The sequence below is a fragment of the Rattus norvegicus genome, chromosome 3 (assembly GCF_036323735.1).
Source record: "Rattus norvegicus strain BN/NHsdMcwi chromosome 3, GRCr8, whole genome shotgun sequence".
Lineage (NCBI taxonomy): Eukaryota > Metazoa > Chordata > Mammalia > Rodentia > Muridae > Rattus > Rattus norvegicus.
In genome coordinates, this window is record NC_086021.1 from 176,700,643 (window position 1) to 176,766,904 (window position 66,262).

The following is a 66,262-nucleotide window of genomic DNA, read 5'->3' on the forward strand; positions in this document are numbered from 1 at the left end:
AGTGAGTTCCAGGACAGCCAGGGCTACACAGAGAAACCCTGTCTCAAACAAATCGAAGCAGAACCCAAAACAAGACAAATCAAAACAACAACAAAGCAGCTGTGGGGGTGGGGAGTAGGGCTGGAAAGATGGCTCAGTGGTTAAGAGCACCGACTGCTCTTCTAAAGGTTCTGAGTTCAATTCCCAGCAACCACATGGTGGCTCACAACCATCTATAATGGGATCTGATGTTCTCTCCAGGTATGTCTGAAGAGGGTGACAGTGTACTCACACATATTAAAAAAAAAAATCAATCAATTAATTTTTTTCTTTCCTTTTTTTTTTTTTTTTTTTTCGGAGCTGGGGATCAAACCCAGGGCCTTGCGCTTGCTAGGCAAGCGCTCTACCACTGAGCTAAATCCCCAACCCTAATTAATTAATTTTTAAAAAGCAGCCATGGCCTTGGAATTCTCACAACCAGATAATAAGGAGGTCTTATGTTGACCCATTCACCAGAGGAGGAAACTGAGACCTCAGGGATGGGGCCTGTTCTTCTGGTGATGTGAGAGCCTCAGGGCTGCTAGATTCCAAACTAACTAAAAAGCAGAAAAGATATGAAGAGGAAGGAGGAGGGAGAGGGGAGAGGGAGAGGAAGAGAAAGGGAAAGGTGTGGGGAGAGAAGGAAGTTTGTCTTTAGGCCAGGCTCCGCCTCCTCATGTGCCACCTGCAGAGGAAGCTAAGGTCAGAGGTGAAAGTGTCAAAGGTCTTCACCTGTTCCCTGGCCTCTTCTGTCCCTTCCTGACAGTGACATGGGAAAGCTGGTTCACCTCTCTGGCCCTCTTTTCACATCAAACAGTGGGGTCATGTGTTTAACATTTTATCTTTGAGCCTGGGTCTCATGTCGCCCAGGCCAGCCTTGAACTTCCAATCCTCCAGAGCTCTGTGTTCACAGGCATGTGCCATCGAGCCCTGTTTGGCCGACTCCTCTGTGATACAGGAGGAAGCGTGGCCCCCCAACCCGATGCTCTTGGTTTGGGTGGAGCTGGGCACAGAGAGGAATCTGGAGGCCTCAGGAATCTCTCCATCCCAGTCTAAGGGATTGGGCGGGTGCAGGCCATGGGCTGGGAGGAACGGGCTGCCCTGTGGGAGGAAGTGATGACCACCTTAGAAATTCCATACCCGGCTGCAGCTGAATGTTCTGCATCTGAAGCGGGGAATGGTTTTCTCGAACCACCTGGACTCCAGGTCATCGAACGCTGCGGTGGCTGGGCCTGTAAGGTCCCCAGAACCACCGTGCACTTCACCCAGAAATACTAACTGTGACCTCATCACAAGCGGACTCCCACATTGTCGCTATGGGAGGGGACAGTGTGACGGGCGATGTGCCACAGGGAAGGCACAGTGTGGGTACTGGGTGCAGTCCCCAAGTCTCGTGCATGGTTGAGGCCTGGCACATCTAGGGCTCAGGGAGGACCACAGGGGATGGTTCTGAGCATCTGTTGTGTGCCAGGAACATGCAAAGCAACCTGGGAAGTGGTGCCCAGAGAGGTAGAGACATTTGCCAAGGTTTGCACAGCTAAGAAGCACCTGAGTGTGGCTCAGAACAAAAGTCATGTCATGCCATTATGTGTTGTTGTACTGGTGCATCTGTGTGTATTGAGGGTCAGAGGACAACCTTCAGGCGTCAGGGGTCAAGAGTCAGGGGTCAGGAGTCAGTTCTCTCCTGCTGAATGTTCCAATGATCAAACCCAGGCTTGTATGGCCAGAATTTTACCTACTGAGCAGGTCTGCAGCCCACACCCCCTGGAGCCTTGCTTATATGGGGAGGGGCCCAGAGCCCCCAGGAAGTATCTAGTATCTTCTTGCTAACTCTTAAACATGGTCTTCTGTGAGTGTCTGGGAACTTACTCAGGACTCTGGATGAAAGAAATGTCAGCTTCTCCATGAGATAGGAATAAAGTATCACTCATAGCAAAAAAAAAAAAAAAAAAAAAAAAAGAAAGAAATGTCAGCTCTGGGGCTACAACTTGGGGTCCCTCCTGCCTTGGGTCACCCAAACAGTCACATGTCCTGATTTCCCCTGTGAAGGCTCAGTCTGCCCCAGCCTGCTGCCTGGGACTTGCCTGACAAGTGCTGCAGTCAGCAACAGTACCAGTTCTGCTGCATGACAAGCATCCCTGCACCGAGGTCTCAGTCTCCAGCCCTGAAAAGTGAGGCCATCCTAGCACATCCTTGGTAAAGGGTCATGGGTAGGCAGGGCCATGAGTCATCCTGTGAACCTTCTGCCGTGGGAAGGGAGAGCCCCTGGCCACGTTGGATGGATGCTGGGCTGGAGGCCACACATCAGGCTGAGGCTGGCACGAGCCCAGCCGCCAGTACATGGCTGCAGAACCCGAGGCCAGACTCCTGAGTCACAGTTTCCCCGTTGTTGCCAAACCAGGCGGGAAACTGGGGAGCCAGGGTGGAACCAGGGAGGGGAGGCTGAGGGGAGTTGAGATCTCTGTCCTAGCCCTTGTTGTACAGGACAGATATAAAACTACCAGCCAGATAGAAAAGGGGCCCTGAGGTACAAGAGTGGAGTGCTGGCACCCCCAGGTTACAGGCAGCTTCCTCAGTCCTTCCTGTCTCCCAGCACCTCCCTCCCCATCAGCCACACGCAATTGTGCTTCACAAGTTTCTGTTTCGGGCACTTTACAACTGTGGTCTCTGGATCATCCCGAAGGGGCCAGCTTATTGTTACCCCAGAGCCGTGTCCTTGTCACCTGGCTCTTAAAGTATAACCTTCCTAGTTCGTTCCATGGCTTCCGACTTGTTCCATGCCTCTCCTTATCTGCCTGGATGGTACTGAGAACACACAGTGGTCAGGCCCTGCCCTGGACACCCATGACGGAGAGAACAGAGTAGGCTGGAGCCCACTCGATCCCCAGAGCTTCAGAACAGTCTGTGCAGGGACAAATCAGCAGGGAAAATGAAGGCAGTGGGGTTGGCCAGTGCAAAGGCCCTGGGGCAGGGTTGCGGCTGGCAGGATATGGGGGCAGCTGAGGCCGGTGTGTCTGGAGCTGGGAGGGAAAAGCAATGAGGTCAGCAATGGGGCAGGCAGATTGAGCAGGATTTGAGTCTTGATCTGACAGGTGGCAGCCTTGGGGGTCCTGAAAAGAGGGGCTTCGGAGGTACTAAAACCTGGTTAGATTTCTTTCTTTTTAATTTTGTTTAATCTTTTTTTTTAACACTCCAGATTTTATCCCCATCCTGGTCTACCCTCTTACTGTTCCACATCCCATACCTCCTCCCGCCCCCTGGCTAGATTTCTTTAGACTTGGGGGGAGGGGGCTGTCTCACACAGACATAGACACAAACACATAGACACGCACACAGTCATATATACAGATACAGAGACACTCACAGAGTCATGTACACAGAGACGCATAGGATTTGTCTCCTGTGATGGACATCCCCCATGATGGGCCTGTGGGATACTGGTCAGCACTCAGCCAGTGACTCACCGGGACTTGCCCTCATCTGGGACAATCACTGCCTCTCCGTGTCCAGACCGGATACCACCTCTGACCTGCAGAGGAGACAGGAGCTGGGCAGAAAAGGCAGAAGAGCCCTGGACTCAGGCCAGGCAGTGTGCAGGGACAAACCTAGGGAAGACCCCAGGCTTGCCACTTGCCTGTGACACCCTCCTGGACTGAGATAGCATTGGAAGGTCCCAGCTTCTCCGTTAGAGCCTCAAGCCCAGCTGTGGTGAGGTGTGTGGGTCCTCACAGTGTGTCACATCCACCCACTGTGTTTTCATCCTGGGCTCTGGTCTGTTCTAGCGTCTTCCATTCCTTTCTGTCTTACTTAATTGAAAAATATTTATTGAGCATCTATTATGTTCCAGAGAACAGGCTTGTTTGTTTGTTTGTCTGTTTCTTTGTTTGTGAGGTAGGATCTCATTAGGTAGCACTGGCTGGTCTGGAATTCAGCGAAATCCACCTGCTCCTGCCTCTCAAGTGCTGGGCCACCCCACCCGGCCTCACCGAGTAGCTTTTTTTTTTAATTGTTTACTCTTTGGTTTTGTTTTTTAGATAAAGTGTCTCTTGTAGACCAGATGTTCTCACTTTTGTTTTTATTTTGTTTTTTGTTTGTTTTTGAGACAGGGTTGATATTGTAGCCCAGGATAGCCTCAAACTCATAAAGTTCATTCTGCCTCTACCTTCCAAGTACTGGGATTAAAGGTGTGTGTTACCATACCCCAATGCAGGTGAAGGAATAATTACAGCTCTTTTTTTTTTAAGATTTTATTTATTTATTTAATGTATGTGGATACATTGTCCCTCTCTTCAGACACACCAGAAGGTGACATCAGATCCCATTACAGATGGTTGTGAGTCATCAAGTGGTTGCTGGGAATTGAACTCAGAACTTCTGGAAAAGCAGTCAGTTCTCTTAACCATTGAGCCATCTTGCCAGCCCAAAGATTTATTTATTATATATGAGTACACTGTAGCTGTCTCAGACACATAAGTAGAGGGCATCAGATGCCATTACAGATGATTGTGAGCTACCACGTGATTGCTGGGATTTGAACTCAGGACCTCTGGGAGAGCAGTTCGTGCTCTTAACCACTGAGCCATCTCTTCAGCACCCATAACCACAGCTGTAGAGGAATACAAGTCCCGTCCCCAGGAGCTGGTGGCAGTCTGGAAGCCGAAGAGAATGTTCTTACCCTCCAAAGTGGAGAGCCAAAGGAAGAGGGACAGGTGCTTCTCACGGTGAGTGAAGGCCTCAAGACCATTGAGCAGAACCCTGAAGGGAGTAGGGAGGAGGAGGGAGCCCTGCAGACACCCGAGGGACAGGAAAAGCTTCCAGACAACGAAAACAGCAAGTGCAAAGGCCCTGGGGCTGGAATGTGCCTGATGTGTTCAGGGAACATCCGGAAGGCTCGAGTCAGAATCCGACCACTAAGGGGCCAGCCAGGACACGGAGTGGAGATATGTTGCCCGCATGTTTCCCACACGTTAAAGGCTTTCCAGGATCAGCTTGCCTTTTCAATCAGCCCCAGCAGCCAGCTCACCACTGAGGATGTGTGGACAGGCAGAGGCCGGAGCTGGACCTAGACACATGGTTGGTCAGGCTTCCGGCTTCCTTCCTGACCTGGTCAGCTGTCCAGGCCTAGGACCGACGCCATTCAGTCCTTCTGTCTTCCGTTCAGCACATCCATTCATCCCCGACTACTCCTTGGCTGTGAAGTGACAAATGGCTGCAGGAGGGTTAGGCTGCCTGCGGGAGGCTTAGCGGTGTGATCAGTGGGTAGAGTGTTGGCCGGGCGGGCATGCGCACAGCCCCGGGATCCCCAGGGCTAAGGAAGCTGATTGTGCGGGTGCTGCACACCTATTAGCAGAGAACTGGCGAGCTGCAAGTTCGGGGTCAACTACGCCACAGGGGGAAAAAAAAGATTATGGTATAGTTGGATGTGGTGGTGCACTTCTGTAATTCCAGTAGTTGAGAAGCTGAGGCAGGAGGATTATAGTGAGTTTGAGGTCACCCCCATCTTAAAAGAGCAAGAACAGTTGTTGCAGAGCTGTCCGTGCACACCCCTTCCCCACCCCATGTGGGCACCTGTGGTCCCTGAGGCCACGCAGCCGCAGCCTCATTCCAGTTGGTCCTGCTGGCCTGGCAGGTGGTCCTGTCTCTTCGCCTGTGTGAGGGATGCAGGTGTGACAAATGCCAAGCACCTGGCTCATGTCACACAGGGACATTTGGCATCGGCTCTGGCTTCTCATTTCCATCTGAAAATCCAGGGCCCTAAAAGGAAAGCGCCTCTCCTGGGACCGTCCACCAGGAAGTGGCTGACCCCAGACTCGAGCCTCCCAAACTCCTCTCCCCTCACAAGGCCTTGCAAACTGATTCTGGCCCAGAGTGAGCACTCCTGGGCAGGTTTAGCTGAAGGAGGCCTTCGGAAGCTCAATGGAGCCCCGGGAAGTACCAGGGGCTTAGCCACTTACTCAGGATGCTTCCTCTTGTGAGGCCAGCAGCTGCTATCCCTTCCCCTGCATTCGGTAGTCAGGTACTCCAGGGCCTGCAGGTGCTCCACGACGACAGAAGGGTGGGGCAACAAGGAAGTGGCTGTTGCCATGGAAACCAGACAGTCTGAGTAGGGTTGGGAAGCTTGTGGGCTATGACATTTAGATAGTTCAAGCCTCATCGGGGTCAGAGGGGTCCATTCCTCACCCTCGTCCCTCAGGGGCTATGGCTTGGCCTTAGGTTGCCAGGGGTGTGGTCCCTGCCTGTGGGCTGTCAGAGCCATGGGATCTCTGGGCAGCTTGGAGAAGTCCCCAGTGCCCTGAGTGCAGTGTCCTCTGGGCCACACCTGGGGAGGTGCACGAGTAGAGCAAGGAGGGGCTGTAGGAGAGTGGGGCAGGACAGGACCAGCTGCATGGGAAACTCATCTCGCCCAACCTACGGCACCACCAGGACCTTAATGGCTGAAAGCCTTTCTTCGAGAAGCCTCTGCCAGCCTAGTGGGTGTCAGCCCCAGGCCAGCGGAGGCTGGTACCTGTCGCAGCAGGTGTCTGTGCCCACCTGAAAGTTCCAGAATGTGACCAGGAAGAGGGGGCTCCGGAAGAAGCTAGCTCCACATTGGTGGTGATGACACACCTTGCTCCTGTCTGTACACCCAGTTCCCAAGGCACAGGCTGGAATACTGTTGACACACCATCAAAATTTGCAAACAAGCCGGGCACAGTGGGGTACGCCTTTAAGCCTAACACTTGAGAGGCAGAGGCAGGAAGATTTTTCTGTTAGTTCAAAGTCAGCCTGGTCCAGGGAGCAGGCTCCAGCTTTCAGGTCAGCCAGGACTATGGAGAAAGACTCTGTCTCAAAAAGATAATAAATTAATAAATTCATAAATAAAATGGATTTGTAAAATAAGCCAGGTGTGATGGTTCAAGTGTGCCTCAGGAAGCTGAGGCAGGAGGAGAGCTTTGAGTTCTAGATCAGCCTCAGCTGCAGAGTAAGACCCTTTGTCATCTCAAAAAACAATAATTGTAAAATAAAATTTTAAAAAAAGCATAAAACATGAGTTGCACAGATCCTGGCTTACCTTCATGAGGGAAAGTCACTTTATGAACAAAGAAACTTCGCACAGAGAGGTTTAGGAATTTGCCCAAGACCACACAGCTAGCAAGTGGTAATCAGGACTTGAACACAAACTTATTTGGAAAACTTTGCCTTCTTATTTCACTTTATTTTATGCATGTGTGGTGTGCATGTGTGTGTTCATGTGTGTACATGTGTGTGCATGTATGCTTGCAGTGTGTGAGACCAGAGGTTGACATCAGGTTTCTTCCTTGGTCACTTCCACTTATATATTGAAGCAGGGCTCTCTCCGGCTGAACCTAGAGTTCACCTTCGCCTGGTTACCTTGTCAGCCTCCTCGGGAATCCTCGTCTGTGCCAGCCCTCTGAGTCCTGGGGTTACAGGCTGGGTCAGCTTTTCCTCCTTCAGTGGGTGCTGGGGATTTGAACTCTGGTCCTCATGCTTGTCACTTAGACACTTGACCCACTTAGCCATCTCCCTAGCCCTTGTTTAATTAATTTACTAATTAAATTTTGAGATTTTGGGGATTCAGCTCATATACATACAGCCACTAAACTAGATAATATCGCTGATGCCAAGAAGTGCATGCTGACAGGAGACTGATAGAACTGTCTCCTGAGAGGCTTTGCCAGAGCCTGACAAATACAGAGGTGAATGCTAGCAGACAACCATTGAACTGAGAATGGGGTCCCCATTGGAGGAATTAGAGAAAGAATTGAAGGAGCTGAAGGGGTTTGCAACCCCATAAGAACAATACCAACCAACCAGAGCTCCCAGGGACTAAACCACCATCCAAAGAGTACACATGGACAGACCCATGGACCCAGCTGCATATGGAGCAGAGGACGGCCTTGTTGGGGCACCAATGGAAGGGGAAGCCCTTGGTCCTGCTAAGGCAATGTAGGGGAATGTCAGGGTGGGGAGGCGGGAAGGGTTGGGGGAACACATTCATAGAAGAAGGCGGAGGGGGATTTATTTGTGGGAAACCAGGAAAGGTGATAACATTTAAAATGTAAATTTAAAAAAATCCAATAAAAAATGTTAAAAAAAAAAAAAGAAAGAAAAAGAAAATGCCATTATAGACTGTGTCCCGGTTAATTCTTTGTCAGCTTGACACGGGCAAATGTCCTCTGGGAAACATTAGTTGAGGAAATGTCCCCAAGTCTGGTCTAGGGCATCTTCCTAATTAACCGTTTGATGTGAGAGCGTCCGACACACTGTGGGTGATGCCACCCCTCGGCAGGTGGCCCTGGATGGCATAAGAAACCAGACTGAGAAAGCCTCGAGGAGCAAACCAGTAACAAAACATGATTTCTGCATCAGCTCCTGCCTCCAGTTTCCTACTTCAAGTGCTTTGCCCTGACTTCCCTGGATGACGATTTTAAGCCGTAGATGAAATAAACACTCCCACGCCTCCCAAAAAAAGTCTTTTTTGCGATATCCTGGAATTCCCTCTGTAGACCAGGCTGGACTTGAACTCAGATATCCTCCTGCTTCTGCCTCTCAAGTGCTGGGATTAAAGTCGTGTATCATCCTGTGATCAAGCCCAGAGACTAAACACTCTATCACTGAGCTATACCCCTGCACCCCTGCACCCCTGCACCCCTGCACCCCTGCACCCGTTTTTACTTTTTATTTTGAGAGAGTCTCACAAAGTTACCAGCCCTTGAACTTCTGATTTTCCTTCCTCAGCCTGTGTCGTCAGGAATCTATGGACTGCTGGGCAGGCATTCACATACGCTGTCTTACTGGTTTGTGTCTCTGTGTCTAGTTTTACCTGGCACACAGTAGGTGCTCCATAAATATTTATATAAATTACAATCATCCTGAGAAGTTGCTTTGGCTCAAGCCCCAGTTTACTCATCCGTGCAATGGGTACACTGCAAGACCACTCTGGTATCCATCCTACATGGTTGTTTGGGGGTAGTGAGCTTTAAGGTGATTGAATTGTGTCCAGTTCTGGTCCTTCTAGCTGTGTGATCCTGGGCTTTCTCTGAACCTCCAAGTCCTCATCCATGGGATGGGGGTCTTTGGGTCCTGGGACACTGAATCCTCTCAGATCTCTTTGGGTGGACAGCAACTGACTTAGGGCTGAAGCTCCTGAGGTGATGCCTCTTGCCCTCCATCCACCCTTACAGGGTCCCAAAGCAGCCATTACCCCAGAATCCTTCAGGCTTCCTGGGTCTGCTCCAGAGTCCATGCTGTGCTGAACTGTCCAGGGACTCCCAGAAACCTCTGAGGTGGACAAACCTTCTGGCTTCACATCTATTAAGACTAACCTGGGCATCCCACGCCTTCTGAATGCCAGGCATCTTGAGAGATGGGAAGCCTCGAGGTTATCAACATGCTGACGGGGAAACAGAGGCTGCCCTGTGGATGCTTCTCCTCAGCCTCCCTTTTTCCTCTCCTGCCCGCTCTTCCTCTCAGCGTGGATCTTACTCCTCACAGCATGTGCCCCACCCCGACCCCCGTGGTCTTTTTACATCTGAGCTGACATCACTGTTACTTTGCTGCCAGATTCTCTGTCCCCCAGACGAACATCAGGTTGGCCTTGGTCATGGCTCCACAAATCCCTATCTATCGAATGCACTTGGACACGCATAGCTAAATGTCAGTCCATATACGGTAGGCTTCAGCAAAACTGCTAGACAAGGTGGAGGGACGGGAAAGACATGCGGTCTTGGGTTCAAATTCTGATTGCTGTGTGAACTTGGGCAGGTGCCCTGACTCTTCTGTTTGTGAACTTCCACCGCCACAATCGGAGACTACTGTGTTGCTGGCAAGCAGAAGACCCTGTCCTTGCAGCGCTCTCTCTCTCTCTCTCTCTCTCTCTCTCTCTCTCTCTCTCTCTCTCTCACACACACACACACACACACACACACACGCCCCCAGAATTGAAGGGTTCCAGATGGCTGGGATGTGAAGCTTCTGCTAGTGGCTTCTTCAGGGAGCAGGCAGGCCAGCTGCCACCTGTGCATCCACCCCAAGCTGTCGCTGCACCTGCCCAGGTCACAGAGATGAGGGGTGAGTGTCTCGGAGAACAACCTGCCATGGTGCCCTGTGGGTGTGGAGGACTTGGGAGGAGACCACAGGACCTGCCTGGACAGCTGGGGGGAGGAGAGGTGGGACAGATGCCGGACAGGTGCCGGCAGGTGTCCACAGGCATCTCCCAGCATCGCCCCTAGGGAAGTGCCCTCCTGTGAATGCCCCAGAACCGGCCCAGCTTGTCAGACACCTGCACGGGTAGCTTCTTGTCCAGAGCCAACACAGGTGTAGCTGGGGGTGGGGCTGGAAGTTAGGAGTGGGATTGGGGGCAGGGCCTAGGGAAGTCTGGTCCCCTGAATATTCTGTCACCTCCGTATCCTGTTCCCTCATCCATAAGGGAGCTGCAGGCAGGCCTAGTGAGTGAGCAGAGGCCACACCCTGGTAGGTTTTCCAGGCACACGCATGTGGCCGGGGTGGGGGTATGATAGTGCTTTTAGTTTCCTACAGGTCTGTCTCCAGATCTGCATTCTCCCCCACCTCTCTGGAGGGGGATAAAACGGGGTGTCACGTAGCCTCTCTAGGCTGGCCTCGAATTCACGATGTTCTGAGAGCACCTTGAACTTCTGGTCCTCCTGCCTCAGCCTCCTGGGTGCTGGGACCACAGTCTTGTTCCATCACACCCAGACTAAGGTTTTATTTTGCACTCAAGAAGCATTTGTTGAGTACCTACTGTGTGTCAACTAGGAGCTGGGGCTGGTACTGGGGGCGTGAGGTCCCTGGACTGAGGAAGAAGGAAGGAGAGACACAGGCAGACACAAATCCCGAGAGTCTTCAGCCTGGGGGTGAAGAAAAAGAACGAGACCTGAGACGGATTGACGTTGGTCGTCAGATGGGGCAGAGAGGGCTACTCTGCTCCAGGAGGAGGATAGAGCACCCTGTACAGAGTGGTGGGGAGCACTGGAGGTGGTCCTGGGCCAGCCAGGGTAACACGGGTCAAGACAGAAGTGGACATACACTCAGTTTCAGGACCCACCCCCAACCCTAGCATCTGCCTGAGGGGCTGCTCTGTTCCCAGGAGCCAAGGCCAAGGGCCAAGCTGGAGGAAATGGGGCTGAGGCCCAGCAGCGGACTCTCCAGGGACAGCTAATATCTCTGAGTGCCACTGACAGGACACAGCCCTGGGTGGCAGGGTGGGGGCCGGGCGCTCCGTAAACAGCCAAGGCTCTCGTAAAACTGATCAAAGCAGCAGGCCTGTCCCAGCCCAGGCCACTTCCTGCAGGGGCCCAAAGCCCCCAGCTTGTGGGAGGGATGTAAGGGGGACCCAGGAAAGCCTTTTTCTGTCAGGAGGCTCTCTCTGTGTAAGGGTAGGTCTCTGAACCTATGAGGCCTCTGGTTCCCGGCTTGTCTTACAAATCTGGATTTCGGCAGCCCCTGGACAGCCTGTTTCTGGAACAGAGGTGGTGAGGGGGTATTGGAACACAGCCCTATTACTTTGTGACCTCAGGCAGTGACACCCCTCCCCCACACCCCTGTCCTCTGCTGGAAGAAGGGGAGGTGCTATCCACCCTCTCTAGAGGCCTCAGGCTGCAGAATCTTCTCATTATGATTTCCAATTGCAGTTCATTAATTGTTGGTAACAGCACTGACCCGGCCCTGACTAGGTGGAAAGGCTGGGTCCTCACAGTGAGGCTTAGGGATGTGGTACCCACAACAGGCAGGGACTGAGGGAAGATCCTTCTCATCCCCTCAGAGTGGAGGTGAGAACTCTCTGGGCCTGACTCTGGTGTGCCTGTGCCTCAGCCTGGGGACTCCGGGAACCCTGGGGTGTCTCAACAGAACTTGGGGCCCCTCCTCCTTTCCGTTAGGCATGATGGAGAGAGCTGAGGCCTGTGATGTGAACACAGGCCTGTGATCCCAGCTACTGGTGGGGGCGGAAGTAGCCTGGAAGGTTTCAGAGCATCCTGGGTAGCTTTTTTTTGAAGTCCTACCTCTAAGCCAGGTATGGTAGCATCTCTGTATGTGTAGGCTGGGGGCAGAAGCAGGAGGATTGCCAAAGGTTTGAGGCCAGCGTGGACTCCACAGTACCAGGTCTGTTGAGGCTGATTAGCAAGATTTTGTCTCAAGAAAAAAATAAAGGAAATGACTGGCCATGGTGGGAGAGGCCTTTCATCTCAGCCCTCGGGAGGCAGAGGCAGTTGGATTTCTGAGTTCAAATCTAGCCTGGTCTATAGAGTAAGTTCCAGGCTGGGCTACATAGATTCTGTCTCAGAAAATAACAACAAAAACAAAATAAGAAAGAAAAGAGGAGAGAGAGAAAGAGAGGGAGAGGAAGAGAGAGAAGGGAGTTGGGGGGGAGAGGAAAGGCCTGGTTTTAAAATAAAACCTGTCAGGCGGTGGTGGTGCATACCTTTAATCCCAGCACTAAGGAGGCAGAGGCAGAAGGACTTCTGTGAGTTCAAGGCCAGCCTGGTCTATAGAGCAAGTTCTAGGACAGCCAGGGCTACACAGAGAACTCTGTCTTGGGGGGAAAAAAAAAACAGACAAAATAAACCTAAAAAGACAGGAAGGAGGAAGGAAAAAGGGTAGGCAGGGACTATAACTTGTTGGTAATAGCTTGGGGCCCTGGGATCAGTCCCCAGCGCTACAATCCCAGGAGAATGGAAGTGGCCAAGTGCCCTCCTGACAGCTGGGATATTGTGGTAGCTCCCCTCCCCCATCCTCCTGGCCCTCCCTCTGTGCCCTCCAGTGTACATCGAGTAGAAAAGCTAAGTCAGACCACATCTCTCCTCCGCTCAGAGCCCACTCTGGCTCCTACCCGATCCACAAAGCCAGAGTTCTCAAAGCTCTAGGCCCAGTGTAACTAATAAGGCCCCAGCTCTGTCCCCAGCTCCTGACATGTGGGTCTGTGTGGGAGGCAGGACAGGACCCGGAGCTCAGGGCAGTGGGTGCTGGCACCTAAAATGGTCTGCAAGGGTGGGCAGAACAAAGCTACAGAGCCTAGGGTCACAGCAGCAGGGACCTCGGGACAGGGCAATGACTGATGCCCACTGTGCACCTACTGTGTGCCAGGCCCTCCCTTGAAATATTCGATGGTGAAAGAGGAAGAACCTTGAGTGGGTGGACAGATCAGCCTTCTGGGATCTGCACAGTCGCCCACTATGGGAGGAACCCACGCCCCCAAGACCAGATAACAGATGTTTGGTGACAGAGCCATGGCCCTGGCGGGTCTGTCCTCTGTGTATGAGCTTGGTGTTCCATTTCCCTCAGTAAAGTGTGGCCACAGCCCATGCCACAGTTTCTCTCTGTGGGACCAGCGACTGGCCTCGCTTCACTTTTAGAACCTCTAAGGGGTTTCCCTGGTTGTGGGGAGGGGCGTCTTTTGTTTGTTTTGAAACAGGCTCTCATGCTGCCCACGTTGGCCTTGAATTCATTGTGTGTGGGAGGTGAGCTTTCTATCTTCCACCTCTGTGGGCCCCCGCCCAGGAGATCCGAAGTCTGTGTCCTCCCACCATGCCACCCCCCGCTACCCTGCATCGCCATTGCAGCCAGCCAGTGAGGTCCAGCAATAAATCAGTCGCAGGTTGACCTCCTTTACTGAGGGGAAACTGAGGCGTGAGAGGAGAAGAGCGGCCCAGGGAAGAATTTGAAACCATTTGCAGAGGTCCTGGAATTTGAGTGCGTGTGGGAGGGAAGGGGGTGTGGGAGGAGAGGGGGAGGGGGGGAAATGTGGAGCTCGAACCGAGCACCTCTTACTTGCTGAGCAAGCTTTCTAACTCTCAGCCGTCCTCTGCCCCCTGACCACTGACTTCTCAGAGCCCAGCCTTCCCCTCCCCTTCTTCACTAAGGTCACAAGCAGCTCAGTGGAAGAAACATGAAAGAGAAGGCTGGGCTTAGAGGGCCACCGCCACTGCCCCAGCTCACACAGCCCTGGGTAGTGGGGCTTGTTCGCCAGTGTTTCGACAAGTGGTGAGGAGACAGGGGCCAGGAAGGGCAGGCCCTGCCTGAGGTCAGGCAGCCCTCCTGGGCCCTGGCTCAGCAGAAGCTGGCCCAGAGCAGGAGTCCTGACTCAAACTTCTTCCAGAGCCTTCCCACGGCCCTGGTGGGGGTGGGGGACCACTTGGCATTTCCTGTTTGTTTGGGCAGGGCCCAGGCGAAGCCTGAGGGGATACACAGGGATTTCATGGTCCTGTCACTCAGGAACTAGGCCTCTATCCAGAAGGCAGGGGCCGGGTCCCACATCCTGGGTTTGATTCGCTCTTGCCCGATTCAACTGCCTGTCTCTGTCCCCACCTCTACCCCAGACTCCTCACCTCAGATTTCTGCAGTCTGGGGATTTACCATCCAACAATCCAATGAGCTGACCTCAAACCCCTGGGAGGCCTCAAGGCCATGAGCACTGCTTCTCTGTGCCTCAGTTTTCTTCTCTGTTAAACAGAGTCGTTGTGAGGATGAATTGAGGAGTTGTGTCCACATAGCATTTAGGGAGTTGTTACCCAAACAGCGGGTCCTGATACTGACCTAGCATGCTGTTTCCCAGATAAGAAACAATGGCCTTAGGAGGGGAAGGGAACACACAGCTGGCAAAGGCCTGTCCACCTCCAGCCCCTAAGAGGCCATGTGATGCCAAGCAGGTATCCTGGTGATAACCAATACAAGAACGTTAAACTCCTGCCCTGCCATTGGCTGGCTGTGTGGCTGGCACACTGCTTACTGTACGTCTAATCCTCAGTTTTCACTTCTGTAAAATGGGAGGAAACTAACATGCGACCAGGACTTAAAAGAACTGGTAAGGCAGAGCCTGAGCCTGAGCCAGTGACTCACACAGCATTCTTCCCAGGAGGAGGCATAGTCTGTGCCCTGGGTGGCCCAGGCAGCTGGAGGAAGCCCCCATCTCCAGCCCACCCCAGCTGGCTTTGTTGGAGAGGCAGCACATCCACAGGGTGAGTGTCCTGTTTATGCTCCAGGGTGGCCCAGCTGACAGACCTTTCCCGCCCTTCCCCCACAAGGCTGTTCCTCAATCACGGTGGCCTCTCCCAGTGCCTCCCTCTAGACCCTGTCGTCACCTTCCACACCTGCACCTTCGTGTTTCTCTCCCTGGTCCCTCCCAGCCCCTCAAGGTTCCATCCCCACTAGATTTTCTTTTTATTGACTCTCATTAGCGTCTAAAACAGCATCTTTTAACAGATTAAGCACTCCATAAATATTTGCCCAACAAAAGAGGTTACTGTTTGTACTATGGTTGTGCATGGGGAGCAGGAGTCAAAAGCAGAGACTGTGCACGCTATGGAAGCATTCCCTAGTGAGCTCCACCCCAGCCCTGTAGACCAGGCTGGGCTTAAACTCCCAGAGATCCACCTGCCTCTGCCTTACAGGTGCCGGAATTACAGGTGTGGCCATCACACCCAGCGACTTCCTTCCTTTTTGAGGCAGGTCTTGTTGAGTTAATCTATTTACATTTTTTTTCCTTTTCTTTTTTTTCGGAGCTGGGGACCGAACCCAGGGCCTTGCGCTTGCTAGGCAACCGCTCTACCACTGAGCTAAATCCCCAACCCCAATCTATTTACATTTAAAGTTAGTCTTATGTCATGCCAGTTAAGTGTTCAAATGAATGAATGAATGAATGATCCAACAAGCTCCGGGATGGGTGGAGAGTGAGGCTTTCCCCAGCTTCCTTGGACTATCCAGGTAGAAAAACGTGCAACTTAGCTGGGAATGCTGGCCGACACCTCGGTATCCCAGCACTCTGGAGGCTGAAGCAGGATGAGTGCTAGGAGTTCAAGGCTACCTTGGGTTATTTACGGTTACATAACCAAAAGGCACCTGGTAACGCAGGTGTGGTGGCTCGTGCCTGGGTCCCAGCACTCAGGAAGTCGAGGCAAGAGAAAATAAACCTGCTGGTGGTGGGCAGGCGAAATCTCCGAGTTCAAGGTCAGCCTGGTCTACAGAGAGAGAACGATCCAGGATGTCTGGCACCACAGAGAGAAACCTTGTCTCAAAAAACAAAAACAAAAACAAAAACAAAAAACACAGTTCAAAATCATGGTCAGCTACATAGTGAATTTTAGGTCAGCCTGAGCTACAAGGGGCCCTGTCTCAAAACAAAACAAAACACCCCAAAATCTGCACCACCACAAAACAAAACACAGGAAACACCTTTCTTAGCCCCCAACTCCTGCAATTGCTTGTATCACAGCCCTTGACTTCGAAAGGCCTTGTTTACCTCATCTACCCCTGTGTGTGTGTGTGTGTGTGTGTGTGTGTGTGTGTGTGAGTTGTGTGTGTGAGTATGTGTGTGAGTTGTGTGTGTATATGTATAAGTGCATTTGTATGGGTGGGTGTGTATATGTGTATGTGTGTGTATGTGTGGGTGAGTGTGTATGTGTGTATATGTGTGTGTTTGTGAGCGTGCATATATTGTGTGAGTATGTCAGTGTGTATATGTGTGTGTGAGTGTGTGTATATGTATGGGTGAGTGTGTATGTGTGTGTATATGTATATGAGTGTTTGTATGGATGTGTCTATGTGTATGTGTGTATATATGTATATGTGAGTGTATATATGTATATGTGTGTATATGTATATATGGGTGAGTGTGTATGTGTGTGTGTATGTGTGTAAGTGTGTGTGTGTGTGTGTGTGTGTGTGTGTGTGTGTGTGTTCTTCATCCTGCCTGCATAGCCAGCAGCTTCAGGTTGGTGTCCCTGGATCTGGAGTGCAGTTGGCTGTCCCAGCTTCCCCTGTGACCTGGCCTTGGCCTTGCCTTTCCTCTTAGCCCCCAGTTACTTCCTCACTTGTAAAGCTTGGGTCCCAGCGGCTGCTTCCTACCTTGTCTGCTGAGAGAACCAGGCGAAGCAGCTGGGGTCAAAGGGCTCGGCCCAATGCCCAGTTCTGCGTGAGCGCCTGGCCAGAGCCAGAACCCGCCTCGCTGTGGCCTCAGTTCCTCCTTTTGTAAAGGAGACAGAGCAGCATTTCCTCCTGAGAGAGCCGGGTCTGCTCCACCCACACCATCCTCTTCCACTGCAGAGAAGCATGGGGCTTCAGAGAGGCTGACCACCATGAGGAGAGAGGAACATCAGCTCCATCCCCCCAACACGGGGAAATGGGGTTCCTTGGAAAGCAGTGAGCCACAGGCGCACCATTCCCACGCACCTGCCATTTGGTCAGACTGGGGCAGCTGGGGCCCTGGCGGCCAGGGGAAAGGTGCATGGCCCTGGGGGATCCCAGCAGCTTCCGAGATATTTCCTGATGCCTGCCTGGAAGGCCCTTGCTCCCTCTTCGAAGAGGAGAAACCCAAGGCCAAGGGGCGTTCCCACTGGCCACCCGCTCCCAGGAGTGGCGACTGTCTTCCTGCCTCTGCCCCAGCTTTGCCCCTTCTGGGAAGGTTCTTCCTCTAGTGGCCTACAGATCTGCCCCCTTCCCAGTCAGCACGCATACGTCACTTCCTCAGGGACCTTCCTGACCAGGCACTTGCTCAGAGCCTTGAGGGTTTCCGCTTTCATAAGGAGTGTCCTGCTCAAGTCGAAGGTCTCCTTCCCTGGAGACTTAGCCCCAGAGCTCTGTACCTGAGCTGGTGCTCGCCTGTCCTGTGGGGGTTACCCCTGCCCCTCTCTGCACCATCCACAGCTGGGCTATTGCTTAATCTACACCGTTCTAAGAACAGGGGGAGTCTGTTCTGTACACTGTGGAACCCCTGGGGCTATGAGTAGTCCCCAGCACACAGTAGGAGTTTAGCAGTTATTTGGAGGGGGAATACATCGCTACTATTACTTTGTTCCATTTCTTTCTTTCCTACTTATTAGAGAGGATCTCATGAAGCCTTGAACTCCTGATCCTCCATGTTGGGATTACAGGTGTACACAACCCCTCCCAGGAACTGTTCAGTTTTACCTTTTCCTTTTTTGGTACTAAGAGACAGCTGTCCTGTTTGATGACTCAGGTGTGTAATCCCAGCACTGGAGAGACTGAGGCAGAAGCATTGCCAGAAGAACTTTGAGGCCAACCTAGGCTACATAGTAAAGTTAGCCTGAGCTACATAGTAACACCCTGTCTTTAAAAAAAAAAAAAAAGAAAAAAAAGCAGGTGCCATCTGGTTCTCCTCAGAATGGTTGGTAACAAAGTGACAGGCAGAGTCCTGCCCAAAGCCCTGAGTTTCTAGTCCTTAAAAACAACCACTGTCAGGGAAGGCACAGAGAGGGAGGGGTATCCCATGCTTGCTAGGCTGTCAGAAAGGGTCTCTGGCAGAGACTGGGACTGGCCCAACTACCCCACCCCCAGCTGTCATAACTGTGGGCAACTGGAGTTGCCAAACTCCACCACAGCTGCGTCACCAAGGGCCAGAAGGACCCAAGGCAGAGGGGGACTGGGCAGGGCCCACACCCAGGCTGGCTTCAGCCACAGAATTAGCCGAAGGCTTGCTCCACATCCACCGTTAGTCACTCTGCGGCCGGGCTACGTGGGCACTGGCTGGAATGAACTCTCTTTGGACTTGCAGCAAAGTTCGGGAATGGTGTGTGAGCTCCCACACCCCCATTTCCCAAAGGACAGAAAACTGTGGACCTGACAAGGTCATGGGAACCCTGAGATTTCCCCTGCCCCTGTGACCCCCTCCTTTCTTCTCTCCATAACCTGTGTGTATGCCTTCCTGGATCTCTGTCTCTGTCTCTGCCTCTGCCTGCCTGCCTGCCTATCTGTCTGTCTCTGTCTCGATGTGGTGTGTGTGTGTGTGTGTGTGTGTGTGTGTGTGTGTGTTTGTGTGTGTGTGTGTGTGTGTGTGTGTGTGTGTGTGTGTGTGTTCTGGACCAGTCATATCATCCCGAGCCCCAGTTTCCCTATCTATAAAATGGGACGATAATAGTCCTTACTTTGGAGGAGTGAGCTGGGAGTTCAATTATCCTTTGTGAGCCGGTATACACACGGTCACCTGTTGGCCACCAGGGACAGCCACAAGTGGCAGACAAAGATGGCAAGTTTGCCTTCTTTCCTAGTTTCACTTTTTTCTTTTGAGACTAGGTTTCTCTATGTAGCTCTACTTGTCCTGGAACTCACTCTGTAGACCAAGCTGGCCTCAAACTCAAGAGATCTACTGCCTCTGCCCCTGAGTGCTGGGCCGCCACTGCTGGCCTTACTCTTTTTCTTTTTTCCTGGATGTTGACCACAATAAGGACCAAAGGTTCGGCCAGGAGGAGCCCAAGAGCCAGGCCATCCGCTTGCGGCTGCCAGTCAAGCTGACAGGCTTCTGTCCAGACGAACCAACTCCACCTTCAATCAGGATGTGCTGGAAAGGTTATTTATGAGCTGCACTAACCGGCCACCTCTGTCCCTGTCCCCAGTGATCCAAAAGATGAAGCTTCCTGGCCACTGTTGTTGTGGGGACCATTACAGAGTCACAGATGTTGTGCGGATTCTGGAAGTGCCCAAGCTGAGGGGGGGTGCACTGCGGGTGCGAACGTGGCGGATCCTCAAGGCTGGGGGTAAGATCCTCACTTTTGACCAGGTGGCCCAGGAGTCTCCCAAGGGCTGAGGCACTGTGCTCCTGTCTGGTCCTCAGAAGGGCCGAGGGTGTACTGACATTTTGGCAGGGCCCCAGGAACCCCACACAGCCATACCAAACCCTATCTATGTTGGTTCCAAGGGCCAGGAGTTCGAGAGTGCCAGAGGCCCAAGGGCCAGTCAAGGCTACAAAAAACTAACTTTGGATCTTGCTGTTAACAAAAAAAGCTTTGGATGTTGAAAAAATATTTTTTATATAAGTACACTGTAGCTGTCTTCAGACACACCAGAAGAGGGCATCAGATCCCATTACAGATGGTTGTGAGCCACCATGTGGTTGCTGGGAATTGAACTCAGGTCCTCCAGAAGAACAATCAGTGCTCTTAACCGCTGAGCCAGCTCTCCAGCTCTCTCTCTTTTTCTTAATGTATATTCGTCCTGTTTTAAAAATAACGAAAAGAAGGTGGCGGTGGTGGCGCACTCCTTTAATCCCAGTACTCAGGAGGCAGAGGCAGGCAGGTGTCTGCGAAGACAGGAAGGTCTAGAGTAAGTTTCAGGACAGCCAGGGCTACAAAGAAAGTCGCTACCTCAAAAATAGAAACAAATAAACAAACAAAAACAGAAGAGAGAGAGAGAAAGAGAGGGAGAAACAAATGCATCTCAATCTATTTCATTTTTATTTACAAACAATATCTGTAGCTCAGGCTGGCCTTGAACCTTTGACAGCCAGCCCTCCTACCTGAGCCTCTTCTATTCTGGGATTACGTTCTTGAGCCAAGCCATCTGACAAAGTACAGCTTTTCCTCTCTCTCTCTCTCTCTCTCTCTCTCTCTCTCTCTCTCTCTCTCTCTCTCGGTTTACTTGTTTTATTTTATGTGTGTGTTTTGCCTGCATGTATGTGTGTTCACTGTGTGTGTGAGACCAGTGCTCCCAGAAGCCAGCAAGGGTGTTGGAGTCCCTGTAGTCTCAGATAGTTTTGAGTTGCCATGTGGGTGCTGGGAATTGAACCCAGGTCTTTCACAAGAGCAGCCAGTGTTCTCAACCATTGAACCTCTCTCCAGCCCCTTTTTAGTTTTTGAGACAAGCCTTCATCACCATGTTGCCCAAACTGTCCTCAAACTCATAATCCTCCTGACGCAGGTTACACAGAGCTGAACTAATGGTTCTGGTCCATTCTGCTTTTGCCTCCTGAAGGGTTTGCCCTGCAAACCAGACCCAAAGTACCTGCTTGTTCCAACCCCACTGGCATCTGGAAGGGTGGTTGTGTGGAGTGGATGGGGACTGTGGCCTGGGGGACAGGCCTGACAGGCTGTGGAAAGGGAGGGACACCTGCCGGGTACAGTGCACACTTTATAAATCCTTTGTGACAACTGCTCCTTCAGACCCCCTCTTCCTTCCCTGAGTGCTCCAGGGCAGTGACCCGTGGGTCAGGTCAGGTTAGGTCCCCACACCAATCCGTTCACTAACTCTTTGTATTTCTGGAAGCCAGGGCATTCTAAACAAGCCTTCTACCATCAACTACGTCCTACCCACTCCCCAACCCTCTGTCTCTTTTCTTATTTTGAGACAGGATCTCACTGCATAGCCCTGGCTGGCCTGAAATTCCATAGGCAGACCAGGCTGGCTTCGAACTCACAGAGAGACACCCCCAGCCAGACCCCAGCTGACGCTGAGATTAAAGAATATACTACTCAACCCAGGCCTCTGCAGACTTTTTATTTATTTATTTATTTATTTTGGTTCTTTTTTTTTTTTTTTTTTTTTTTTGGAGCTGGGGACCGAACCCAGGGCCTTGCGCTTCCTAGGCAAGCACTCTACCACTGAGCTAAATCCCCAACCCCCAGACTTTTTTTAAATTTATTTATTTATTTATTTATTTTTGGTTCTTTTTTTCGGAGCTGGGGACCGAACCCAGGGCCTTGCGCTTCCTAGGTAAGTGCTCTACCACTGAGCTAAATCCCCAGCCCCACAGACTTTTTATTTTGACACAGCTTTTTATTCAGTTGTCTAGCCTGATCTAGCTTCACTTTGTAGCCCTGGCAGGCCTTGCTGCCATCCTCCTGTTTCAGCATTTGGCAGACTGCATTACTAGGTAGTTAAATGACATGCCAGGCTCTGCTGTAGGCCTTAGGACACATGAACAAGGGGCAGGGAAGAGTCCTTGTAAAGGCAGCATTATCAGGGATGGTCAAGTTTACCTGTTTCCTAACGGAGGTGCTGGCCAGAGGGGAAACTGGGCTTCAGCTGAGGATCAGGCTGGAGATGGTTCTGTGTGTATGTGTGTGTGTGTGAGTGTGTGCGTGTCTATGTGTGTATGTGTGTGTGTGTGCCTGTGTGTATCTCTGTGTGTGTGTCTGTGTGACTGTGTATGTGTGTGTCTGTGCGTGTGTGTGTGTATGTGTGTGAGTGTGTGTGTGTCTATGTGTGTATGTGTGTATGTGATGTATGGGTGTGTCTGTGTGTGTGTATGTTGTGAGTATGTGTGTGTCTATGTGTGTATGTGTATGTGTGATGTATGGGTGTGTCTGTGTGTGTATGTGTGTGAGTGTGTGTGTGTCTATGTGTGTATGTGTGTGTGATGTATGGGTGTGTGTGTGCGTGCGTGTGTGTGTGTGTGTGTGTGTGTGTGTGTGTATGCTTGAGCTTGTACCTTAGCTTTATTTAAATTTATGCCACGTGGGTATGTGCACATGAGTGTGGGTACCTATGGAGATCAGAGGGCGCATCAGATGTTGGGGAGGGAGAGTTACAGATGATTATGAGCCACAGGGCACGGTTGCTGGGAATTGAACCTGGGTCCTCTGTGAGAGCTCTCAGTGCTGAGCCAGCTCCCCAGCCTCTCCTACTGCTCTGCTGTCTCCTCTCTGGCTGGAGTGGGAGCCTGGGATGGGGAAAAGCAGCACAAAGGAAGCTGGAGGAGTCATGAAGTGAGGAGGCTTGGTGAGGACGGAAGGAGCTCCGTGGCTGCGTGCCCTGAGGTCCCTGGAAGCAAGCCTAGGACATGGGATTGAGGGCAGGGGTCCAGGTCAGTATCAACAGCACCTCCCCATGGAGGACATTGGGCGGATGGCCTTCATCCCAGGAAATGGTCACCATGGTGACAAACAGCCCCTTCTGGGAATGGAAACACCCCCACACCCCTACCACTGCCACAGATGTCGTCTGGCCAGCCCACAGTGGAAGCAAGCCAGCTGTGCACCACTGGAGGCCTGTCAAGATACCAGAACACTCTGCAGCCCAGAGAGAGGCAACATGGCGAGGGGATTTGGAACTCAGCCCTCAGAGCTGGAGTCCAGAGTCTCAGCTCTGCCTGTCAACTTGAAGAATATCAGTCAGGTATGGTCACTGGTCACCTGTGCACTTACGGCTCCTTGAACGGGGACAGAGATGACAAGGACAGCTTCCCAACAGAATCTGTCACCCATGTGATCAGCGCATGGGAAACAGTCAGACATACGGTGTGCATAGCAGACACTCCACCCACCCCCACGCCACAGCCTTGAGCTGCAGCATTCATCCTGGGCACACGAGGCAGGGGCAGGACAGGGGGCTGTCCCTGTGGGAAAAGAGGGAGAAGCCAGGTGTGGTGACACTGGCCTAGAATCCCAGCACTCAGGAGAAGAGGAGGAAGATGGTTCCGGGCTAGCCTCGGCTATCGTCAGTAGTCTAAGGACCAGCAGGTATACCTCACAAATAGAGCTTACCCAGCACGAGAAGGCCCCTGGGTACCATTCTCAGGACTGAAAGCAAAGTCTGGGGGTGCAGCTCAGTTGATAGAACCCTTGCCCAGCGTGCAAAACGCCCTGGATTCTGTCTACACAGCATAAGCCTGGTCTGGTGGCTCGAGTTCAAAATCCCAGCATGTAAGGGGTTCAAAGTCATCCCTAGCTCCACAGATAGCTTGAACCCAGCCTAGGATACATGGAGCCCAATCCTGACACACACCCCTCATCCTGCCACAAAAAAAGGGGTAAAGTTTCTGTGGGTGGATGCTCCCACGCCAGTCAGAACCCCCAGGCCCTGGCGACAGGGGTTTCCTCTGTGCTTTGCTCTGTGTAGGTCTTTCTTTCTGTCTACTTTCCCACTCTGGAAAGGCATTCTTCCCTCAGGAAAGCCCCAGATCCTGGCCCCGCAGCTCCACCCAGAGCCCTGGCCTGCATGTGGCCTAGTTCCTGCCCCTGTGGATCGTGGGATTCTGAGCTGCTGGCCTAGGAGCAGGAGCTGAGGGAGAGAGGGGACTTCTCAGAGACTCCCCGCCCCCCTCAGCACAGCCTGGGATCCTGTGGTACAGGGGTGGGCGGTGGATCCCATCACTGATGAGAACTCCTAATACCCCTTCTCCTAGCTGCTAATCACTTCCAGATTGGTCGGGTCAGGGCCAGGGCTGCAGCCGCCCGGCTCCATAAACAGCCCAGCATTCCAGATGTCGGCTGGCTCCAGCCTGTCGAGAGCAGGTTCATGGGATCAGGGGGGTGTGTAGCAGGTGGAGGACCCTCCCCACCAGCAGCTTCAGTGCCCCAGCCAGCCGGGGATCCTAGGTCAGAAATGCACCTTGGAGAATAAAAAGTCAGGGGAGGGAAACTGAGGCCAGAAGAAGCAGAGGAGGGGACAAAGAGGCAACTATGCTTCAGTACCAGGGACCCAGCACACAGTAGACCTGCACACTGACAGGGACAGGGAGGAGAGCCATCCTGGCCCATCCTCCTCCCCAGCGAATTAAACACAGCTCCCCTCTGGGCCTTGATTTCCTCTTAGGTCAGCCGGGAAGGCTGAAGTTCCACAAAGCACTCTAGCTCTGCTGGGTACACGGCTGCCAATCATGCCTTCTCATCCTCCAACCTGAAAGCCCTCTTTCAGGAAGTGCCCTGACTGCTGGCACACCTCTCACTTTGTGCCAGCCACCATCCAAACAGTGCCTACTGTCTTTGAGTCTCTAAGGAGGAGGAAGAAGAGGAGGAAAAGGAGAGAAAGAGAAGGAGAAGGAGAAGAAGAGGAGGAAGAAGAGGAGGAGGAGGAGGTGGAGGAGGAGGAGGAGGAGGAGGAGGAGGAGGAGGAGGAGGAGGAGGAGGAGGAGGAGGAGGAGGAACAAGAGGTTGTGAGGCAGCAGAATGTGCTGACAGTGCAGTGTTGAAGCCAGGAGACCCTCTGTTTCCTCTTAGAGTAGATAGTGAGGTCCCCAGCCTGTTGTTCCCAGGCTGAAACTGTGTAATGACCCACCAGAGGAAGGGACAGAGGAGCCAGCCAGTTTCCCAACTGGGCCAGAGTAGTCTAGTCCTGGTGTAGCCCCTGCCAGACATGATGGGGTCTGCTCTGAGAAACGACACAGCTCCTAAGGGCTTGGGCCCAGGTATCGACCACCTCAGCCTCGTGTCCGGCACAGAGTGATGACCTTGGGAGACCCTGATGGGACTAGCCACCTGGGGAGCTCTCGGCTGTGCGAGCTCCCTTCCCAGCACTTCACTCATGGTAACTTCTCGAAGCTCTGAGTATAGGACAGCTGGGTACCCAGTCTGAGGCCCAGAGAGGCAGTGATTTTCCGAAAGGCAAGCCCGGATCTCATCTCATCTCTGTAGGAACTCAGGGACACCTTGAGTTCCACCCCCAGCCCCCATTCCAGGGGGGTCCGAACCACAGTCAGGGCTTGGCTGGTGGTGGGGGACACTTCCTGGAGCCCCCCTCCACCGCAACCTGCGCCCGCCCAGGCTTCGGATTTCAGCCAGCCTTGGGGTGAGCGGCCTGTTCTGCCCTGTGCCCGAGAGGAATGTTCGCGGTGGCATGGGCCCGGGTCCGAGAAGAAAGGCAGCCTTGTGGGCGAAAGGTGAGCCGCTGGGTGGGCGCGGGCGTGTTTACCCAGGGCCGGGCGTGTGGCTCGGGATGGCGCCGCTGTCAGCCGCCGGCCGCCTGGGCCTCTGCTGGCCTCCAGATGTGCTCTGGCTCCAGCCGGCCGGGCCCCCACCCCACGCACAGAGGGGCTTTATCAAAAGCGGCTGTGAGGAGGCCCGGGAGGCTGCCTGGCTCCAGCCTGCTGGCTCTGCGCCCCACCCGGCCTGCAGCAGCCAGGGAGAGCCCAAGGCAGCAGCTCCCCTCCGCACTGACGGCGATCCTGCGTGCCTGGGGAGGGGAGCGGGGATGACGACGACAGAAGGACCCACGGGGGACGGGAAAGATGGGGTTCAGGACTGTGGGGTGGGCAGAGGCCGATCGATGCAGGGCTCGCTAGGCTGCCCCGCTTCTGGGGCAGGAGGTCCCCTCCACTTTCTGGTTGGATGAGGCTGGCTGGCGAGGGCGCTCTTCTTTATGGTTTCTTGGTAATAATAATAACTTATAGCCAAAAAGTAAATAAATAGAGACCAGGACTCCCGCCTGCCGCCGCCTCAGCCCTGCTGCCCTGAACTGCTTTCTCCAGCTAGTCGGAGCGCATCCCAGAACTCCTTCCTGGTTCAGTTTTTTTTTAAAACGGTATAAAGTACAAACGGTTCGAGGCTGGAGATGTGGAAGGACGGCAGGGACTTCATCCTGTGAGCTGGAGAAGGCCTGGTCTCTGCGTGCATATCCCCTACTCCGAGTCTACCCATTTGAGGGTCTAAAGCGAAGTCCTTTTCACGTCTGTGTAGTACTCCACGGGTGAACTTCCTTGCTTCCTAGGCCTGTGGCGATGGGTGTCTAGGTGGTTCCCTGTGGCACACACTGTAAACTGCCCGCAGTGTGCTCACCCTGCCGGTGTTCCAGGACTGGGGAAGCATTTTCTGGTAGAGTCTGAAGTGTGGCAGGCGCTGCCTTTCCTCCTCAGAGAGCAGTTGTTCACTTGCTCTCCCCAAAGCCTGAGATCTTCATCCCCCGGAAGCTGCACGGCAGAAGGAACCTGGGAGTGGGAGGGAGATGCCCCCTGCTAAAAACCCCACCGTAGACTCTTTCTCATTTGTTGTTTGTTTGTTTGTTTGTTTGAGGCAGGGTCTCGCTGTATAGCTTTGGCTGGCCTGGAACTCACTATGTAGACCTGGAGATCTCAACTCACAAAGATCCACTTGTCTCCACCTCCAGGATGCTTCAATTAACAACGTGAGCCACTAGGCCCAGCCACTAGGCCCAGCCACAGAAACTTTCGTTTGTTTGTTTTGTTTTGTTTTGTTTTTTGAGACAGGATCTCACCGAGTAGTTCTCTGACTGTCCTGGAACTTGCTCTGTAGACCAGGCTGGCCTCAAACTCAGAGATCCACCTGCCTCTGCCTCCTGAGTGGGATTAAAGGAGTCACCACCACCATGGCTGGTTATTTATTGATTTTAATACCCTGCATGGCTGTCTGTTTGTGTGAGCCCAGCTGCCCACAGAGGCAGGAAAAGGGTGGGCTGGGATTGAACTTGGTTCTCCAGGAAGGGCAGCAGCAAGTACTCTTAGCCACTGAGCCAGCTCTCCAGCCCCAGGAACCATTCTTTTGTTAACAAATAAACATTTCCAAGTAGGGCTGGGGGTTGTGGCTTAAACACCTATGGCCTTAACTTGTTTAAAACCCTGAATTCTGTCCCCGGCACCCACACCTAAAATCCCAAGTCTGTGAAAATGTACCTTCCTGTCCACACTGAGAGAAACTCTAGGGAGCTTAGGCGAGAGGGCACTCAGGTGGAAGGAGCTAGCCTGTGTGGAAGGCCGGGGCCCAGATACCCACAGGTCAGCTCTTGCTTGGTGGCCTGACCAGGCCAGCCTTGTCTCCTGTGGGGTCTCAGAGGCTGTAATTAAAACCTCATTCAGCTCTGTAACCGTTGGTTCCACCCCTGCCAGCCCCTTCCGGGAACTGGATCTCCAAGGCAGACCCCATTTAGCTTGCCCAGTTACCTTTCCGTCCCCAGAGCACACAGTAGGTGCTTGTGGCTGATTGAATTGAATCAAGACAAGATTACGTAATAGCAGATGGTCTCCTCCACTGAGAGGGAGGACACAGGGACACAGAGAACTGGCCTTGAAGAGATGGGGCAGCAGGAAACTGGCGTGGTGTGGCTGCAAGCCAAGTGTGCTAGGTGCCACCAGGGAATGGAGAGAGCCTTTGCACCATGTCTCTAAACTTCAGATTCTGGCCCTAGAACGAAGGGAAGAAATGTTTCTGTCTCTGTGGGTTTCTATTTTTGTTTGTTTAATTATTTAGATAAATAGCCCAGGCTAGCCTCAGACTCCCTCTGTAGCTGAGGATGACTCTGAACTTCTGATCCTTCTGCTTCCACCTGCAGGGTGCTTCAGAAATAGTTCTTTAGATTTAAGCCTTTTTGAGGCTGCCCTACTTAGTGCTGCGGGGTGGGTATCTCCATGAGGAAGCAGACAAAAGCTAAACCAAGAGTTTCTGCAGGAAGAATGGGGCAGGGTGAGGTGCTCACCCTCACTGGGGGCTACAGGGAGCTGTGACAAGGCTGCCCCTCCACTCGATAGGGGAGCTGGATGGGGACACACCGGGAATTACTCTTAGGGCATGAAGGAGACGTCATGGAAATAAACCTCACAGACACCTCAACCTCAGAAGTGAAGCCAGCACCCACTGACAACTTCCAGAGACACTTCAGCTAGCGCTTGGCCCCTTCAGGCGCAGCCCAGAGTCAGGCAGGTGGAGGGAAGTTCCCCACCTGTCTGCCCTTAGTCCTTCTTGTTGATTCTCCAAGTCAACAGGAGGTAGTTCAAGAAAGGGCCCAACGCCTGGCTGTGTCCTGTTCCCCACTGAGCCTCAGTTTCCCCATGTGCAGTTGAGGGAAAAGACACCTGTCTTTGCCAAAGCTGTTGTGGAGGGTAACAGACTCAGTAGGTGCGCACTGAGGGACGAGGGTCCAGACAGAGCCTGGGTTTCCTGGACACAGATCTGACGTAACACAGGGACTGGGCTTGCCAAGTTCCTATCTGCCTCCTGCCTGAGGCCTGTCCTTGGGCCCCTCAGGGCTATGGCACAGGGGCCCTCGGAGGAACTCAGTCTATGTTTCCTGCTGAGGAAAGGCCTGGAATCAAAGCTGGCTCAGGCCAGGAGGGTTTTGAAAGTGGCTGAGGTAGGGAAGGGATGTGAGATTCCAGTGTCTCTGTCCTTCTGGGGAACCTGTTAGCAGAAGGGAAGGCTGACCGGACAGCTGCTAACTCCAGAGCAACTGAGTTCTGTCGGATTTGGGAGGCAAAATTCCCGAGTTTTGGGCAAATGGCACAGAGGCACTTGTGTGATATGAGGTCCGACTCAGCCAGGACTCCCATGCCCAATTGACTTCTGGACTGCTGTGTGGCATTGCACAGGGAGGTTGACATCTCAGGGCATTGGCTTCCTCACCTACAAAAGGAGGGAAAGGACATCCCTCCCCTCGGACTTGTGAGGAAGGGAGTGGACGAGTGCTTGCTTGGGATAAGCTGGTATGGACCCTGGCTTTGCTGGGTCTGCCCTGCTAGCTTTCCTACTTCCGTTAACTCCAGGAAGCCCCTTTACTAATCTTCTCCAGCCTCTGAGCTGGGTCCCCGGACACCCTGTCTGTAGCTATGGAAACCAGTCATGAGAGGTGGAAGGACACGTGCCTGGGGCACATAGCAGGTAGAAGGCCGAGCTGAGATTTGAACCCTGTTCTACTTTTCCTTCTGTGATTGGGATAAACGCTATGTCCAAAAGCCACTTGGGGAAAAAGGCTGTGTTTAGTTTCCAGGTTGAAGAGGATGCCAGGGCAGGAGCCTGGAGCAGAAGCCAGGAAGACAAAGCTCTTACTGCCCGCCCTGCTTGCTCACACACACACGCACGCACACATACACACACACACACACACACACACACACACACACACACCCTTTTAGATGGGTTTTTGTCACACTTGTTCATTGTGTGTGCACACACATGCTGTGCATGAGAATACATATATATGGGAGGACAACTTGTGGCACTCGATTCCCTCCTTCCATTGTGTGGTGTCCACAACTTAACTTCTCTCTCTCTCTCTCTCTCTCTCTCTCTCTCTCTCTCTCTCTTTCTTTTTTTACCGGAGCTGAGGCCTTGCGCTCCCCCCCCTCCCCCCCCCCCGGGGCTGGGGATCGAACCCAGGACCTTGCGCTTCCTAGGCAAGCGCTCTACCACTGAGCCAAATCCCCAACCCCTTCGCTGAGTCCCAATGGCCTTTTCTCTTTCTTTCTTTCTTTCTTTCTTTCTTTCTTTCTTTCTTTCTTTCTTCCTTCCTTTCTTTCTTTTGTTTTGTTTGTTTGTTTGTTTTGGTCTCTTTATGTATCCCTGGCTGTTCTGGAACTTTATATGCAGATGAGGCTGGCCTCAAACTCACAGAGATCCAGAGTGCTGAGAGATTAAAGGTGTAAACCACCACATTCTTTTGTTTATTCCCCCCCCCCCCAGCTGAGGCCCAAACCCAGGGCCTTGCGATTTCTAGGCAAGTGCTCTACCACTGAGCTAAATCCCCAACCCCTCTTTTGTTTATTTTCAAGACAGGGTTTCTCTGTGCAATAACCTTTGTTGTCCTGGAAGTCACTTTGTGGACCAGGCTGGCATCAAACTCACATAGAGATCTGCCTGCCACTGCCTCTTGGGTGCTGTGTATAAAGGTGTGAGCTGGGCTGGAGAGATGGCTCAGCGGTTAAGAGCACCGACTCGGGGGTGGGGATTTAGCTCAGTGGTAGAGCGCTTGCCTAGGAAGCGCAAGGCCCTGGGTTTGGTCCCCAGCTCCGGGGGGGGGGGGGGGGGCAAGAGCACCGACTGCTCTTCCAGAGGTCCTGAGTTCAATTCCCAGCAACCACATGGTGGCTCACAACCATCTGTAATGGGATCTGATCTGATGCTCTCTTCTGGTGTGTCTGAAGACAGCCACAGTGTACTTATATATAATGAATAAATAAGTCTTTTAAAGAAAAGATGTGGGCCACCATCCTTGTTTCAGCAACGTTTCCTACACAGCGGTTGGCACCGCCCACAGTGCCAACACCAATTAATGCCTGGAAGACAGGACCACAGGCCAGTCTGACCTGGGCAATTCTTCCGTTGATCCTCCCTTGAGGTTCCCAACTTCCCAGGTGATGCTGGGTTTGTGTCAAGGTGACAGCTGAAGCTGACTGTGACAGACCTCCCCCTGGCTGCTAATGTCTAGAGCTCAGCTGAACTTTGCTCACTAAGCTGTGTTGACTAAGACCATGCTGAGATCAGATCCTCTGTGCATCTGGGGGTGGGGGCTCACAGCATCCTTGGTTCATGCCCACTGGCTGCTGGAGTCAGCCCCACGGGTGTGACAGCTGACTGACCTTGGAGAGGCCACTTTGGTATGACAGGGCTCACAAGCCCTCTAATGGCTCCTCTTCTTGCAGCACGACCCACCATAACCTGTGCCTAAGAAGCTAGGGAAAGTTAGGGGAGTTGGGGAGACAGCTTTGAGACTGTCAACATTCCAGGCCCAAACTTGTGGGACACAGGTGGCTTGTTATGGGAAGTGAGTGTCACACCAGTGTCATGTACCAGGTGTCTCCCTCTGACTCCAGGACCTGTAGAAAGTCCTGATTTCTAGGTCAAGGGGTGTCAAGAAGGAAGGAAAGGTGGCAGGGAAGAAAGCCAGTACCCAGTAGAAGCCCCATCCATTCAGGCTATGGTCACTCAGAGGGCACTTGCAGTAGATTTGAATTTGGGATTTGCCCCCGAAGCCCATGCTTACACATATCACAGAGCTTATAGGCAGAGGTGTGCCGCTCCAGGGTCCTCTGAAGGGACAAGCCATGTCCACCCAAGCAGATCTAACCCCAGCTCACAGGCCCTACTCAAACATGCTGTGTCTTTGAGCAAATGGCGCCCCTCCCTGGGTATCAGAGTCCTTGCTCACCCCAGCAGCAAACAGCTGGGTAAGGAAGGGTTTGTTGGACTTAGGCCACAAAGGGACAAGTGGTGTCAGGGTGGGATACCAGCCCTGGTGGGTCTGTTGGACTCTGGGTCCCCAACAGCCCCTACTCTACCAGGTTGGAGAGTCACCTGGTTCCCAAGCCATTCATCAGTGGCTCTGGCTTTGGGTGGAATGTCTGGGGCACCAGCATAGATTCCAGCCTTGCTTCAAGGAGGGACGGTCACTTCCGTGTCCCCTGCCTCCTCCCTCTTTGCTCTCTTGCAGGTATGCTGACCTCCCAACTACAACTTCAAGTCTAGCGTGCCTCTGCCTCGGGGCCTTTGCTCTAGTCTCATCAGTCTGAAACCTCCTTCCCACAGATGCGGGCAGTTCCTCCTACTGACATCTTCGTTCAAAGGCTACCTTGCCTCTCCGACTCCAGGGACTCTCTGTCTGTCACAAATCCCACATACACCTTATCTCCTGAAGCAATTACTATCAGAGGGGTTGATTAGGGAGGGTGGTGAGGGCAGTGTGGCTGATGTGGCCCGGGAGTCTCCTGACCTGAATTATCTGAGAGACAAAGTAATTACGATCCAAGGAAGCTGTGGTGTAAGCAAGAGCTCAGAGCCATGGGTGCCGTGGGAAGCTGGAGAGGAAGAAGGTGACCCCTGTTTGAAGGGGGCCAGCAATGCTGGGAGTTCACTGTGTAGGAGAGGTGCCCCCAACTGTGAGTGGGTGGGTACAGCAGCCGCAGCTCCTGTGGGTGACGGGCAGCAGAGCAGCCATTGTTTTCCTGTGTCCACTGAGCCAGTGGGGTTTGCAGGGGCTCCCAGACTGTCACGTGTCCATTTATCTGCTCCTTGGGTACCTGTTCAGCCCTGCACGCTGGGGGCGTTTAGTGTGACACCGTGACCTGCACCTTTCAACCCAGGTCTGTGCTCTCGGCCTCCCCCGCCTGGAACAGCCTATGGTGCCTGGCCAGTCACCCCTTCAAAGGCTGCTCCCCTGCACTGTCTTCCATCACCCCTCGTTCTCTACAGGGTACTCGCTGGACACCTCTGAAGCCACACTGTGCACCTGCTTCCTTGTCCCTAGCCCACCCCGTTCCAGCTCACAGCTCACAGCTCCTGCTTGATGCACAGGCTCTGACAGACCGTGAGTATGCACAAGCCCGCTAGCTGGGTGAGTGTGTCAGGAGAGGAAAGCCTCCCGGGGCCAGCCGGGGCTGGGTCTTTACCGGATGGAAAAGGGACTGTCAGGCCTGAGGAAGGGCTGATGGGCAGGTGGGAAAACAGAGTTTCTTCCCAAGTACTTGCCTGAGGGGTGGGTGAGGCAGCTCAGGGGTGGGAACAGTAAAGATAGTGACAGCAATAAAAACACCTTCAGCATACTGTCCCCACAGAAACAGACACCTCGCCCCACCTGCGGCCTGGCTTCTCTCCACAAGGGGGGGAAGGCTGGCCTACGAGGCTTGTGTTCCACTCACTCACTTTTCCTCTGTCCTGCCTCCCCACCCCTACCCCTTTAAGCCTTTGAGTTTGCAGTTGGTGGCCATCAGAGGACCCTCATCCTGAGACCCCACCCTTGCCTCTGTCCTCACTGAAATCTCAGGGTCCTGGGAACAGGACAGGTTTCGCGGGGGGTGCAGGGAGGGGCACTGCCTTCCTCCGCAGTTTTCTCTGCAGGGCACCCTGGAGCTGCAAGCTTCTTTCCTGCTCAGTGGCCACATCTGTCCCCACCTGTCCCCGTTTCAGTCCAGCTGGTTGGGAACTGATGCGGGTGAGGCGGTAGTCTGAAGCGCAAGGGCGCCCTCTGCTGGCTTCAGTGATGCAAAGGCTTGAGGGGAACCTGGAGGCCAGTACTTGCAGGCTTGGGCAGACATGAGCTGCTGTTTGCAACAGAGTATAGCATACCAGCTGTGTGAGGTTAGTGTGAGGTTAGGCACAGAGGTTCGTGAACCTGCCTGGAGTCACACAGCAGAGCCTGGCCTTGAGGCCTACAGAGGAGAGCTGGTGCAGTCCCTCCTCACTCCCTTGACAATGCCTACCCCGCCCCTGTCCCACTCACATTCAGTAGTATTTATGAAGTTAGGCTGGGCCTCATGCTCACAGCTGACGCTCAGGGGGGCGGGAGGGGCAAACAATAGAAGTAAATATGTCCCTATCGGGTGTGATAGAACCTGAACGTGTCAGTCTCGGCCACACGCCCACCCTGACGTGATTTTTTTTTTTTTTTTTTTTTACACTTCTGAGATAGGGTTTTCCCACCACTGCCACACCCCAGCCAACCAAGGGTCACTATCACCGTCTTGACGGTGGGTGACATCACTGTCCTCCTTACCTAGTGTTTCCGGCACCCAGAAGCATTGGCCCAAGATAAAGCTAGTCCCCAGTGGGGATGGTCTGGCTGTGTGTGCTGGGAAGCTGAGCTGCGAGAGATACTAGCTCACAAAGCATGGGTGTGAACAGGAGTTCAAATGATCAAGACATATTAACGAGTGAAACGTCAGAATCAAACTCGTTACTGCATATGCGATTTAAAAAGGAAACAAAATAACGATGGCCCTAGAGAGGCCCCCCACCACACACCTCTTTTTTCTGACACTTCTAGTTTCTCATGGCTGTCATTCTGCAGCTGTGCTGACAGGCACCTGTGGATGGTGTCATTAGCTCCCTGCCCAGCCACTTGTGAACACAGATGCCAACACCCAGGCTCCTGGGGTCACAGCATGCTCCTCAAAGGGCTCCTAGAACCACAGCTCTCTAGAAGCAAGGGCTTGGGCCCAGGTATCGACCACCTCAGCCTCGTGTCCGGCACAGAGTGATGACCTTGGGAGACCCTGATGGGACTAGCCACCTGGGAGCTAGTGCGAGCTCCCTTCCCAGCACTTCACTGGGAGGACCTGGAGAATGGCAGGTGCCCCGTGCAGAGACTACAGGTATGGCACTGTTAACCATGCCCACGTAGGTTAATGGACTTGTGGTTTCTGGGAGGCATCACATAAAATTTACTGCTCACCAAGCCCATCCCAAAACTGAGCGAGACCTTTCAAGCCTGTGTGTGTGCTGTGGCCTCTCAATGACAGCTGGTGGACATCAAGGGACCCATGTGGACCCCACAGTGTAGAGCCAGATCCTGTGGGCTCTTGTTGGTGTCACCTCTCAAAGAAGAATGTGACATCTGCAAGCTGCTGAGTGGAGACCCCAGCCTTGAGCCCCAAATGACTTGGAAGTCAAAGGAGCCCAGGCCAGAAGGGACCTGTTGGCAGGCACCAAGCACCTGGGGTCTGGCACGGCCTTCTGGGCAGCTTGTTGGGGCTGGCCCAGCCTTTCTGCAACACCTGAACTGGCCAAGTGCCAGAGCGAATTTCTGCCCCAGCTGTAGGCTGGCCTGTGTGTCCACAGGATGAAGTTCAACCAGGCATCTTGACATGTCCCTTTTCCTTGTAGACAGCTGTGGAGAAGCTGCCAATTTATCAAATCAAGTAGCCCCAAAGCTACTTTAAGCAAGGGAAAAGCAACTTTAATCTTTACCCACGTTCCCACCCCCAGCTATTTTGCTGTGACCTGCTTGATTTAACTAGGGCCATCCACTGGGGCAGCAGGGCTCACCAAAAGGTCCTTACCCTAGGGCCTAGAACTGATTCTCCTGCATCCCCACTAAATATGGCTACATCTGTACAAACCACGCCCAGCCATTTTGTTTTTCCCAGGATCTGTCTCTGTAGGTCAAATTCCCCACCTAGCCTCCACCACCTAAATAAGAGCCTTTAACAGCTATTTTTGGCTCGTCATGGGACGCAGCCCTTTAATCCCAGCACCTAGGAGCAGAGGCAGGTGAATCGGAGAGTTGGAGGCTGGCCTGGTCTACGGAGTGAGCTCCAGGACAGCCAGGGCTACGGAAGGTCCTGTGCCTGGCTTTGCATCTCCCCGAGTAGGGAGAGGTCTGTCCATCACCTCACGCACACTGATGAGAGAGTCTGAGTTGGCTGGAGAGCCCCGAATGTTCTCATAAAAGGTGGAGCTCTGGCTTCAGACGTCAAGGCAGTTCCCAGAGCATCTCAGGCATCTGACTCCTGCTGAATATGCCTGGTGAGGAGGGTACAACCTGCTCTGTACCGAACGAAGCACACTTGTTTATTACAGTACACTCGGGAACAACGGACAGAACAGCTTATGGACACTGTTAAACTTGACTTACAGGATGCTTAGCCCAGAGAGCTAGTTTGCCCCAGAAATATCAGAGGCCCCATCAGCCACTTTTTAGACCTCATACCTGCTGCTTCAAAAGGTGGATCCACGTATATGCTTAAAACAAAACAATCGAACCCTTTGCAACACAACGAATTGCCTTTATTTCAGTATGCATCCACATTTCAACATTTAGTGGTCCTGAACAGAGTGGGGAGCGTGGCAATGAGCCAGGAGCCAGGCCCACCGATCTGCAAAAATCTGCGAACGTGGTGACACAGAGCTCCTCTGGGTCCCTGCCGAGGGTCTGAGGAACAACACTGAAACCCGAGTCTGCAGGGTCAGGGCTTCCTGCTCCAGCTGTCAGGCTCCACACCAGACCCGATGGGTGGTCAGGGTGACTGAGAGCCCTGTTCAAACCTCTTCAATGTGTAAAAGCAAAGCAATTATGGGAAAAGGAACCAACTCAGAACCATGTGCACCGAGGACTCTCCGCATGGCCTTTCTCTAGGCATATATCCAAGGACCCTGAGCGCTGGCCCGTCTGAGTCGCCCGGTGACTGCTCTGTTCACCTCTAGACCTGAGCTCAAAGCTCAAGGGCTGATGGTGGTGGCAGGGCCGAGGACCCGGCGCTCCCTTCCCAGGCTGGTGGCAGGTGAACGAGTGTGGTCCGGAGCTAAGTGAGGGAGGCCAGGCTCTTCCAACCTCATCTGGTGGCTTCTGGCCACAGCAAGTGTTGGGTGGTGACGGGCAACAAGGGACTTGAGGAGGGGAAAGCAGCACCCCTTGATAAAGGTGGGGAGACGGGAAGCCCTGAATTCCTCACCCACGGCCAATTTCAGAGGGAAGGGAGATTACAATCTAAGCTTTGGCCAAGGGTGGGAGTGGAGGAGTGGGGACCATGGCTTGGATGGGGCAATCACTTAAGACTTAAGAAAGCAGGGGTGCAGCCAAAGCGCCCCAAGCCCAGCGGTGGTCAGTCCCACGGCTGCTACCTGAAGCCTCCCCATCTATTCTAAGGGCCACCACACAGCTATGGCGGAGGGCAGGGCGGGCAAAGGCAGACCCAGGCCGAGTGCCAGCAGCAGGTGATTGTGTGAGACGTGTCTGTTCACAGTTGCGTTAGCTGTGCCCACCGCTCCCAAAGGAAACCGATTTCAACACACCTTCTTGATCCCAGAAGTTCAACCAGGCAGACAGCGGTTACACTCGACAGATGATGTTACACAGCACAACTTAGGATTTTCAAATGGACAAGAAGTTAGTATCAGAGCAGTGTCTCAGGATGAAGTCTGAGTGGGGCTTCCTCTCCAGTACTTTGAGGTCTACAGATGGATCTAGAAAAATTCACTACTGTGGAAAATGAAGACTTGGGTTGGATGGGGAAGGGAGGCCGGGGCCTTGGTGACTAATTGCTGTAACACTGTCCTTCTGGTGGCTGTGGCAGCTTCATGTTCTCTTTTGACATCATCAAGCGCCTCAGTTCCTGCAGGATGACTTTGATGCTGTGGGAATTCTGCCACTTTGCCAGCACTGCTGTGGCTCGTGGATCCACCTGCAGAGGCAAGCACGCACATTACTGTGAACTCTGCAGCAAACCTTCCCGCTCCCCAAGGCTGGTGTGCCAAGCCCACAGGGCCCAGTGACCCACAGGCTGTGCCGAGCTGCTCTCCTGCAGACAGTCGGCCCCCCTTTTCTGGTCTTGGCATGAAAAAAGGAGCAGAGCCCATGGCACACAGGGAGACTCAACTCGGCCAAACTCAGGCCGGCCTGACCAACCAGCACCTGGCGTCCACACCCTATCCTTTCTCTGCTTTGCACCGGGGGTAAGGTGGTGTGGGTAGCCTACTGGGGCGGAGGCAGCAGCAAGAGCAGCCATGGCACCCAGGCTACCCAGGGGTTGGTGGCTCTGATACAGTAACACACAGGACGGGGTGGCAGGAAAGTTCACTTCTGCCTCTCTGCCCCATCTTCTGAAGACTTCAAGGATAGGCTGGGCACAGTGCCTACAAGTCCCTGCCAAGCAAGACCTGGACTGAGGATTTACGGCTAGGGTGTGGCTCAGTGGCAGATCACCCTAGCCTGTGCTCTAGACAGCTGCAACCCTGACCTCTTAAGGCCACTGACAATGCTAATGCAGGTGGCTGAGAAAGAGGAATGTCGTGGGTAGAGAGGCCAGCCTGGACTGCACCGTGAGTTCCAGGCTAGACATTGCTACAGAAAACAGTATTACAAATATCACACGGCAGTGGCTGAGACACAGGAGGTAGAGATGTGGGGACAGTTTCGCCTCCACCTCAGTTTCCCAATCTCCACCTCATGGTGTCAGGAACGAGGAGCATGAGCACTCTTATCGCAGTGACAGCGCAGGGCCTTGGGGCGACAAGACACAATGGAAGCAGCCCCGCCCAACGCTGCACACGCACAGCACTGTGATAACGTGCAGGAGGGGCAGGAGAGCACAGGCAACGCCACACGCACCCGCCTGCACTCACGGGGCAGCAGGTGGGCAGGGTAGGACTTACCACTCCATTGGAACTGCTCACGCCACTCATATTGACTCTTGTTACAAATCTCACAGACGGGGGTGCTTCTGGATACTTAGGCCCACACTCTATCTTAAGGCTGTATATTCGGTTTTCATAAATTGTCTGGAAAAAAGGAGTACAGAGATGAGATACAAGGCCCTATGAGAGGTGCAACTTCCAACAACCTGGAGACCCTGTTGCCCTACACCACCTGGTGACACATCTGCCCTGTGCCCCAGAGAAGCAAGCAAAGGATAGAACACAGGAGGAAACGAGGGTCTAAGTGCCAACAAGTCTGACCTGAAGTCAGTAGAATATGCCATCTGCCCTCAGAACCTTCTTTCTCTTATGCAGTTGCAGTGACCTGAGAAGCCACCAGCATCAAGTGAGTGAAGCAGGAGGCCATGCAGCTGAGGTACCAGACCACCAGGGCCAGCATCAACTGTGAAATGCCAACTGTGTCTGTGTGTGGTGGCACACACTTGTAACCCCAAGAGTTCAAGATCATCCACAGGGGGGTTGGGGATTTAGCTCAGTGGAAGAGCGCTTGCCTAGCGAGCGCAAGGCCCTGGGTTCGGTCCCCAGCTCCGAAAAAAAGAAAAAAAAAAGAAAAAAAAAAAAAAAAAAAAAAAAAAAAAAAAAAAAAAAGATCATCCACAGGAACACAGTGACCTTGAGCCTTACGAGTCTGGCTTATGTCTATTTCTATCTCAAATAACCGGGAATGCCAAGGGTTGAGGGCTGTGGAGACGGCCTAGGGGGTAGAGGGGCTTGTCAAGGCAGGAGGGAAAGACTACAAAATGTGTCTACTGACTGCTGTGCAGAGTTAAAAGCCAACCGTCCATTTCTTCATTGAGAAACATGGGAAAGCCCATGGCCCACACCAGCACCACTGCCTGCAATGTCCAACCGGAGCCACCACGCCGCCCTGAAGGCCTGGCTCAAACAGTCAGGTGTCTAAAGACAGCTCTAGGAGCCCTCCCACCTGGGAGCCGTGCCCTGGACAGGGGCCACCCTTTGTCAGGCAGGAGGCAGCACACCTCCCTCCCTCCTCAGGAGTCCTGCACACAAAGCAGTTGCTCCTGTGCAGACAGCGACACCTGCTGGTCTGCGGTCCACCAGTCTAAGTGTTCAGGTTCAGGTCATCCAGAACACACCTATGCAGACCATTCTTAGGCCAAGATAAGCAGATGCTCAAAAATGCTCTTCCCACCCTCAAGCTCCCCTCCCCTCGCCTCCCCTCTAGAGCCCTGCTACCGACCATCTATCAGCAGGGTCAGCAGAACTCGGCTATAGGGCCTGGGGGTCTGGGTGGAGGAGTGCTACTCACGGCTTGTGGGTTCAAATCTGCCCAAGGAAGATTAGTCCCTCAGCTCCCAGCACAGGGTCCATACAGACCTACAACCCCAGGAACACCCAGGAGAAAGAAGCCAAGGCAAGACTGCAAAAGTTCAATGTTCCAGTTAGAGCTCTAAAGTGAGATCCTAACTCAAAAACAAGCAAGCAAGCAAGGGTCTGGGGAGAAGCTAAGAGCACTGGCTGGGGGTTGGGGATTTGGCTCAGTGGCAGAGCGCTTGCCTAGGAAGCGCAAGGCCCTGGGTTCGGTCCCCAGCTCTGGGGAAAAAAAAAAAAGAACCAAAAAAAGAGCACTGGCTGTTCTTGTGGAAAAAGGGGGTTGTCATGAACTACAGTGAGACCCTGTCTCAAAGACAAAAAACCTCAAATAGCCAGGCAGTGGTGGCTCACCCCTTTAATCCCAGCACTCAGGAGGCAGAGGCAGAGGGATCTCCAGTTTGAGGCCAGCCTGGTCTACAGAGTGAGTTCTGTACACAGAGACCTTGTCTTGAAAAAACACAAAACAAAATACAAACAAACAAAAACCAATAGGAAACCTGGGCACAGGCCTGTAAGGCTCAGCTGGCTGATGTAAGAGATTTAAGTTCAAGTCCTGGCAGGGCTTTAAGAGCTCAGGGCCACCAGTGTGTGGCTCAGCTACACAGCACCTGCCTGCCCGCCTGCCCGGCACACACACCTAACCCCACTCCCCGACAGCGCCATCCCTCAGACAGCCGAGTCTCGCTGGTGTTGTCTAGATGCTCTGTCAAGGGCCAGTGAGCTGATTCAGCAAGTAAAGACCCTTGCACACCTAAGTTCAATCCCTGGAGTGGGGGGAGGGGAGACAGACAGAAGGACAGGCACTTCAGTGTTCTGACTTCCACAGATACACTGTAATGCACTCATGCACGCATACTTGTGAGTATACACATACAGATAAATGTGAACATTCTACTTATGTGTGTAAGTCTGTCTGTACGCACATGCAGAGTCCACAGAGGCCAGAAGACGGCCTGGAGCTGGAACTGCAGGCAGTGGTGGGGCAGGCATGGATGCTGGGGACGGAACTTTGGTCCTCTGGAGCAGCAAGCACCCTAACTGTGCGCCACCTCTCCAGCCTCATAAATAAAGGAATGCAGACATATATAAAAAGTGCAGCTAGTACACCCACCCTAGGGTCTCAGCACCCAGGAGGTAGAAGGCGGGCAGATTCCTGCCAGTTTGAGATGACAGAGTTAGTGCCAGCCTTGCAAGGACTAAGAAAGATCTTATCTTAAATAAAAAAAAAAAATCAGAGCGAGGGTGATGGCACACAGTCATGCGGGACACTTAGGAAGTGGAAGCAGGAAGTTGAGTTCAAGACCCCAACTCAATAAAACCAGGCAGTTTTTAGTTTCAGAGCACATGCTTTCTGAGCCAATCATAAGAACCCAGAGAACTAAGTTAATGAAAACTACAGGGATGCCAGGGACAGTAACCCCAGCTTTGGGAGGTTAAGGGAGAACTGCTCTATGTTCCAGGCCAATCTGGGCTGCAGTGAGACTCTAAAATATCTCACAGAGCAAAACAACAACGAGGTATAGGTTTGGAAAAGCACAGGACAGAGCTAGTGATGGGGACACCACAGTGCACACACGGCAGCAAAGTCAAAGTCGAAGCTCCTCAAAACGCCCAGCGGCTACCACGTCCTCTGGCAAAGCCAGTCCTGGCACACTCCCCACGGACTCGAAAACTGGTCCACACGAAAACCCCCACCATCGCCAGTGTTAGTCCCAGTGCCTACAGCAAAAGTGAAGGTAAACAGGTGCACCCAAGCTAGAGCTCTGTCTGGCAGTGCCAAGGCAATGCACTGCAGCTTCTACAGCACGCAGGAAGCTCGGCCAGGCTGGGAAGAAGTCAACACCAACAGTTCTAAAGATGAAAAATGATCCAATGGTAAGTGACAAATACTGTGGTGGTCTTGTTAGCTGGATCTCTCTCTCTCTCTCTCTCTCTCTCTCTCTCTCTCTCTCACACACACACACACACACACACACACAGACACAGAGACACACACACACACTCTCACACTGACTCACACCCACACACTGACTCATTCACACACTTACTTTCACACATTCTTACACATCCACTCACACAAACTCTCACTTACACTCACTCATTAACTCTTACACACTCATTCACTAGTGTGTGTACATGCTTGGCATCAAGTACATTACCCACTGAGCTACCCTGATTTTGGCAACATCATGCCAGAGATTGGAGCTACAGAGCACAAAGAAGAGGGGGACGCTTGTTGAGTACCAGCTCTCAACCCTGCCTCCTGCCTGTGGATGCTGTGTGCTTGCTCACCAGACTCCTTCTGTAGGTGGCCTGAGATCCACAAGAGAAGTCAAATAACAACCCTGCTGGACTACACACGTGTGAGCGCTCTAAGCAAGGGAAGGAGACACGCGTGCGACACCTCAGTGCTTCAGGGGCAGAATCTTGCATCTGAGGCCAGCCTGTGCTACATTATCAGACTATGTGAGATGATGTCACAGGTGAAGGCAGGTACAGGATAGAACGAGGCCTGTCATTGGACAAGAAGGAAGGATGGGCAGGAGACAAGTTTGAAGGAAGAGGAGGAGACGGGAACGGAATGGGGAGGAGACAGAGAGCTGCCGAGAGAGAACATGGAGGCTGACGTTACGATTCCCCGCTGTACCTTTACAGGTTGTTATGAGTGTTCTTAAGGGATGGATGTGTACAGGGCTTTGTATGTCTAAGTGGGCAATTATATCTTATCAATTGGATCAGAGGTTATTGTGTTGTGTGGTCTTTCATGTGGAGAATTGAATTTGGCAGAGTGTGTGGGATGCCACAGAGTTGGAATGTGTGTTTCTGGCAGGGAAACCTGCCTTGGGAACTGAATAGGTAGAGAGATCGCTGACGGCTCAGAGAAGCCTTCAGCAGTGTGATATGGGATGGAGCAGAGCTCCAGGCTTTGCTGACAGACTTAAGATATCTAGCAGATATCTAGGGGCACTGCAGTACCGAACCTAGTGGGGGATAAAAGACTCCTATATTTTTTTTATATTTATATAACAACAAAACTGTATCTCAAAAATCAAGGATTGGGGACCACAGAGATGGCTCAGTTATTCAAAGTTCGCACTGTTCTTATAGAGGACCCAGTTGGTGCCTAACACCTGTCAGTAGATCACACGCTCCTGTGAGTCCAGCTCCAGGGGAATCCAAGCTTGGGACACACAGCAAGCATACAACGAAAACACAAGTTCCCAACAGACATAGCCCAGTGGTAGAACCTGCTTGCTGTGTCCTAAGCTCCAGGTCCCAGCATTGGGAACCTGAGGCAGGAGGATTTGAAGTTTAAGGTCCCCCTGGTCTGCAAGGAAAGAACTTCTTCCTTCTCCTTCAAGTTTTTCAAAACAGGGTTTCTCTGTGCTGCAGACCAGGCTGGCTTCAAATTCACAGATCTGACTGCCTCTGCTTCCTGAGCACTGGGATTAAAGTCATGCCCCACCCATGCCCAGCCTCCTTTTCTATTTTTGAGACAGGATCTGGATATGTAGCCCAGGCTACCCTCCAATCAATAATGATCCCTCTGCCTCGGCTTCCCAAAAGCTTGGGATTAGGTCTGAGCCACCACTCTGGGCTGCACTGCAAACCCTAACAACAGAACCTGGAAGGTACCTCGTGCTTTAGCGGCTCAGTCAGCCCTACAGCCTTTAGAAGAGGAGGAGACCTAACTAAGGAGAATCCAAGCCGCTTCTGCTAAAGAAAGGCTCTCTGTATGAAGCCCAAGATGCCTTGAACCTGCAGCAATCCTCCTGCCTCACCTTCCGAGTTTACAGGTATGTGCTGTAGCATACCTAGCCCAACATTTAGGCAGAACATTTTCAACAGCATTTCTGTCTGTCTGTCCTTTTGTTTCGCTCACACGTAGGTGTGTCTGGAGTTATGGACACTTGTGAGCCTTCACATGGATGAGTGCTACGAGCGGAACCTCAGTCCTCTGCAAAAATACCAAGTGCTCTTAGCCCCTGAGCTGTCTCAGCCCATCTGTCTCTTCTGAGACAGAGTCTCACAGTCGCCTGCAATTCCCTGTGGCAAAGATCACTGTGACTGACTGGTGGATCCTTCTGCCTCCACCACCACATGCTAGGATGTGGGCAACTGTGGCCACAGCAAGTTCTTGTTTAGTTCTCACAAGAGTCTCTCAGAATCCAGCAGAGCTGGTAGCTTGGTGCTGCACAAAGTCCATAGCCTCTGCACCGGCCTGACCCCGAGCCACCCACAGGAGCTGTAAGAACATCTCCCTGAGGAAGGAAGGAGAGGATGGGCAGAGCCATCTACATGTATGTCCTGAGTACTCTACAGACTCTGCACGCTGCTGTCCCAGGGAGGAAGAAACGAGGAATGTACACATTAACTCTCACAGCTGGCATCAGAGTTGCAAAGAGGACGTAGGAAGCAGGAGGGAAGCATAAGGCTGCTGCTCAGTGACCCTCTAAGCCGAACTTCAGGTATCTGCCTCCTATTTATTTCCACTGTGCCTTGCTGCTACTGAAGAGGAAGGAAGCTGTCACCTTAGGCACAAACACTAGACAGATCTAGCCACATTCAGGCTCAGCTACACGAGTGTCCCCTTTTAGGGTCTGTCCTTCCTGTACTCTCTCCTGTACTTAGGAGTAAATTCCCTGCCACTTTAGCAATGACCAATGAAAACCCAACTTCTCAGGAGCGAGTTGGTGACCAGTGGGCAGGAGGAGCATGGGCCTGACAGACAGACCTACTTCTGTGACCCTGGGCAGGTGACATCACCCTGGGTCAGCTTCCCCACCTGTAAATGACCTGGAATGTGAGCACTGAACACTTCTGGAGGGCTGACCTTGTACCCTCAAACACAGGCCAGGACCTGACAAAGCAGAGCTCTCATAGGCTTGCTTGCCCCCCTTCTTTGGCCCTGGTTTTTAATAAACCTTTGGACCTGGCAGGCAGGACACAAAGGCAGAGCAAAGCTGGAAGGTGGCTGCTGCCTCAGGAGCACTGCCGTCCAAGTGCTCAGCTGGTGGTGGCAAGCTCGAGGGTCTACACTGCCATGTAAATCCACACGACCAACTACACGGGATCTGCTCACCAAAGGAAAGGATTAAACTGCACCAGAAGGGTTCAAATGAATAAACTGAAACCGGTCAGAGGAAGAACAGCACACTTCAGAAAACGCCACTGGAGAGTGTCTGCCGACAAGGCCACCACAGCTTTAAAGAACAATGACAGTTATAGTTGGAGCTTTGGCGCTTACTCGTGGAGGCCCAATTATCATGCCTGTCCATCTTGTGAGCGTCATGTCCTCGTCGTCCTCCAGACCCCAGCTAACTGTGCCGTCGCCTACTCCTTTCTGGCCTTCTTCCAGCTCTTCCAACAGTCGGAAATTTCGAGGGACTTTTACTCCTAAAATAAATGGAAAGAAACTCAAGATTCTGGCAAATCCAAGGAGAACTGTAAGCCCAGAGCGGGCTGCGAATCCCAGCATGCACACAGCTGCCAACAGCTGCCTCACACACTGAGCCCTGGGGAGCCAGAGGGGTGCCCACCCACTCCAGCCCCTCCACACACCCCAGCCCAACGCCCAGTTTAGCTGTTACTTCCTTTAATCTGAGCGCTGGCTGAGAAGATTGCCTGGGACACAGCACTTCCTTTCATGCAATCGTGGTATGGCAAATTTTGGAGGCTGCAGAGACTTGGGGATGCTCCTGGCTGGGATGGCCTTAGAGATACAAGCATTCTATTGCATGAGATGCCATATTGCTGGCAGCCAGAGGGGCCAGGGGCAGGCTCTCCAGGCTTTTCTGCTCTGTAGGCCTCAGCCCCTCTGGTTCATTTTTCAGCCCCAAAGTTCAGCAAGCTGTCCATGAAGGCAACACAGACATCGCCATGTCCACACCAGGAACCCGAGTCCGTCTCAGCCTTGAAGCACCTCAGTGTCAAGGTGTCATGCACAGAGCTCAGGCCTAGGGAATCCACACCAGCAGTGGCACCAGAAGGCTTGCTCCTGGCCTCCCTGCAATGTTCCCTGAGAAAAAACAGCTTAGGATCTATACAGGCCACTAGCTCTCTTTGAACCCAAGCCTCATTTGGTCAGACTCCAGCACTCACTCTATAGCACAGTGAGGAGAGGGCCCTGTCTTGAGTCCCAGGCTTCCTGACGTGCAGGGAGCAGTGCCTGTATTCCTTGGGCCCCTGACCCATAAGAGTCCTGAAGCAAACATAAGCACACAAGCTGTGTGTGTGTGTGTGTGTGTGTGTGTGTGTGTGTGTGTGAGAGAGAGAGAGAGAGAGAGAGAGAGAGAGAGAGAGAGAGAGAACTGGTCTCAGCTGAGGGCCTGAAGAAAGTGAGACAAAGGCACAGATGAGGGGTGGCTCAAGGGACAGCAAGTCTCCCGATGTGACATTCTCGGTGCCAAGGAACAGTGTGCAGAGGCTACCCAGCAGAGGAAAGGGGAAACACAGGGCAGCAGAAAAGGCCTCTGACCCATAGAGAGACCAGCAGAGTTCTCAAGAGTGTCCCGTGTCCATGTCCCAAGTGCTATGAGGGGGATGCTGAAGAGGACCAGTGGCAGTGGTGAAAAGTGCATAGTGCTGGCCCCAGCAGACAGGATTTGTCAGGTGGCCTACAGACTGTGAGAAAGAGGGGTCAGGGTTAAGGATTTAGCTCAGTGGTAGAGCGCTTGTCTAGCAAGCGCAAGGCCCTGGGTTCGGTACTCAGCTCCGGGAAAAAAAAAAAAAAAAAAAAAAAAAAAAAGAGAAAGAGGGGTCAACTCTAGCACTCAGGTTTGGTGTGAGCATCTGGGACAGACTTGCTCATGGAACATGAGGTGACTTTAGCAGTGATGGAGTGCTTCACCCTCCAGTGCCACAGTTCCTGTTATGACTGACTTCCTGGGGGCAGGAGAGATGGCTCAGCAATTAAGAGCACTGGCTGCTCTTCCAGAGGACTCAGTCAGCTTCAATTCGCAGAACCCACATGGCAGCCCACAAATGTCAGTAACTCTAGATTCAGGGGCTCTAGCGGCTTCATGCAGGCAGAACACTAATGCACATAAAATAAAAATAACTTTAAAAAGGAGTGGCTCCCTGGACTAGGAAGCAGCCCAGGGCCTAGCCCTGAAGGGCCCAGTCCCACCCCACACCCCTCCAGTAACTTCATTACTGCTGGGTGTAGCTCAGAGGTAGAGCACATGCCTGGCAGACACCTGCCTAGCTTCTATTCCCAGCATCACACAATTCTTTAGGACAAATAGCATCATCCTAATTCCCATCTACGGTAGCGGTAAAGCTCCTTTTACAAACTCGTGTTTGAAGCTGGGAGCGGTGGCTCGGGCTTTAATCCCAGCCTTCAGAGGTGGAGGTGGATGGATCTCTGAGGTTGAGGCCAGCCTGGTCTACAGAGCAGGTTCCAGGACAGCCAGGGCTACAGAGAAACCAAATCTTTAAAAAAGAATTGTGCACACGTGTACATGCATGTTCCTTGGCTGTGGTTCCTTAGGTACCTCATTTTTTGAGGCAGGGTCTCTCAGAGGCTGGTACTCACTGACGGACTGTGAAGGCTGGGCAGTGAACCCCAAAAACCCTATCCCCACCTCCAAACGCTGAGGTCACAGACATGCACCTCCATGTCTGCCTGCCTAGCTCCCACTTGGGGCTGAAGCTCAGAGGCAGATACTCAGTCTTACAAGGTTCTATCACCTGCGCCACCCCCAAGACAAGTGGGCAAGCAAAAGAGCCGTTTGACTGACAACACTGAATAGCAGCAAATGTGGTCACTGGAAAGAAAAAGGACAGCAAAAACATAAAGCGCACTGACTCACTGGTCACAATCAGTAGCATTTGTCACACCAGGAGAGCCAGCTGCACTGTTCAGCTATATGAGGTGACATCCTTCAGTAAATACAAGGATTGGACATCACGGGGGCAACAACACAATTACTTTGTTCAGAATTAAATAAAAAATGAGGGGGAAGACTGGGAGATGGCTCAACTGTAAGAGCACCTGCTCTGCAAGCATGAGGATCTGAGTTCAAATCCCTCATAGCCACGTAGAAACCGGCATAGGAAAACGTGCCTATGTGCCCATGATCCGGCACTTGACTGAGTCAGGGAGCTGCTGGTTCAGTGCAACTGTGTCTCAAGGCAGCAAGGAGATAGCTAACGTTCTGTGCTCTCGCTCCATGCTTCCTGTGCCCGTGTGCAGGCCAGCACACTCCTGTGCTTACATCCCACACACAGCGTTAGATCTAACCACTGTTAGAGACAGAGTCTCACTATGTGGCCCAGGCTGACCTCAAACTCAGAGACCCACTGCCGCTGTGTCTCAAGTGCTGGGAACATGCCAGGAAGGGGTGCACACACCTTCAACCCCAGCACCCAGGAGGCCAGCTGAGCGAGCCAGGTTTCCTTCCGGCTTTATCATCCAGACCTGTTATCTTCCTACCTGAGGAGTGTGTGTGTGTACCCCACCCCTACAAGGTACGCGTGCATATGTTCCTGCAGCCTTGGCACCTCCTGCTCTCTGTAAAAGACTTCCTCCCTTCAGCCCTGAGTCAGACTTTCATCTCCTGTGGGGGACTCTAACTTCTATGATACTTGATCTCAGAAATCTGCTGTTTTCTTTGGTCAGGCTGGGGACAGTGAACTGGTTCGGCATGGAGGGTGTCTCCCACCAACGATAACAACAGCTCTCTCCCCAGAAGCTGTGTGGTGGAAGGAGGGAACTGACTTGCATACTTATCACGCGTACACCAACAGCCCTTAGTATTCTCCCCCAGAATGGGTCCCCAGTAGGTGGTGGCAGGATGTCAGAGGGAGAGGGTAGGGAGAGAGGAGACAGGTAAGGGAGCGGGGAGGACTGGAAATTGAACCCAGGGTGCATGTGCCCACTGATCTAGACCACAGTCTGTGTACAGTAGCCTTGCCATGAGTTCAGGTTTTGCCTGCCTCCCCCTGGTCCAGCAGAGGTCACAGCACCCTTGACCTCTGTAGAAGGAGTGAGTCTGGAAGGCCGCGGTGGTGCCTGGCATGCAGCCACGGCGGTAGAGCAAGCACCTCCCTTAGTGCAGTGCATCACCCTCCAGCGCTGGAGCAGACGAGCCCTCTCCTGACACAAACCCTCTCCAGCTCAGCACTCACGGCCTTTCAGGCTGTCCCCACAGGAGTCTCAGCTGTGCTTCCACTTCAGCCTGGTCATTCATGGCAGGACATGTTGCACACCAGTTCCTGGCCAGATGTCATAGTTCGTTCCATGCTCCTGCCCCAGGTTGCTGGCTCTCTCCTTCAACTCCTGCCTCCAAACCCAACCTGGCCTGAGTCCATTCCCTGAGCTCTTGACAGGCCCACTGCTCCAGTGCGTCCATGTGGGCCATAGCTTACACTAAGCTGACTTCAATGTCCATGCCAACGCCCCTCCTCCCAGACACCTGCCAACAGGCCTCAGGCATGCAGAACACTTCCAACGGAAACTATCGCACTCTTCCCCAAATGACAGTCACTCCTAATCTTGGATGTGGCGCCCACACTTCTCCTGGCTCCATCTCAGTCAGTCAGAAATCTCCCCTCCCATCTCTGTGCAGGCCCCACCTATGTCTCTTGCTCTGCCTGACTCACTCTGCCTGGTCTCCAAGGACCAGCCTCTATAGGTGACCAGGATACCATCACTTCCCTGTAAGGGTACCACCAGCCTCTCAGTACAGCCAGGTCTTGCTCCATGGAGCCTTCCTCAATCACAGAGCCTTCCCACATCGTCACAGCAGGAGTTCTCCGGGCTTCTGGGGAGGCTGTCTTCCTTCAGCCTGTGCGCTTGCTCATTATGATCTCTTGCAGGACAGACAGCTGGCAACTATCTTCCCAACCTACACTCCTCCTCTTGCCTCTTGCTCAGCTCTAGCAAGCTGACCAGATACTTTGAACACATCTGTCTCGCCTCCCATCTCAGCACACGCTCCAGGAGTGTGCGAGTCCATCTGCTTTGCTCGCTGCCTTCTCCAGCAGGTACTTGATGTATGCTGATAAACCCCACCTTACAAAATTCTCACAGATTTCTGAAAACATACCCAGGAAATACTTACAGAGTCATTAAAAGTGAGCCTAATTATTAGTGTGTGTGTGTGTGTGTGTGTGTGTGTGTGTGTGTGTGTGTGTGTGTGTAGACCGAGTTGCATATAGCCCAGGCTGGCCATGAGCTAGTTATATTACCAAGGATGCCCTCGGTTCACCTGCCTCTAGTCAGAGTTCTAACGCAGGTGAGCTCACTAAGGTTGGATTCAGAATCTTATCAAAATGCTTAGTGAAGATTTTAAAATTCAAGCAAAATTCCACGTGACAAACAGACAGAATGAGCAGGACTTGTCAGTCTTCTGACTGCAAAGGCCAGCAGGGTCTGTAGCCATGCACCTTGGCCTAGCAGCTCTGCCCACACACCAATGCTTTCTTTCTCTTTCTGTTTCCTGCCTGTTTCCTACTATCTCACCACTTTCAGACAGAGCTATGACTCATTCAACCTGTCCCAACACACACACAATTGACCAGTTGTCTGGCACATGATGGTGGCTCTATAATGGTTCCTGGATGAACACCAGAAGCTTCTAGTCAGACTTCAAACCCTAAGTTGACTGGTCAACATCAGGTAACAACTGAGGTTATCCGACTGTTAAAACTGATTTTGTGTGTTGCCTTGTAAGCACAATTTTCTTTTCTTTTACATGGGTCCAGGGGATCAAAGCCACTTCCCCGGCTTACCCAGCAGGTGCATGCATCAAGCCTAAGTTCAGGGTTTTGTCTTTCAGTTACATTTTTCTGTGTGCACTGGAATGCACTTAAGGAAGTCAGAAGATGACAGCCAGGAGTGGGCTTTCTTCTATCACCACGTAGATCGTAGATCAATCGCAGGGACTGGATTCAGGTCACCAGGCTCTGGGGCAGGCCCCTCCACCCATTCAATCATCTGAGATGTGTGTGTGTGTGTGTGTGTGTGTGTGTGTGTGTGTGTGTGTGTGTGTGTGTGGATTCAGGTCACCAGGCTCTGGGGCAGGCCCCTCCACCCATTCAATCATCTGAGATGTGTGTGTGTGTGTGTGTGTGTGTGTGTGTAAATGTAGAACTCGGTAGCATTTAAGATGACATTTTACTTATTTTGTGTCTGTGAGTGTCTGGATGTGTCGATGCCACAGCAGCAGGGTGCTCAGAGGAGTTCGTTCTCTCCACTACCTGGGCCCTGGAACTGAACTCAGGCTGTCAGTTTTGGTACTGAGAGCCCTTCCCCAGCAATCCTTCCCAGTCCCCAGCCTTATTGTATCCTGTTTGAGACAGGATCTGGAACTTGCTGTACAGATCAAGCTGGCTTTGAACTCTGATGTACCTGCTCCTGCTGTCTTCTGCTGGGACTGAAGGCCAGCACACCTTGATCAGCTTTGTAACATTCATTTTTAGTTTTCCAAGACAGGGCTTCTCTATGCAGCCCTGGCTGTCCTGGAACTCACTTTGTAGACAAGGCTGGTCTTGAACTCACAGAGATCCACCTACCTTTGCGGCTTGAGTACTGGGATTAAAGTTGTATGCCACCGTAGATGGTTCCAACAGCCCTTCCCCAGGCCAAAGACTGTAGGAGTCTGAGGGGAACCTACCATTTTTGGAAGGACCACACTGGGGATTGCCCAGGGCTTGGCAAACAGTAGGCAAATGCTCTCCCACTGAACCTCTCTCACTAATGTGTACAGGATGCCTCATATTTGAGGTGTGCCTTCATTTCTGATCTTCCTGCCTTTGCCTCCCAGCAGCTGAGATGCCTGTGGCCAGATCCCCTTGCTTATTCTTCTTTATAAACTAGGTCGAACTCGTTCTTCACCAAACCTCACAAGAGAAAAGACTTTTCTGTACTGGGCCAGAGCACAGAGCCTCTCCAAGCAAGCTCTGCACCCAGAGGACAGTACCCACCTAGAAAGAGCTCCTTAGAGTAAAACTCACCAGTATGTGCTACTGGGGTTCCAAACTTTAAAAACTGTACAGGAAGCTAATGTAAGGTAATGCTCTAACAGTCCATGAAGCACTGAAATCCTTGTGGCCTAAGGCACCTCAGTACTAATGAACCTTAGGGCATGAATTCAAACACGAGAATGAGTTCAAAATTAGAGACTCAGATGTAGCAAGAAGTGAATTCCAAGGGCTGCCAAGCCTGACTCCCTGAGTTCTACCCTGGGAACCCCCGGAAAAGGAAAGAGTCAACACATGCAAGTTCTGACCCCGAGCCTTGATGTGGCAAATGCAATCTCAATCTCTCAATCTCTCTCTCTGCCCCACCTCCTCTGGAGAGATGGCTCAGTGGTTAAGAGCACTGACTGCTCTTCCAGAGGTCCTGAGTTCAAATCCCAGCAACCACATGGTAGCTCACAACTATCCGTAATGAGATCTGATGCCCTCTTCTTAATAAATCTTTAAAATAAATAAATAAATAAATAAATCAGAAAACAATAGAAATGTAGGCATCAGTGATATGGCCCCAGGGGCACCTGTCACCAAGCCTGACCACCTGAACTCCATTTTGGGCTCCAATACAATGGAAAAGAACCAACGCCCACCCCACTGAATTGTCCTCTGACCTCCACAAGCATGCCCAAAACACATGCCAACCTCCTAGAAAAGAAAAAAAAAGTGTGTGTGTGTGTGTGTGTGTGTAAACTGCAGGTTGACAGTTTTACATGGCATCTCAGGGAAACATTCAACCAGTGATGTGAAGCATAGAAACATATTAAATCTGTGGGCAAATGACTCTGGGGTGTGTATACACCTGCAACCCCAGCCCTCAGGAGGCTGTTGAGATTGAGGCCAGCCAAGTCTACATAGCATGACTCTAAACTAAATGCAGGTCAGGCAGATGGGGCGCTGGCTCAGGGCGACCAGCTTGCTGACTAAGCACAGGGACAGGATTCAGAGCCCAGCACCATCAGAAGTCAGATGAACTGTGTGTGCCTGTAATCCTAGCATTTGGCAGGGAGAGACAGGAGGACCAGGATTTTCCCATCATCCTCTCCTTTACAAGTCAAGTTAGAGGTCAGTCTAAGCTCACAAGACACAACCTCAAACACAGCTAACCAAGCAACCCAGGGAGCTGTGCAGATCTGAGTGCAGGCCAGGCTAGGCACACAAACCACGTCTCAAAAACAAAACACCAGCGGTGGCTCCTAAGAGGTAGAGACAGAGTCTGAGTTGGAGGTCAGCTACAACTGCACAGTAAGACCTGACTAAAAATGAAAATAAAGTCTCTCTGGGAGCTCACTTATATAACTGCAGCACTTAAGAGGCTGAAGCAGGAGGATTGCCACAAGTTCCAGGCCAACCTGAACTAAAGAGTAATGACTTGACTCAAAAATAATGTAAACAACAGCCAGGTGTACAGAGCGAGCTCCAGGATAGCCAAGACTACACAAACAAAAAAACCCTGTCTCAAAAAACTAAACACCAAAATAAACAGATAAATGAAACTAAAACACAAACATCTCTGGGAACTAGGGATTAAAAGCAGGGCTTTGGCAAACTGTACACTTCTGGATCCTGAGAGACCAGCTGCTCAGGGAGCACAGCAGCTCGCACTAAGCCTGAGAGCTGCTCTGGATGCAGTGTTACCAAAATGGACGGTGGCAAATGACTTATGTCCTGGCATTTGGTCAGCCTGAGACATCCTCCTCTGGGAACTCATGAGAAGCTCTGAGGGCGGCCAGTTTTTATCATAGGCAGAAATTAGTGGCTCTAGAAGACTCCATGGAAACCTGGCAATCTTTTTTTAAGGATTTATTTTACGTATATGAATGTTTTGCCTGCTTGTATGTAAGTGCACCATGTGTGCTTGTAGCCCTTAGAAGTCAGAAGAGGAAGTTGGATCTCCTGGATCTGGAGCTCTAGGTAGTTGTGGGTGCTGGGAACCCAACCTGGGTCCTCTCCAAAAGCAGCCAGTGCTCTTTGATCACTGAGCCCTTTCTCCAGCCCCCATTAACCTTTCAATCTTTATAGCTCAGTGTGACAGGATGGAAGACTGTTGGTGGCTCAATGACCAAGAATGAGCTGGAAGTCCAGTCCAGGAAGGAGCTACTGAACCCTGTCTCTTCCTTCTGGGACAGTCCCACTGTGAGTTCCATCCACACCTCTGCACCACCCTGCCAGACACCCTGTCCCCTTTGCACGCCAAGTCACACATCTGGTCAGAGAACTCATCAGAGCAGCCCAATCCCTTCCTGAAAGGTATCTGCCTCAACTGGCTCAGGAAGTGAGAGCATGTGCTCCAGCCAGTACTGGCCCATCAAGTACAAGGTCAAGTCTTAGAGCCCGGCATGTGGTACACACCTGTACCCCGAGGCTAGGCTACACAGTGAAATCTTCTCAGAAAATAACCAAAAACAAATAACAAAACCCCAGCAAAATCAAGAAACCCTATGTTTAAGAAGGACAAAGACCTACTTACTCTACATGTGACAACACACTGGGTCCCAACTCAGCAGGTGACAATTACTCAGGGTAAGGGCACAGAACAACTTCCTCAAACACAGAATTCATGGTGATACATGCCTTTAGGCCCCAGCACTCTGGAGGAAGAGGCAGGTCCTTAGTTTGGGGATAGTTTGGTCTATTCAGTGAGTTCCAGGACGGCCAGGGCTACACAGAGAGGCCCTTTGGGGGTGGGGTGAGGAATCACCTCATCCATCACAGTGCTTCGGCACTGTTGCGGCCCTCCAGGGTTAGGCTGAGGACTCCTAGCTGTATTCGTTCCGCTGTCAGCAAAACTCAGGACATAAAAGTAAATGAGAGAGGAAGGAAGGGAAGGCTGAGGTGATCTTGTGGCCAGCGTGTTTACGCTACATAAGCTACATTCTCAGCCTCTTAAATTAGAGCCAAGGGGCAAAAGCTGCATGAAAACTCACTTGGCAACCCTAAAGAGCCATCTTTGGGTTTATTTATATGCATGTGTCTGTGTACATGACACGGGAGTGCCACCCATGGAGGTCACAGGAGAGCAAGCACCTGACCCCCCTTGAAGCTGGAGTTAGATACAGTTGTGAGCAGCTAGGTGTGGATGCTGGGAACAGAGCTCTGATCCTCTGGAAGAGCAATGCTCTTAACCAGTGAACCATCTGGTTAAGCCCCTCTCTTGGCAATTCTTTGGTTTTTCAAGACAGGGTTTCCTTTGTAGTCCTGGCTGTCCTGGAACTCTCTGTAGACCAGGCTGACCTTGAATTCAGAGATTTGCCTGCCTCTGCCTCCCAAGTGCTGGGATTAAAGGTGGGTACTACCACCGCCAGGTGGCAATTCTGATACGATGATACCTATGATCCCAGCAATTGGGAGACGGAGGCAGTAGGATCAGAGGCGGATCAAAAGGTCATCTCCACATTCTCAACTCCACACTGTTTAAGAGCAGCCTGGGCTACATGATATCCATGACAGCCTGTCTTTTTTTTTTTTAATTTTTTTATTTAAAGGTTTACTTATTATATATGAGTACATTGTAGCTGTCTTCAGACACATCAGAAGAGGGCATTGGATCCCATTACAGATGGTTGTGAGCTACCATGTGGTTGCTGGGATTTGAACTCAGGACCTCTGGAAGAGCAGACAGTGCTCTTAACCACTGAGCCATCTCTCCAGCCTGATATTCTGTCTTAAACCAACACAAAATCAAAAAGAAAGAAAGAAATCCTACTTGCGCTGGCCCACTGTAGTGCCTGGCTTCTGTTTCTTGGGTTGAACACACTAAGAAGCAGCTATCCAGAAAGCAGGCCATGAAGGAGAAAAGGCACTTGGCTGTGAGGGACCAGAGATGGCGCGCAGTGAGACCTGTGGGAACTGGGGCCCATTACAGGGCCTTGCTGAGCTCACATCTCCCACCTCCAGCTGTCGGGGGCGGCACACACCCTGAATGGAAGGAAAGACCCAATCTCTACCACCCAGATGGTGACATTTCTAGAAGCTGGATGTGTGCATGAGGCCACACCCCTGAGTGTATATTTACAGTGGCACCTTGCCAGGGCTTGTCACTCTGGCACTTGGCATCTAGTTAACTGTCAGCTCAGGGCAGCACAGTGTTGTGGGCTGCTGGATGAGAGGAAGGGCCTGGTAGCCAAGGGCCACTGTCTGACATCCTGCAGTCCTGGACACACAGGAGAGAAGTCTCCTTGAACTGTAGACATCTTGAGTGAGTGGCTGTAGTGGGTTTGTCTCAGCTCCTCTCTGAGACCTGCGCCAAAATCACAACAGCAAACAATGTAGGAAGGTGCCAGAAGCAGACCATACTACCTGAGCACGGCACTCACAGGGACTCCAAGGCCACACAGTGGTTTCCTGGCAACCAGGGCACAGATTAATGAGTAGGCTCAGTCTAAAGGTGGCCCGAGGCCTGAACACACCTGAAGGATGTAGAGGGGAGCAGAGGCTAAACACCAAAGTTTAACTAACTAAGGTCCTGCCCCCCTCTTTAGATTTATTTATTTATTATATATAAGTAAACTGTAGCTGTCTTCAGACACACCAGAAGAGCACATCAGATCAGATCCCATTACAGATGGTTGTGAGCCACCATGTGGTTGCTGGGATTTGAACTCAGGACCTCTGGGTGAGCAGTCAGTGTTCTTAACCACTGAGCCATCTCTCCAGCCCGCTTTCCACTCTATAATGCTGTGCAGCCTCATGATGCCTTAGGGCTCAAGTCACAGCTCATCATTCCTTCTCTTCAAGGCAGTCCATCCGTCTGTCCGTGCTTCCTCCCAACACCAAACGCCTGCTCAGAACAGGCATTTATTCCTTGGCTTCCCCTTGCACCAAGTCCTCTCTCTCCATCTCATTACCAAGGCCTTTTTGTTAGGGGACAGGTACCCGTGGAGGTCAGCAGGCAACTTGTGGAAGCTGGTTCTTTCCTCAAATCATCCATCAAACTTCAATGGCCCCATGACCTTTAATTTCATCTTTCAACACAAGTGTCCCCAACACGACACTGCATGGATGGTCCTTCCCCGCAGCCATCATCATAGGCCACAGGACTTGCTCTTCCCACCACTAGTCTCAGTTCCAATGTCGCCCCTGAGAGAAGCCTGTCCTCTCCTCTTCAGACTGACTCACCACCTCACACTTCAGATGCACTTCCTACATTTGGGGTCACTTTATTGCCATCCCAAATGGCCTTCTGTCTGGTTTGAATGAAGCCTAAGGATAGTGCTGTCTACCTTGTCTGCTACCATAACAGGACACAACAGGCCCAGTAACCATCTGTGGAATAGAGAGACTTTGTGGAAAGCCTGTTTCAGGGTGCCTTGAAGTCTGTCTTATGTTACCTAACCTGTGCTAAGTGCACTTGCTTCTTTTTGTGGTGAGAGGGATAGAACTCAGGGCCTCCAACTTGCTAGCAAAACACTCTAGCATGAAGCCACCACATCCCAGCCCAAGTTCCTTTGGGTTCCATACACAGCAGTTGCTGTGGTGCTACTGTATTTATCTGCACTCCTGAGGCATGGGTAGGGCCTCAGAAGTGAGACGTGGCTGTCAAACTGGATCATGAGATGTTCTAAAGTAATTTCAATCAGTGCCACCCCAGTACTGGCTGCCAGACACTGCTCTGGGAGATGCCCTCCATCCCACCCCAGTCCAGCCTGACTCAGAGTTGGTCTTCCCAAGTGCCCATGACCATGTGTTTGTTGGTGAATGGACTGACTTGGCCCTGCGTAGTTTTCTCCAGGACACAACAGGCACTGTGTGGTGGATCGCTGCAGGCTGAGCCTCTCTGCTTCCCATCCCCACAACACCTGCTCTTGAGGCTCTTGAGCAGCTCCAAGACACTGCTGGTCTGTCCTTACCCCTTGCTCACCTCCACCACCAGGCTCCCGAGGGCGCAGACCCACACCAGAAGGGAGCACCCAGTCTCTCCTGAATCCTTCTTCACTGGAAAAGCAGACTCTTCTGCCTTCCCAGACCCCTTCACCAAACCCACTCCACCTTCTCTAGACTGCCAGACTCCATGCCCCTTAATCAAGTGCGAGTTGTTGGTACTAAGGCAGACCCTTCAAGATTCCCCATCTGCCCTTCTCTTAGCCCACTAGAGACCGGCAGAGCTTCTCTCGCAAAAGCACCCCCTTTCCCTCTTGTTATCCCTTCCATTTAGTCCAAGGGTTCTCATTTCACTGTTCCTCTCTTACCACACCAGATAATGGAGAGTTTCTGAGTTGAACCTACATATTTTCCCCAATTATCCGAAGGAGTAGAAGGAGTGACAATCACTTCCTCCATCCGCTCCGTGCAGGAAGAGGTTTTTCTCTAAAAGAAGCATCTGCGGGACTGCACCCCATCCCATTCTCCCCACCGCAGAAGCTTTCCCAACGGCGACACGGCCCAACAGACCTCCCCCCCAACACACAGACCAGGGCTTCCGAGGCACCTGCTCGCGCCCATCCAACGCGGCGCTCGGCTCTCAGCGCGCCTTCTGAAATCTATCCCTGGTCTCTGCAACCCAGGCCTGCTCCCACTGCAGACGCCTGGCTCAGCCCGTGCAGGTGCCCCGATTTCCAGGGGAAGCGACCACCATGATGCTCTCCCTCTCACAGCCCCGACCCTAAATTGGCGCGGGGCCCCGGGCGGCCTCGCCTGCCGCCCGTGGGGCTCCATCTCCTCCTGTGCTCCCTAGGGTTGCGCCCGCGTTCCCCCGCCAGGCACCCCCAGCTCCCAGTCGCTCAGGCCAGCTCCCAGTGGGACCTCGCCCGGGCATTCCCTAGCACACTCGGCCCCTCTGCCGGCCTCTCCTCCACCCCCCGCCCCCCGGAGGCGCCTGAGCCTCCGGCTTGGCCGCACCGCCCACGGCCCGGCTGCCCCCGCCCGGGCTTCCGGCCGCCGCCTGCTCGTTCTAGGCCCGGCCGCTCAGTGAAACGCAGCCACTGGCAGAGCGCGGAGCCCCGGCCAAGCCAGTATGGCCTCCGCTAGCCCCGGACTCAGCCCAAGCAGCCCGCGCTCCGTCTGCCAGCACGCCCGGCGCCCCCGCTCACCCGAGCCTGTGGTGGCTGCCATCTTGCGTCGCTGTCGCTCGAAGGCCGGCCCCTTCTTCACCCCCCCCTTGAGTTTTTCTCGGGCGCTGGTGCGCAGGCGCAGACGTAAGCGCAGGCGCAGACGGTGCCGCTGACGCCCGCTCGGGGTCGCAGGAGCCGGGCGGGAAGGGCTTTGCCCGAGTCTTCAGTGAGCGAGCACGAGGGCGGAGTAACCTGCAAGCTCCGCCCAGCCCGGGCGTGGGGGAAGAGTGCAGGTGCTCGGCGCCAGGGCCCCCGGGTGACCGTGCTCTTCCGGGAGAGCAGAAGGGGGAAGGGCTGCGGAACCCTGCGCCTGTTCCCAGGCTGTTTCCAGTCCTCACCAGTAGCGAAAATGAAACTGAGAGAGATGAAGTTCATCTCAACTGTTAAGTAGCTGAGTCAGAATTTGAACCCAAGCCAGGTGATCTTTGTTATGGGGTATCTGAAGAAAAACACACCGAAAGGCCTGAATACGTAAAATTGTGGACCACTACAATCTTTCCAGCATTGCTGCAGCTCTGGGGCATGCAGGGACAAGGTGCAGCTAGGGAGTCGAGAACCTACCTTCCTTGAGGCGGGCTTTCTTTTTGTTTGTCTAGGGGTTTTGTCTGAGACAAGATCTCAACTCAGCTGTCCTAGAGCCATTAGACAGAGGATGACCTTGAACGTCTGATTCTTTTGCTTCCACCTCCTGCTGGGGTTGCCGGCTTGTGTTACACCTGGTTTCAGAGTTCTTAGAGACTGATCCCAGGGCTTTGTGTCTGCTGTGCATGGTCTTTACTAAAGGCGCCAGATCCCTAGCTCTGCAATTTTCCACTCTTAGATTTAAGCATTCATTCACCCAGATATTTATTACACATCTATTATGTGGGAGAACTGAGCTAGGTGCTGGGGATGGCAACATCTCTGCGAAGTGAGATTACTCTTCTCAAGTACTTACGTTCTAGTTGGACAGAGAACGAGTAACAAATATAAATAAACATACGTTTTTACCTACAATAAGATAGGGGGTAAACCTATGAATGGGCAGCAGAACAATCAGGAAAGGCCTCCTGTCCCGGTCCCATTCCAACAGACTTTCCGGAGACCTGCTTTCAGAGCAAACCCATCACCAAGCCACCTTTGATGTGAAGGCCCTAAGGGGATGTGGATATAAAGGATGAAGTAGCCAGCTGGGCTGCAGGTTACACTGCTACCAGGACCAGCAGAGGAACAAGGAAGCTGGAGACCCTCGCCTGGTTCAGTCACCTCTCGTGAGGAAGTATGTGGTAAGCTCATCCAGTGCAGAAGATGCACACCAGACTAGAAGGAGTGTGTTCCACAGAACAGAGGGAACCAGGTCTCTAGACAGACTGGGAAGGGTGACTACACAATTCATAAGGCTCTGCACCCAGAGCTGGGGCCCATGACCTGTCTGTGGCCTTGTATTTATGGAGGCTTTCCCTGTGTCCCAGTGCTGTACCTGCTTGCCGAGGTGTATCTCCAGGTTTGAGTCCACAATACTACGGCAGCCTCAATCTGACATTACGACACATGCAGGACCTCCCTAGTGTGGCTCTGGCTCTTCTCAAGGCTGCTGGAACCTCACAGGGTCTCCTTGGCTTCAGAGCCTTCCGTCTTCCCTATTGTAACCGGCTCTGGAGATGCCAAGTTTTCCAGCTAGTCGCTTTTGCTTCACATGACACGAAGCGGCCTTTGGAAGCAGATAACTATTGCTCTGGACTTCGGGCCACTGAAAAGCACTGGGACGTAGAGCAAGCATTTGTCCCTTGAGGCTGACTCACTTCAGAAGTGAGAGTCTCGAGACTTGAGTCTTCGTTGTTTATCTTTGTGGGGGCTTCTGCTGAGAGGTTTGTAAAGATAGCTGGACATGGCACACCACTGTAATCTCAGCAGTAGGGAGGCTGGAGGCAGGAGGATGGAGAATTGGGGCCAGCCTAGAATACCTGGTTAAGACCCTGTCTCAAACAACAAAGAACACCCCAGAGGGTTGAAGCACTTATTATCTGGTTCCCCGTCCTGAAAAGGGGGTCCGGTCTCTTTATGCTTTGATGAATCCCCTCGACGATGAGAGGCTGAAGGCGCACTAGGAAATCTGGCATTCACCAAACCACGTACAAATCCTAGGCACTGCTAAGAAGTGTCCCATATAAAGCTGAGGAAAAGGAGGCTAGGAGCTCGGAGAGATGGCTCAGCAGTTTCAAGCATTTACTATTCTTGCTGAGGACCCAGGTTTTATTCCCAGTATTCACACAACTGCTTTTCTGGCCTCTTACACAGGCTTGCATGTGGTGCGCATACATGCGTACAGCAAACATTCATAAACATTAAAAAACTCTTTAAAAAAATGTTTGATACGAAGCTCTAGGCCAGCTAGCCAGAGCAACGGAAGGATCTTGTCTCAGAAAAGACAGGAAAGAAAGGTGAGAAAACGGAGACTGAGCCGGTAGGCGGACTGATGGCTAAAACACAGCTCTTTATCCTCTACGCTCATAAAACCTGCCAGCAGACGCATCTTGCAAGCAAAAGTGATCTTGCAAATTCCCACGAGAACAACGCAAAAGGAACAGGGTAAAATGAGCGCCCCAGGGCATGCCGGTTATTGTAGTCCAGCAGTGGCCTGCTGGGAGTTGTAGTACTCGGAGCTCACGTTCTCTCAAGGAGACTCCACCCCTTTCTCGCGTCACAGCAAGTCTCCTGAGAGGGATTCCTCCAGTCTGCCTCTCATCCATGCTCTCTGCGCTTGAGATCAGCTGATGGGCATGAGAGAATCCAGTTTATCGGATTGGTGGGAAGATTAAAGTGGGTAACTACCGAATTTAGAAGAGTGCTCAGCCCTAAATGCTAAGTATTAGTTATTTAATCTTCAACGACCCTAGCAAAGAAGCGTCGAGGCCCCAGCAAAGTAGCACTTACAATGTACATTTGTCAAATAAGGACACCGAGGCTGGGAACAGGTAGTTTTTCCAGGGTCACACATTGGGGAGTGAAATCAGATTGCAAAGAAAATCAACCAAACAAAAAGTGGGAAGAGATGGCTCAGCTGTTGAGAGCACATGTGGCAGAGGACTGGGATTCAATTCCCAGTGTCTTTATGGCAGCTAACAGTTCGAAACTCCAGTTCCAGGGTACCTAGTGCTGCCTTCGGGCCTTCATGGCACCAGGCATTCACATATAACACATATATACACAGAGACAAAAACGCATTAAAAAAATCTAAAAAACAAAAAGAGCGCCACCAAGATGGTTTAGCATGTCCCGGACAATGATGATGATGATGACGACGACGACGACGATGATGATGATGATGATTTTAAAGGTGGGGCTGGAGAGATGGCTCAGTGGGTAAGAGTGCTTCTTGCTCTCCCAGAGGACTCAATATCTGTTCTGAGCATCCACTCATCCATGTCAGGAGACTCAAACCTGTAACTCTAGCTCTAGGAAATTCTATTTCTTTATCTGGCCTCTGTGTGAAAAACAGCACACACGATAGACACTCAACACTCACAAGGACATAAATAAAAACTATAAATTTGTTTTGGTTTGGTTTTGCTCAGGGTTTTGTTGGTGTGTTGGGCACTATTTTACTGGGTTCTTACAACTATAACATGTCTCCACTCTAATCCCCCCACCCCATGTTTAACACTAGGTAAGAGAGAAAGGTTAGAGGAGAAAGGGGGCATAGACCTCTTTAAACTACTTCCTGCTGGTTAGGGGTGTCGAGTTCCCTGTGGTAAGACGAATATCAATTATTAGGCTATCTCCAACGACCACCAGACAAACAGCAGCAGCCTCCTCTGAACATGCCTGGCCCCTTGAGGACTCTGGCAATTTATACACTCTCAGAAGTTCCCAGAATTCTGAACATCACACTCTCAGAAACTACATGCAGCTGGCAAAACCACGCCCCTGTTAGAGCACAAGGCAAATCATAATCACCTGTTGGGAAGCAGCCTCTTATCCCACACCTGAGGTTAAAATAAAAACATATTCACATAACACAACTGGGTTTTAAAGAAACCAAATTTCTTACTAACAGGTTTTCTGTATAACAAATAGTCTTGGCTGTCCTGGAAGTCACTCCGTAGACCAGGCTGACCTCAAACTCACAGACATCCTCCTGCCTCTGCCTTCCTTCTGAGTGCTGGGATTAGAGGTGTGTACCACCATGCTCAGCTATACTTGTTTTTGTTTTTAGAGATAGGGGAGCCTTGGCTGTGCTGGAACTTGCTTTGTGGACCAGGCTGGCCTCAAACTCACCAGAGATCCACCTGCTTCTGCCTCCCAAGTACTGGGAATTAAAGGTGTGTGCTACCAAGTGGCAATACTTTTTTTAAAATAAGAGGAAAAACAGGTTGGGTATATGTCCCATGCCTTTAATATTAATGCTCAGGAGGCCAAGGCAGGCAGATCTGTATGAGTTCAAGGCCAGCCTGGTCTACATATCTAGCCTGATAAGGAGCCAAGGCTATATAGGGAGACCCTGTCAGAAAAAGGAAAAATAAAATAAATTCTGTTCTACCGAAGTATGAGAACATGGCAGTTTGGAGTCTCTCTGGACAGGAAAGACAAGACGTGTCATTTAAAGTTAAATAAGTGATTAGCAAAGTTGACGCTGATGGCCACAACTTCATGCCCCCGCTTCTAAATACAAAATCCAGGAAGGAGAGCGAGCCGGCGACTTACAGGAAGATGGCGGACACTCAGGAGATGAAACAGGGCCTGACGAGAGGTTTGTGGCTAACAGCCTACGTGACAATTCCTTAATGGCTTCAGACTCCCCACTGAGGACTGTCTCCTGCAAGGCCTCACCCGAGGCCCAGTCTGTGGTCTCTTGGTGCACAGCACTTTGTGCAGTGTCTGGATTTTGTATGTGTTAGTTTTATGGTTGAAGGGCAAAGAATTGCAATCAAGGAGTCTAGGGCCGCAGCTGTAGTGTTTGCCTCACATGTATTAGGCCCAAGGTTCACTTCCCACCGCCACATGGTGACTCACAATTGAATATAACTCCAGTTCGAGGGAATGGATGCCCTCTTCAAGGATCTGTGGGCACCAGAGATGAATAAGGAACTCGGACACACACACAGGCAGAGTGCTCATACACATAAAACAGAATTTGAAAAAGGAAGGAAGGAAAGGGGTGGGGGGGTAGGCGGGGCAGGCAGGCGGGCAGGCCGGAGTCTGAGGCACAACGTGGAGAGCCTGACCTTGCAGCACACTGAGAGAGATGAATGAAAAGGGGGTGCTGGGCTGTGGTTGTGTTTTCCAGTAGGGTCTGCTGAAGATACAGAGGCAGAAGGATCATAAGTGTGAGGCCAGCCTGGTCTACACTGTGGCTGGCGAGACTGCTCAGCAGGCAACAGCGCTTGCCACATAAGCCTGACAGATGGAATCTGAACCCGTGGTGGAAAGGAGAGGACCAACGCCCTCAGGTTGTCATGAAGTGACTGAGACCTGAGTCACAGGCAGCAGAGCTAGGACTTCAACCCCATTCCTCTCTCTCCCCGCTCCCTCCCTCCCTCCCTCCCTCTCCTCCAGGCTCTCTCCTCGCTATATAAGAGGCCAAGCCGGCCTTTCTCTCCCCTTCTCCTTCCATGTCTCTCCCTTTCAACTTGCTATGTAGCCCAGGCTGGTCTTGAACTCACAGCAGAATGCATGGCACACGCCCAGAAAACCCTATGCTCAATCAGGTTCTGGTGTGTTGCTGCAGCCACAGGATGGTGCTGCACTGAGGGCAGCACCCCTGAGCTAATCACCCCTGGACACGCCCTCGCAGACAAGGTGCCCTTCTCTACTGTCCCATGGGCTTCCAGGATGTGATCAGGTTGACCATTACACAGGGTGCTTCGTATCGGTAACCCCAACATTCAGGAGGCTGAAGCAGGAGGATCACGGTGAATCTGAGGCCAGCTTTGCCTACACACTGAGTTCCCATCCAGCTTGGGCGGTGCAGCCACAGAGTAAGACTTTTCTCAACACCTCTCTTGTCCTTCAGAAGGATTAACCACTGCTGCACTGTCTTCCTGGAAAACAGGAACGGTCGTGAGGAATGTGGACATGCCATAAACTCACAGGGACTGATGCATCTACCTGTGGTTTAAAATGCATATTTTACACTGGTGCATCTGGGAAATCAGGGCATCTCTTAGGGCCCAGGACACCTCAGAACCGGAGAAAGACAGGCGGGGAAATGCAGATTTAACCACCTATCAGATGGGCAGGGAACTGACACCTGATCAATAGCACCCCGGGCTGGCAGGGTGTGGGAGACAGACAGCCTGGGAGGGATTGATACAATGGAAAACACCCATGATGTTTCCTAGGCCTGGCCCTGACGTCCATGGCACTCAGGAGCAAAGCCAAGGCCCCTTGCTAAACTGGGATATATAGTTTGTAGTCCCTGAGCCTGGAAATGATCTCATCCCACAACCAGCAGGTGGGTCTGAAGAACGAAGATGGAAAATGGCTCCGTTCAGAAAGTGCTTGCTGTGTAAACACAAGGGAGTGAGGGTGATCCCCACTACCCATACACAAAGCCATCATGCCTGGAATTCCAGCACTTGGGTGGGGGATGGGACCAGAAAGAAGCATCCCTGGGCCCTGAACAGAAGGCCATGTTCTGTGAGAGATTCGGTCTCAAAAAATAGGGTGGGCAGAAAGGAAGGCACCGGACATTGACCTCTGGCGTGCACACATGCACTTGTGTATGCACCCGAGCACATGTGCAAACACACACACACACACACACACACACACACACACACACACGCACGCACCTTTCCTACATATACATAAAACTGTACAGGTGTACTATCAGTGTGGCGGCACATCCTATAATCCTCATACTTGAGAAGCAGATAAATGATGACTGCTGTGAATTCAAGGGCATCCAGGGCTACAAAGACTATTAAAAACAAGACTGGTTCGTTCTCCACCCTGCCCCCCCTCCATACTTTATTTTTATACGTGTGGGTACTTGCCTACATGTATGTCTATGCACCACGTGCATGCAGTACCCACAGGGGCCAGGAGAGGGCGCAGGATCAGTGCTGACAGAGGGAAGGGAGGGTCCCTGGGACTGGAGTTACAGAGGCTTGAGCTGCCCCGTGGGTGCTGGGAATCGAAGCTAGGGCTTCTGGAAGAGCAGCCAGTGTTTTTAACTGCTGAGCCATCTCTCCAGCCCCGAGATCGGTCCATTTTAAAATTGGAATAATGCATACACAGCTCTAAAAAGAACTAAGGAATCTTCTGATCATGGAACACAATATTCTCTAAAGGATGTTCCGTGAGAAAAGGGAAGGTAAAGCTCCTCCCAGTTGTTCATTTGTGATGTCTTCTTAGAGAAGGGGGGAAGTAGGAGGACGGGCAGGCAGACTCCTTTTTTCATACACCAGACAGTCTTATCAAAGTGGCATCTGAGAGGCTACCCTTTCGGAGGACCAAAGTTCAGTTCTGAGCACCCCGAGGGTTCCCCCACTGTGACATGGCTAGATGTGGTGGTGTACACCTTTAACTCCAGCACCCCACAGAATCAGGTAGATCTCTCTGAGTTTGAGGCCAGCTAGGGCTGTAGAGTAGGACCCTACTTTATGTGCCTTGAGAGAGAAACCGAGAAACCGGGGACTTGGGAAACTGAAATCTCAGGCTACGTCAGGCCTCCAAGGCTTCCCTGCAAAGGGCCTGCGGAGTAGCTTAGGTGCTACAGGCTGTCTGGCGTTTGTTGCACACGCCCACCCACTTGAAGCTGAGAAGAAATGGATGGTTCGAACGGACGAC

General features: G+C 52.2%; 1 protein-coding gene and 3 long non-coding RNA genes across 5 annotated transcripts; 2 read left to right on the forward strand and 2 right to left on the reverse strand.

Annotated features, from left to right (window-relative positions):
• Nucleotides 1–4,251: 4,251 nt before the first annotated feature.
• LOC134486209 (uncharacterized) lies at nucleotides 4,252–19,454 on the reverse strand. The gene is made up of 2 exons (XR_010065052.1): nucleotides 5,973–19,454; nucleotides 4,252–5,772 (listed from the first exon to the last, which is right to left on the reverse strand). It is a non-coding gene; the product is annotated as an uncharacterized LOC134486209 (long non-coding RNA).
• LOC120101789 (uncharacterized) lies at nucleotides 11,677–21,234 on the forward strand. Of its 2 annotated transcripts, XR_005502729.2 has the most exons (4): nucleotides 11,677–11,807; nucleotides 14,888–14,990; nucleotides 19,380–19,520; nucleotides 21,110–21,234. It is a non-coding gene; the product is annotated as an uncharacterized LOC120101789 (long non-coding RNA). The 2 variants fall into 2 exon arrangements; XR_010065053.1 differs by lacking the exons at nucleotides 11,677–11,807; nucleotides 19,380–19,520 and having other exon boundaries at nucleotides 14,852–14,990.
• A 3,384-nt stretch (nucleotides 21,235–24,618) lies between these two features.
• Nucleotides 24,619–39,701, forward strand: LOC103691970 (uncharacterized). The gene is made up of 3 exons (XR_591859.3): nucleotides 24,619–25,357; nucleotides 32,388–32,502; nucleotides 38,421–39,701. It is a non-coding gene; the product is annotated as an uncharacterized LOC103691970 (long non-coding RNA).
• On the reverse strand, nucleotides 35,683–58,532 carry Ube2v1 (ubiquitin conjugating enzyme E2 V1). Its single transcript, NM_001110345.2, has 4 exons — nucleotides 58,469–58,532; nucleotides 44,710–44,858; nucleotides 38,064–38,189; nucleotides 35,683–37,093 (listed from the first exon to the last, which is right to left on the reverse strand). The coding sequence occupies exons 1-4, from the start codon at nucleotides 58,488–58,490 to the stop codon at nucleotides 36,947–36,949; spliced, it is 444 nt and encodes a 147-aa protein (NP_001103815.2). The 5' UTR covers nucleotides 58,491–58,532; the 3' UTR covers nucleotides 35,683–36,946.
• Between the last annotated feature and the right edge of the window lie 7,730 nt (nucleotides 58,533–66,262).

Excerpts from the sequence above, each read along its gene's own strand:
- Ube2v1 (NM_001110345.2), bottom strand. The coding sequence starts at position 58,490 with ATGGCAGCCACCACAGGCTCGG. Across the intron at positions 38,190-44,709 it reads TGATAATTGGGCCTCCACGA|ACAATTTATGAAAACCGAAT; the intron begins GTAAGCGCCAAA and ends CCTTTTTTCCAG. Across the intron at positions 37,094-38,063 it reads TGAGCAGTTCCAATGGAGTG|GTGGATCCACGAGCCACAGC; the intron begins GTAAGTCCTACC and ends TTGCCTCTGCAG.